We start from the raw sequence: 55607 nt of genomic DNA on the forward strand, positions 1-55607 counted from the left end.
AGCATTAAGGAATGCTGTGGCCTTCTGTTTCCCAGGATGTAGCTGACTACAGTGTGGGCGTGTGTGTCCCTGATTCTTGTGCGGAAGAGGACGTGACGGCGATGGCTCAGCTGGGTAGGTGCAAAAGAATCCCCAGGGCGCCCTAGCTAGTGTTCTCAGTGGTTAGAGCGTTGGCTCCTGCACTGAAGGGTCACAGGTTCAATTCCCTTCCAAGGGCATGTACCTGGGTTGCAGGATCAGTCCCCAGCCCTGGTTGGGGCACATGCGGAGGCAGCCAATTGATGTGTCTCTCTCACATCTATGTTTTGTTTTTTTCCCCTCTTTCTCCTCACCCCTTCCCTCCCTTCCATTCTCTCTAAAAATCAATGGAAAAAATATCATTTGGTGAGGATTAACAACAACAAAAAAGAATACCTAGCGAAACTATTGTCTCAGCATAAAGTTTGAAAAACCCCCAACTCCTCAGAGCCAAGAAAGGCCATTCTTTCCGGATCAAATGAACCTTTCATTCTGATAAATGCAATAAGCTGAGACTAATGGAGGTTTTTTTTTTTTTTTGGGGGGGGGGGGGGGCGTTGGGAGTGGTGGTGGTGGCATAGGAAGGGAGAAGGCAGGAAGGATGAGAAAGAATAAAGAGAAGGTAGGAGTTGCATCTTTATGCAATAAAATTTTAAAGTGAAACAACCTTCCCTCACAGTCAGCTCCTGGTTGGGCTTGAAGAGAGGAAGTAGGTGGTGTCCGGTTTTTTTTTTTTCTTTTTTCTTTTTTGTAATATATTTTTATTGATTTCAGAGAGGAAGGGAGAGGGAGAGAGAGAGAAACATCAATGATGAGAGAGAATCATTGATCAGCTGCCTCCTGCACCCCCCTGCTAGGGATTGAGCCCACAACCTGGGCATGTGCCCTTGACTGGAATTGAAACCCAGGCCCTTCAGTCCGAAGGCCAATGCTCTATCCACTGAGCCAAACCAGCTAGGGCGAGGTGTCTGGTTGCTATATTGCGAGTGTCCTGTGCTGGGGCCCATGTGTGGAGGTCTGTCAGCTGCCACATCCAGAATGAACTAGGATTGTGTGAGGCCCATGTGTGGTAATGGATTAGTGGTAAGCGCCCAGCTTTGGTCCTGGTCGTCACCTCCCAGCTGTGTGATCCCGGGCAAATCACTTAATCTCCCCATACGTCTCCTCTTTCTCTCTATAGAGAGGGCCAGTCAGTCTGGATCCAACTCTTGGTGGCCTTCCAAACACTTTGGACCTTAACCTGCAGAACATATACATTTTAGTTCCCATGAAAGCTGGTTTGATTTCCTCAACTCGTTCAAATTTTTCAAAGGAAGAGCTTTAAAGCCAAAAATTGTTGACTCTTGTGTTTATTCTGGTTACCAAAATAAGAACTAACATGGCAGCCCTGGCTAGTGTGGCTCAGTTGGTTTATCGTCATCCTGTACACTGAAAGGTTGTAGGTTCAATGCCCGGTCAGGGCACATGCCGGGGTTGCAGGCTCGATCCCCAGTAGGTGGCGAGCAGAAGGCAGCTATTCAGTTTCCCTTTTACATTGATGTTTCCCTCTCTCTCTCCATCTCCCTTCCTCTCTCTCAAAAATCAATTTAAAAATGTTAAAAAAAGAAAGAAAACACTCTTACTCTATTCACAGAACCCTTCTGACACCAAAGGTGTGGGTTTCCCCCTCACATTATGTATTTCTAACACTAATTAACGGTAGGTAGTGCTGACCTTACACGTTAAAGGCACAGTCCCAAAAGATTTCCCCCTACTTCAGATGCCAGTTGGAAGTAGTGGGTTCCCAGATTACCCATTTCTGACTTGGCTGCAAATTAGGTGATCCCATGACACCCTCCTCGGATTTGATAATTTGCTCTAATGGCTCACAGAACTCAGGGAAACACTTTACTTACTACACCTGGCTTATTACAAAGGACAGAACTCAGAAAGAGCCAAGTGGAAGAAATGCATAGGGCAAGGTGTGTGGGAAGGGGCACAAAGCATCCGTGCCCTCTCAGGGTGCACCCCGTGCCCTCTCAGGGTGCACCCCGCCCCCCAGCACCTCAGTGTCTTCATCAACATGGAAGCTCTCTGGACCCCTTCCTTTAGGGTTCTCGTGGAGTTATATTAGGCACAATTGATTAATTCATTGGCCACTGGTGATTGACCCAATTCCCACCCCCTTTCTCTTCCCTAGAGATCAGAGATGGGGTGAAAGTTCCAACCCTCTTATCACAAGATTGGTTCTTTTCGGCAAACCCCCCCCCCCCCCGCCCCACAAGGAGTCCCCTCATTAGCATAACCTCAAGTATGGTTAAAAGGAGCTTATTATGAATAACAGCAGTTGTTCCTCTCACCCCTAACACGCAGGAAATTCCAAGGGCTTTAGAAGCTCTGTACCAGGAACTGGGGATGAAGATCTAATATATATTTATTATGTCACAATATCACACACATTATTAAAAGTCCTCTTTTAAGTGTTTATATTGCAGCTAATCTTCAATAACCTTAATTTTCCTCTGAATTTATGATTATCCCTAGAGCGCTAGATACATTATTTATCTAGTCAAATATTTTATGTGCTTTTAAAAAGAAAACTGATTGTAATAAATCAAATTTTAATTTTAATTCTTGTTGAATAAGTCATAAATAGCCTAGCAACAAAGATAAATTTGCAGAGTTTTATTCAATTAGCATTTCAAGTGAATAAATGACTCCCTAAATCTGAGTTAATGTTCATATGATTTAAGAGATTTATCAATTAGCCTAGTTTTTTAAATGCTAAGCTTATTAGTCAGAATTGAATGAGAAAATAAAATTAGAATAAAATGGGAGGGTAGAAACTATTATTAATACAAATATATTTTATTTGTTTTCAAATTACAGTTGATATACAATATTATATTAGTTTCAGGTGTACAACATAATGATTAGACATTTATATAACTTATGAAGTGATCACCCCCAGAAGTCTAGCACCCATCTGACATCATACACAGTTATTACAATGTTATCGATTGTATTCCGTGTGCTGTACTTGACATCCCCATGACTAATTTAATAACAGGCAATTTGTACTTCCTAATCGCTTTCACCTTTTTTACTCAGCCTTCCAACCCCCTCCAATCTGGTGACCACCAATTTGCTCTCTTTTGCAAAGATATTTTAATGATTTTCTGAGGAACTGGAGAAAGGATTAGGGTGAGCAGAGCTGACTTGGATATAATTCAGTCCTCACTGCCAAGGCATTTCTCCAGCTCTGCACAGAGGTAGTAGATAGAAATGGGAGGGTCTTTGCTCAGGGGAAAAGGTTCCCATCTGGAAAGGATTTGTCAGCTATTCCTTACAGCTTTTGATGGAGTTGCCAATATTTCCCCCACAGTGTGGGGGTAACCAGCTCAGCAATCACAGGAGGAAGCTGTTTGTGCAGACCTTACTCATTTAGAGCAGGAAGGCAGGGAGTTAACCCATGGAGACCATAGCAGATGAGCCAAAAAGAAACGAGCCAGTATTGCACAGAGAGGGAAAAAAAACTCTGGGCAGAGCAGAACATATTGCAAAAAACTGCACAGTGTGGTTATAAAATTTAAACCAACGTGTGTGGGTTCCTGAGAATGAAAATATGTAATACCAGAGTGTTGAGATTCTAGATAAAATTTGGATGTGATGATTACAAATCCAGTTACAGGCCCGAACAATTTATATGTGCATATTTCAGTGTCACTCACTGTGTTCCATTTCCTAGGGATTGTTGGGGAGGAAAAAATTTTCTTTCTACCCTTCTAAGTTCTTTGACTGGTCTAATAATTAAAATGACATAAGATAGTTTAACAGAAGAAAAAATTTAATTCCATACGTATGGGAAATATTGAAAAATACTTCCCATAAAAATACAAAGCCCAAAGGCAAGTTGGGCAGTTGAGGCTTATATGCCATCTTGGGCTAAGGAGTGGGATTAGGGGCGCAGGGCTTCAAAGGACAGGAGAGTAATTCACAGGATAAGAAGAACAGATGCTTGGTGATTAGATGTTTGCCTTGCAATACAGATGGGATATTCAGATCAAAGTTATCTCTGGTAATAGCTTTCCCTCTGAGCCAGGCCTCTTATCTAAACTCTTTTAGGCATTTTGTGGTGGCATAGTCTACTCTCCTTCCACATCCTATAACACAATGCCATAACCTGGGCAGTTTAAGATGCATCACTCCAAATCTTTACCTCTGTCGTCACTTGGAGTTCTGTTCGGTGTGTTTGTGTCCAAACTTCCCTCTTTGTATAAGGCCATCAGTCATACTGAATTTGAGGTCCACCCTGACCTAGTATGACCTCATCTTAAGTTGATTATATCTGCAAATACCCTATTTCCAAATAAAATCACATTCACAGTTCCCCAGGGGTTAGGGCTTGAACCTTTTTTGGGGGGTGCGGTGAGGTGGGAAATACAATTCAACCCAGAAAACTACCTAATACCCAGTTTCCTAGTGTGGCTGGATTATCTGAGGTCCCTTAAACACAACAGGGAGTTGGGAGGGTGATGACTCAGCCACTGAGCCCATATCTATACTTAGAACATGCTTGATAAACATTAGACGAAACTGACTGAAGTTTAATGAGGCCAATGACTTTACCTGGTCACAGGGACAACACAGAGCTGAAAAGAAGGGGCTTGGTTTAAGGGTCTCTTAACACTGAGTTAGCAAACTTTATCCAGACTCAACTCTCTCTGTCTCCTGCCCTGATGGAAATTTGAGAACATCATATGGTGATTTCACTGTCTCCATTTGCAGTGGCCCAAAGCAATGAGTACCGAGCTGCTTACAATCAATGTTCAACAGTCCCTTACAAAAGCTGCTGACTGTCCTCTTTCCTATGCTCTGTTAGGCTGGTCTCGTCTTGCTTTGCCAATTAGAATCAGAATTATGAGGCCTCCATAGTAGAACAATGGTGCTAGAACTACAAGGAATACATCTTTTCCCACTACTATCCCTGATGGATTCCCTGCGTGCTGATTGAGAAAATGGAGCGATTCTGCTAAGAACTCCTTGAATTACCCACAAAAGTGCCTCTCTGACTAAGAACTCAAAAGGAATCCAAAACATTTCACAGAATACCATTTCCTGTTCTCAGTTTAATTCAGAAAAATATTTATCGAGCATTCTTCTATTTGGCTCTTGTGTGTGACATCACATGTGTGCTGGGGGACCACCAAAAAAAATTGGGAGTTATTCATTTTGGGGAGCCTATAATTCAGTTAGTTAAGAAAAGAATGTGTGCCCAAGGCTGCTGGGGAACACTATTGGAAAATAAACAGCCAATGTCACATTGAGTGCTGGGGACAGGCAGGTCTGGAGAGGAGCTTTGGGGCAAGGGGGAAGGGAATCACACTGGGGAGGAGAAAAGGGAATGTTTATATGGAGGTCTTAAGCTGGTCTGAGTTAGGGAAGAGTTGGGAAGGTGGGCATGATGAGATGTCGGTGGGAAACAGCTCGAATAAAGGTTTCCTATTCCCCTGTGTAGACCTAGAGTCTAGCGCAGTATAGACATTTAAGGTTGACTGAATGTTCACATGCTGCCAATTGGTTTTACTGACTGTGGCAGGAGTCAGAGTCGGGTGTGGGTGCTTCTCCTCAGTGCTGCTGGGCCCTGAGGACATTGACTTGGGTGGTTGGATAAGCCCAGCAAACCAGGCCCACCGAGCAGCCTCATTATGAGAGTCTGGGCCTGGTTCCCTGTCTGAGTGCGGCCCCATTGAGCATAGCACTTTGGTGAGTCCCTATGCTAGTTTCAAAGGGCTGCCTTAACTAAACACCGCAGCCTGGGGGCTCAAACAACAAATTTCTTTCCCACATTTCTGGAAGCCCAAGATCAAGGTGTGGGCAGGGTAGATTTTCCTGAGGCCTCTACCCTTGGCTTGACAATGGCACCTTCTTGCTGTCTTCACGTGGTCCTTCCCCTGTGTGCTCACGTCTGTCCAAATGTCAGCATATAAGGATGCCGGTTGCATTGGATTAGGGCACACTTCCGTGGCCTGTTGTAACTTAATCACCTTTGAAAGGCCCTGTCTCCAGAACCAGTCACATTCTGAGGAACCGGGGGAGCCACTGGTTAGGGCTTCAACATATGAAATTTGGGGGTGGGGGTACAACTCAATCCATAACGGTCTCTTTTCAGAGTCCCTTTGAACTTGATTTTGGGAACTCTACAGCTCAATTCTGTTCTACTCAGTCTCTTCCCCTCCTGACCCTTAAGATCCCAGAGTCCTGTGATTAACATGAGAGGAGGGTGGGTGTTTTGGAGGAATGGTGTCTGCAGCAGCCCTCAGACCTAGGCAACCAGGATCCTGTCTTGGGCTCCATACGTCAGGGCCCCCTCCACTGGCCTTCCCCTGGCTGCCCTCCCCATCGGATGAGATGTCTGTAGGGCCAAGGAGAGGTGCCAACCTGGAGCCTGCACCTGCCCTTCCAGTTCCCACTCTCAGTGCCTAGGACCCCAGAGTTCCCTGCCCAGCTGGCTCCCAGGCCCCTCTAAGGAGTGACTGCAGTGGAGTGGAGTTAAGGGGTGGAGCTTAGATTGCCCACACTCCTACCTGTAAGGTGCTTGGCACAGAGCAGTGGGAGTTTGGGGGTGAGATCCTGTGGAACCCCTTAGCACCCCTGTCCCTGGTGGAAATGTAAGGGATTTGAGTGTCTGAAGGCCAAAGCTGATGATGCCTTCAGTGTAACCAAGTTACCCACTCCCCACCACACACACTCCTTCCAGCATTGTTCTGGCTTCTTGGCTACTTAGAGGTTTAAAAGTTGCTGCCACTCTCCAAAGCGGCTGTGGTGATGGACCTGGGCAGAGCCAGGAACATCATTTTGTGAGCGTCCAGCCTGGACCTTCTGTGGGGTAGTGGGCAGTGTCAACCTGTGACCCAGGCGTCCTCCGCACCCAGGTTTGCCCGCTGAGCGAGGACCCCGGGCTCCTGTGTCCTCTGGCTCAGGACACTGTTGCTCAACGCTTCAAGTTTCAGCTTTCATCAATAGCTGGCTGTGCAGGAAGGACTCCTGGGGCAATGCAGGAGAGGTCTGCTGCAACTTGCTGATTTCTTGGCTCTGGGGCCTGTGAAGCAGCCCCTCTAGGATTTAGCTGCAGAAAGACCACTGGCGACAAGGGGGGTTCACTTTTCAGCTGCTGTTAAGCCCGTGCTGAAGGGAAGATTCAGATGTAAAAAACAGTACACGTTTAAAAACAATGGCAGGTGAAGGAAGTTTCATCTGGAAGTCCAGAGACTTACTTTATCGTTTTATTCCTAGTTCTGTTGTCCTCTACTTTCTGTTGCTGTAGGGCCTCGGGTGAAAAATAATGTTTTTTTCAACAGTGTAGATAAACTACAAAGCTTTTACGTGCTGTGCAGTTAAAGGTGACAAAGGAAGGTTCTGGCTGCTGTGGCCTCGCAGGACGTCTGCAGACGGTCACCGTGGGAATGGAGCTGGGCTTAGCCTCTGAGGCCAGGAAGCTGGTTTTCTCAGTTCACGCAGGGTCGTCAAGCTGGGGCCTGGTTCCCATGGCCCAGAGGCTCGTGAATGAGTGGTTGATTGACAAAGGCCAGTGGACTCCTTTAAAATTAGAAATAGAACTTCCAACGGGAATAGACATGGCGATGGTCAGTACACTTCTTTTTCAGTGGAAGAGTTTATTTGGGAAATTCAAATACTACCAGGAAGTAGCTGGGGACATATAATTTCAGAGCAAGTCCTTAGACATTTTAGAAACCCTTTGTCCAGATTCATGGAACAGTGGGTGTTGGAGTGGAAGGGGCACTAGAATACACTGTGTCCAACCCACCCTTCCTCCTTATGCCGATAAGGAAATAAAACCCAGAGAGGTGGAGTGACTTGCCTAGGGTCACACAGCAAGCTGGCTCAGACCCAAGCCTCCTGAATGCAAGTCTAGGCAATGTAGTGTGGTGAGATAAGGCACATGAGGGAATAAAAAACCACTTTCTTCAAGTTGATACAGCCCTGGGCTGAGTTCTGGCCCTGCCACTTAGCAGCGATAATAATAAAGACAACAACATTAGTTGAGCTCTTACTACAGACCAAGTTCCTTCTAATTGCTTTAACGTCATTGCTACATTTAGTTCTCACAACAACCCTACAAGGTATGTTTTATTATCTCCATTTATTAAGAGGGAAACTGAGGCACAGAGCGATGAACTAACTTGCCCATGGTATATAGTAAGGGGTGGGTGCAGGCTCCTAAAGTGTAGAACCTGTATTCTTAACCTTTATGCTCAAGTTCACGAGCTTATCTGATGAGAATTGTCCTTGTCTGTAAAATACGGTGAATGAGAGAGAGCTCCTTGTAGGGTTGTTGTCGGATTAGAAATCATGACCAGGATGTGTCTCATTTCTAATGGGCACTTAATGAAAAGCAGCATTGTTGTTACTTACAATTGATGTTGCCATTTTGTTAAACCGTGCTGTGTCCCCCTCCTTTGTGGAGGTTTTGGAAGTTCCCCTGGTCCTGTGGTTCTCAAAGTGTGTACCCCGATTAGCAGCATGAGCACCTGGGACCTAGTTAGAAGGGCAGGTTCTCAGGCCCCAGCCCGGACCTCCTGGGTCAGACCCTTGCAGGGAGGATCCACTCACCAGGCTCTGCAGGGAATGCTGAGGCACAGTAAGGTCTGAGCCCGCTGATCTGACCACTGATATCTTTATAGACTCTTTCTTGTGGTGACTAATTAGCTTTCTTGTGGTGTCCTAAATTGGTGCGTGTTAGCTTCACTTTCAGACAGTACCTTTCCCCATCACATTGTGGACTTCCATCATGTCATTCCATCTCATAGTGCATTTACCGCTCTTGTGGGGACCTGTTCACAAATAAGATTTGAGCTTGGCAATGTCTCCTTAGGACGCTCATTCCTACTGCTGTGTGCTAGGAAGGATGAGGGTGAGAAGTCAGGAGAGCCATGGTCCACCTCCAGCTGGGCTCAGCGTTCCTAGTTCTTGCGAGTTTCTGCATCGTTGTATCCTGTTCCCCCCATCCATCTGTGAACCATCCATCTGTAAATCAGATCTATTGAAAGCCAGCTGCCCTTTTTGATGTCAAAATTTTGTTTTGAAATAAGAGATGTGAAAACCCTTGGAAAAGTATAAAGTATTTATTGGCAACTAAAGTCTTATTAATACAATCCTTGTTTGTTTTTTGTTTGTTTTTTTTGTTTGTCTTGGTAGGTATTTTAAGATTCAGAAATGCTTCATTTTTGGCTCCTTCTCTCTCTCTCTTTACAATGAATGCGTCCTCCCTGCCTGATGGGGGTGTGGCCAGATGTGCTGCCGGAATGTTCCCCCTCGACATGTTTGCTGCCGTGTGTCTGTGAGTACGGCATCTGCGGGACCTGGTTGGGATGTGTATGTTGGGGCTGTTTTACCAACTTCCACTCACCAGCTCTACGTCGCCTTGAATTCCCAGTCATTGAGTGATGTCTGTCCCAGGCTCCATGTGCAGGGAGGTCACCATTTACCTTAAACAAGAAAATGCAGGTGTTCAAGAGGAAGGATAGCCACACCCAAAAGGGATTGGGTTTAAGGACCACTGAGAGATGTATCCGGTCCCCAAATCCTCCTGGTCCTATCAGGTGACCACTGAAAGTGAGTATCTCTTACTTGAGGCCTGGCTGCTTTCACAGGCACCTCAGCAATCTTGCCTGCTACTTCCTGTTTGCATCCTGCCTTGCACCTTAGGAGAAACTAATGGAATTGCTGGCTCGTAGCTCAAATCATTGGATAAGGTGCTTTCCTGAAAACTTCACCTACGCTGCCCCCTGCTAGGAGACGTCCGTGTCTGTTTCATCACCCTGCCACCCTTTTTAAGTAGCATCCAAAGCTATTTAAAAAAAAAAAATCTTTTTTAAAAATTGATTTTAGAGAGGAAGGGAGAGGGAGAAAGAGAAACATGGATCGGCTGCCTTGCACGCCCCCCTACTGGGGATTGAGCCTGAAACCCCAGCACGTGCCCTGACCAGGAATCGAACCAGTGACCTCGGGGTGCACGGGACAATGCTAAACGAACGGAGCCACACCTTTATAAAAACTACACCGATTTGAAAGATAAATCGGTTGGTTTTATTTATATTTTAAAAAATTGGTAATGAGTTTTTTTCCCCCCAAGTTTATTTATCTGCTATTTATAGTCTCCTCTCCCTTCTCAGTGAGTGTGTTATTTGGGTGCTTATGGATTTTTTAAGGTTGGTTTTATAGATAAAGAACATGAATCCTTAGTGGTATCAGCTGCAAGTATCTCCTGATGTTTTTACTGCTGTTTGTTGATTGTTTTTTTTTTTTTACAATTATAATAAGAACTTTAGTGAAATCCATTGATCTTTCACTTTGTAATTTCTTTCATTTATTTATTCTTAGAAAACTACTCCTAATCCTTAAAAATGTTAAAGATTAACCTGCCTCCCAGCAAGGGGCTGGAGTGGTTTTGTGTTTGCTGGGCTGTTTTCTCTGCACCTTACCATGGGTCCTGGTGTTGTGGTGTTGGGGTGAGGGAAGGCTTGGCCACACATGGATTTCTTCCCCCTACAGGTTCTTCACCCTGCTCGGCCTCGCCCTTCCTCTGGCTGGAACTGCGTATGTGGCAGCCAGGTCGTGGGGGTCAGACCGTGGGGCGTCCTCCACACTCGGGGCACATTCAGCCACTTACGGGAGCCTGCCTTTGAGAGAGACAGAGAGGAGTGAACCAAGAAGCAGAACCCAGCGGCCGGGCGGCCTGGCCATTCTCTCAGGAACCCCGAGCAGAGGAAAAAGTAAGCATTTTAATAAACTACCACTCATGAGAGGTGACTTAGATGAGTACAGAACTGGAAAAGAATTCCCCCGGTGCCAAGTGTAGCAAAGCCAGCAACTTGAGTGCCAGCGTGGAGGGTGGGTCTCTGCTGCTCGCTATTCAGGCTTTGTGCCCCATCAGGGTGCCACGGCGAGGTCGCTAAAAATGCTGCTTTGTTTCCCGGGCACAATTATCCAGTGTTTTTGTGCTACTCCAAGCCTGGGTCAGCACAGGGCTTGGGTTCCTCTGTAGTGATCCTCTAAGGAATAGTCCCAGGATCACAACGTCTATTTCCAGTGTCACAGTTCACAGATGACTCAGAACCCTCCTGGCATGGCCAAGGTACATGGTTTACATGTGCACGAAGCCAGGGGAGTGAGTACGCAGCACAGCTGGTTAAAACGCGGCAGAGTGTGTCTGAGCCAGAAGGGGATAATGAGTCACACTGTTGTGCCTAAGTTAAAAAATCGGGAGCAATGCCTTCATTTCCTCCTGCCCATACAGCGAGGCAAAGAGAACACACACACACACACACACACACACACCCTGAAACGAGAACAGCCTTGGCATGCAAATACCTTTAGAACATGTGATACAATTTTTGGCAGGGCCCCTGTACGTCTACACAATTATCCCTCCTTTACTCCAACTAAGGGGATAAAAGTAAAACAAAATTTCAATGAATGGACCAGAAGAATATGAATATGTGAGAAAGTGGCTTCAGGGAATTTGTCCCATGCGGAAGGTGTAGTCATGATATTAATCAGATTCTGTTTGGATCTCCAGGCAAAAACAAAAACAATAGCAGCATCAACAAAGAACCCCAACAACAAGAAAAACAACAGAAAACATGTTTGTAGTCCCCAGATCAGAAGCCGGCTACCAGTCCCGGGGCTCCCTGTGACCCCATCGTGTCATCATGATGGAAAGTGTTCGGTGCTAGGCTGCTGTGGAGTCAGCCCCTGCTGTCCTGTATTTTTTACCCGTGGGCCTTGGTTTGGCCCTCTGGGGCCTCAGAAAATAAATCTACTTGCTTTCTTGTTTCAATTACAGCCGCATCAGATTTGGGGGACAGTTATGATGACCTCCCCCAAGGCTCAGAACCCCTCAATTGTTTCTTACATGACCAGCTAGCTACTCGGCTGCCATGTAGAAAGTTCCACAGTGGGTGTGGCAAAAAGAGCTCAAGCTTAGTCCCCATTCACACTTGCCTGGTTTCTAACTCTGCCCTTGGTCATGTTGTTTGACCTCTAGGAACCTCAGTTTCCACATGTGTAAAATGGGGGCACAGAATAGGATTTGTTGAAGGACTTAAGTGATATGATGTACTTAGCTCCTCCTAATTTTTTGTTCTTTTCCTCATCTTTTCAGTTAAGTCAGGAAGGGGTTGGGGGGAAGGGGTCTTGGCTACACTGACCCCGCTGAGGTCCAGTGGGTTCCAGGAACCACCTGCAAGCTTCTGTCACACTGAGGGGGAGTCTACAGTTATCCTAACCCACCATTGCTGATCATCGGTAGGAGGCTATCCCAAGAGCCCTGCTTTTTCAGGCCAGATCACAGGATGGTGTCAGGAACTGGCTACTAAAACTAGCTTCTTCACCCAAAATGACACTTTTTGATGGAGAAACCAAAGGTTTGTTAGCTTTTTAACAGCTACATTAAACTGTGGCCTCAAACTGGGGGGTTTCTGTGTTCTGTTGCTATAACAATTTTTTTTTTTTTTGGCATTTCATACCATCGGAGCAAAATATCACATTCCTGAATGTTTGAAAATAGAACTTGAGATGGAGAGACCCCTAGGGTCCAGTATTTTCTTCTCTCCACTTTCACACTCACCAGTGAGTCAAATCAACATAAGACCCTTGTCTTCTGGAGGTTTGAAGCCAGACTGGGCATTTCAGATTCCTGCTTCTTTATCCTCTGAGTAATCCCTGCATTTGCTCAGGGTGGTTTCCTGTTACAGAAGCCGTCCTTTACCATTTAGATGAGAAAAAAATGAGCGAGTGTTCGAGGGTATTTTCGTGAAGTAAAGAGCTGTGGCCGCTGCCCCTGGTGGTCAGGGCTCCTGCTGTGTATTCCTGGCTTACAGGGGCCCCCCCGGTAATATCCGAGAGACCTGAAGGGCTGCCTCGGTTTTTAAAGCCCTATCACGGCCAGCAGTTCTCGAACTTGGGTGAGCATTGGAATCTCCTGGAGGGCTTGTCACCCTCAAGGATTCTGACTCGGTAGGTCTGGGCTTGGGCCTGAGACTGCATTTCTAACTAGATCTCAGGTGATGGTTTGGGGAGCCCCTCCCCTCCCCCAATTAGACCACGTGCCTCATGTCATCATGTGCTCCTGTGCTTGCTAATACTCTCCACTTCTGAGCTAGGGAATGGCGCTCAGAGAGGCCGTCTTCCCTAGTGAGCAGTTATTTTCAGATTTTATAAGCTGCTGCTAGTTAAGTGTGACCCACAAGTAGATGAAAAAAGAAAGAATGATAGCAAAATGGATTCAGTATTTGCTTGCCAAGTTAGGCGCTGGGCCAGATGTTTGACAAACGTTCTTGAATCTTCGCAAAGAACCCTGCCAAAAAGTGTGCTTAATTTAAAAGGGAGGGAACAGACCCAGCGAGGCTAAGAAACTTGGTGGGAGTCGGCTGAGCCCAGATCCTGCGTCTTGCCCTGCAGGCTGTGGCTCCTTGGGGCGCTGAGGGGAGCCACGGGGCACTGGTGTAGGGTGGTTCATGGTGCTGGGGCTCTGCCAATTGCTGGGGAGTGAAAAGCCCTCCGAATGAGAGGCTGAGCTGCGTGCACATTTGAGAGCGACTCCCGTGGGAAAACGCATAGTTATGGCTGGAACCTCAAAATGTTAGGCAATTACATTCTTCCATTTAAGCACTTGCTTTGGATTTCCAGAGCTTGGTTATAAGCCAGCTGTCCCTTGTGAATAAGTTTGAATTCTGCAAGGATTTCTGGTGCCCACAATGTTTAAGGTACCAAGCTACCTCTGGGAGAAAATCTGAGTCTCTTGGAGGCAGCTTGAGCTTTTCAGGCTCCTGTTCCACAGTTCTAGCCACTTAATTGGCTCTCATGATGAGTTAAATTGAAATGGAAAAATGCAGGGAATAAATTAAGTAGAAGGGATGAACTATTCTTAAAGCAACAGGGCTTAAAATAGTGAGCCTAGTAGCTATGATATGATCTCATTTGTTCTTCATAATAATCCTATGATTGAAGACCTACTTTGATTCCCCATTTGCAGATGTGGAAACGTAGGCACAGAGAAGTTAATTCACTTGCCAGAAGTCACAGAGCTAGGAAGTGATAGCCAGACTCAGAGCCAGGAATACCTCACATACGGCCTGCACCCTTACCCTCTGGGCCACCTGCCCCTCTGTTTTCATACCTGTACCTTGACAGGCAGCGATGTTATTTGTAAGTGATTCATTCTTGGGAGAGGACCAGGGATGCCATTTCCAGCAAAATGCTGCCCTATCATGTGCTTTCTTAATAATGTCCAAGTTCCCCTCCCGCCAACCCTTTCTACCACCAGACTGTGGCCTGGGGCCTGAACCTGGGCAGTGTATTTTGTGCAAGGCAGTGTGGGCGCCAACCTCAAGTCATGTCTGTCAGGCGAGTCAGGGTTCACTGGGGAAGGAGACTAAGTCCAGGGGTCCACATACAGATCCATAGGGGACGATGGAGAACTGAGGTGGGCGGTCCAGGACCACAGTGAGGGATCGTCTGGGGACAGCCAAGATCACTGGGGTGTGTTTTCGTTTTTGTTAGTGGGGCGGCATGTGGGTTGGTCTGACTTTCAGGGGGACAGTGACACCTCTGCTCTCGCCTAGGATGTCTAGGAGCCATGGACCGGGCTCTGAGATGCTTTTCTTGGCAGAAGAATGTGCCAGCCATCTGGACCACCACGACGCCAGGAAGCACGTGCTCTGCCCTGAATGGCATCCGAGTCTTGAGTCTCCTGTGGATCATGTCGGGGCACACCAGTCAGATGACCGCATGGCTGTCTCTGGGTGCGGAGAACGGATGGGCCTCTAAGGAGGAGAGCATGTTTGTGTGAGCGGGTCACGTTGGGCCATAGGATGGGAGGCCACAGCTTTCCCCTGGCTTAGAGATGTGGCCAGTACCTCCCATAAATGAGTTTTCCAGGCCATTGTCCAGTGGCTGCTTTGCCTCCTCCGAGGTATAAATCAGGCACCTGGGTAGCAAGTGATACCTGAGATTGTATTTTCATTGTCCAAACAGCTGGGCTCCCTCTCATCATGATTAATGATGCCGGAAACTGACATTTTTTTCTCCTAGAAAAACAGGCAAGCGTAGATAAGTACTGTGCATTAGGCAAGTCAATGTTTCTCGACCTTTCCCCGTTGCTGCACTCCCGAAGCACTCCCATCAAGTACTCTCCCAGGGGTACTGTCCCCCCAGGGGCCAGATGCATGCATCAGAGTTGGGGGGAAGCTGAGAGGGGTGTGAAGAACCTCCCAGAGATCTGCACGGGCCCATGAGCAAGTGATGCTGCTGCAGTCCTAAGGGGGCTGAGGCCACTGAGCGCACAGAGGCACGCAAAGCCTTAGTTACAACTAGGTACCTCCGTCTCCTCCCTTTTCTTTTTGGTCCAAGTCCCCTCATAAGTGAATGATGGGGATACATGACACCCTCCCAATACAACTGAAAGTGGAATGTGTTTCTCTTGCTTTTTCTGAGAAGATAAATCACATGATTTTTTCCTATTAAACCAATAGACACAGTTTTTTATGTTTGTTACAGATAATGTGCTTGAATGGAAAGCCAGAGTGCTTAAAAACCCGCTCTACCTTTATTCTCGGAGTGGCCCATTCTATCTTGGGGTTGACACATTTTTCCTGATCAGGTAATACGGTGTTTTTCCTGCTGTCAGGCTTGTTGCTGCTTGTTTGGGGGTGTGTGTATGCGTTGCCATCCTCACTTTAGTGAGAAAAACTGAATGGCTCACATTTACCCACCTGCCCTTGGCTCCTGTCCATCATGGCACAGCACTGCTGCCACAAGCTCCTCCCCTTTGTATTTTCAGGTTACTAAATGAGTGAGGATGGCTCTTTAAAGGGGGCCTTTTACAAAAGGTGATTATATTTCTCAAAATTGTTTACTTCAGTGGCTCTCAAATTCTGGTTCGTGGGCTGAGGCAAATCCATGATAAAGTTTCCAGTTCTCACCATGGTAAAATGTGAAACAAGAAAAGAAAATGATATGATGTTTCATAAAGCTATGTCTATGTAAAATAACTACTGAGTGGTAAAATTTCTTAGTTGTTTGGTAAATGTCAGGTACCTCATGACGTACTTTGCAGCATCACCTCTTTTAATCCTCATGATGTCCCTGTTCAGTAACCATTGTTAAAATCCCCATATTTTTAGTTGAGGTAAAATTCACATAACATAAAATTGACCACTTAGAGTAAACAATTTAGTGGCATTTAGCACATTCACAATGTGGTGCAACCACCATTTCTATCTAGTTCCAAACATTTTCATCATCCCCAAAGGAAACCTCATGCCCATTAAGAATTTACTGCCCGATATCCCCTCCCCCTCATTTCTGGAAATCTGCTTCCTGTATCTATGGACTTACCTGTTTTAGCTATCCTATATAATAAAAAGGTGATATGCAAATTGACCCTCATGCCCTCACACAAGATGGCCGTCCCCATGTGGTCAAAGATGGCTGCCCCCATGTGGTCAAAGATGGCCACCATAAGATGCCGGGAGGGAAGGGTAGTTGTGGGCGACCAGGACAGCAGGGGAAGGCAGTTAGGGGTGACCAGGCCTGCAAGGGAGGGCAGTTGGGAGCAACCAGGCCTGCAGGGGAGGGCAGTTGGAGGTTACCGAGCCAGTAGGGGAGGGCATTTGGGGGTGATTGGGCTGGCAGGGGAGGGCAGTTGGGGGTGACCAGGCCAGCAGGGGAGCAGTTAGGCATTGATCAGGCTGGCAGGAGAGTGGTTAAGGGGTGATCAGGCTGGCAGGCAGGCAAGCGGTTAGGAGCCAGCAGTCCCGGATTGTGAGAGGGATGTCTGACTGCTGGTTTAGGCCCAATCCCAAATTTCATGCACTGGGCCTCTAGTTTCATATAAACACATTGTATAATATGTGCCCTTTTGTGCCTGGCTCTGGCCATTTAGCATGATGTTTTTGAGGTTCATCTATGTTGTAGCATGTGTCAGTACTTCATTTCTTTTTATGGCTGAGTAATGTTCCATTCTATGGGTAGAGCACAAAATCTCCACTTTGAAGAGAAGGGAATTGAGATGGAGGGGGATAGTCCTGGTGGACCCATGATTTAAACCCAAGCAGTCTGACTCTGGAGTTTACATCTTAGCCACTGTGCTAGCCTGCCTCTACCTCTTCTGACTTAAGCATCCCTTCACAGGGAGATGGTGATGATAGATAGCAGCTCTTTTTATCAGATGCTAATCATTCATCCATCCAGCCACAATCTACTGAATGCCTATTTGCCAGGCATTGTTCTAGGTCCTGAGCTACTTCAGTGGATAAAACAAGCAAGGACTCCCAATGGTGCTTCCATTAGTGTGTGTACATGCATGGGAAACCAACAATAGACAGAAATAAACAAGAAGCAATCTGATAGTAATAAATGTCAGTAAAGAAATAGTTAAGAAGGAGATAGAATGGGTATTTGTTTCAATGAGGTTAGAGAAGGTTTGTCTAGTGAGGGGCTGTTCCATCTGAGACCTGAGTGGTAAGAAGCAGCCAACTCCGGGAGGCCCAGGACAAGAAAGTTTCAGGCAGAGGCAGCAACTAGTGTCAAAGGACTAAGGCAAGAGAGAGTGAGCCTTGTTAAAGGGCCTGAGAGGCCCTGGGGGCATCCTGAGCCATCTGGGAAACAGACAACAGAAAGAAGGCCAAGCATAGTGCGGGTGGAGGGAGCTGGAGGGAGCGAGGACCTTGTAGCAAAGCTAAGGAGTTTGGATGGGAGTCTTGTGAAATAGGAAGTCGCTGGATTGCTTTAAAGTGGAAAGTGATAGGATCTCCGGTGATAATAATAGATCTAAGAAGGGCAGAGGCGGAAGCAGGGAGATCATTCAGGTGACCTTGGTTGAATTTCAGAGAAGTGATAAGGCTTGGTCTGGGAGGTGGTGGCTGGGATCGAGAGAAGGTCATGCTCAAGATATAGTTCAGAGGTGGAATTGTTAGAACTTGTTGATGGATTGGATGTGAAATGTGAAGAGAGAAGTTGAGGACAGCTTCTAGGTTTTGGCTTTGATAACTGAGCAGATGGCGATGTTAGTAGTTGACATGGGAAAGATCAGAGGAGAAGCAGGGTTTGGGGAGGAAAGTCAAGCTTTCTGTTTTGAACAAGTTAAGATTAAGGGACCTTTTAGACATCCACGCAGAGATGTTAAGTAAGCAGTTGGCTCTGTATGTCCGGAGCTCAGTGGCAATGTCAAGGCCGGAGATGGAAATTTTGGAATGGATGGGATACAGGTGGTTTTTAAAGCCACAGGACTGAATCAGATCATGCTGGGAGGGGCATGAATGACAGATCAGGGCTGAATCCTAGGACAGCTGGTGTCCCCACCTTTGGAAGCTGGAAATAAGAGGAAGGGCCCAAAAAGGAGCCTGATGAGCAATAGTAAGAGATTGCTAATGACCATTCATTTTCTGCAACACTTCCCCAATATCCTGGTGACTTGCTCCCTCTTCTCTGTCAGGTTTTTACTCAAATGACATCTACCCAGAAAGGCCTTTCTTATCCCCTGATTTAAAATGGAGCCAGCCAGCACTCTCTACTTCATCTTCTCTTTATCTATTTTAGCTGTGTCTCCCCTTCCTTTCTTATCTGTCTTCACTGGAATGTAAGGCAGGATATTTTGTTTTCTGTGCTGCTACCCCCAGTGCCAAAAGCAGCGCCAGGCAAATAGTACTGATGGGTAAATAGTTGTTGAAATGATTTCTTATTTGTTTCATCTCAGGACTCTAGTGTGATCGTTTCTCGGGGCAATGCAGAAAAAGTAGGTACAGAGTAAGCTGAAACCTGTCCACTTGGGCAACAGCTCATGCTAGGCGGTGGCCAAGGTGACAACAGAGAGTAGCCCAGACAGGCAAGGGTCAGAATCCACCATCGCAGCAAACCCAGCAGAGATACGGAACCCTGGGCACCAGACTTTCTCACAGGGCCTAGCTGAGTCTAACCAGTTGGAGCCCACCTGCAGGAGACCAGGGCAGCCCCGAGGGTAGGGAAGTCCGCCCACAGCCCAGAACTCTGTTCCCTGCAAAGGAGGCTAATAAGAACAAGACAACCCCCACACCATATGCTGCAGGCGCTGATGGGCAGAGCTCCAAGCCCTGGGAGGGCGGCTGCCAAGGACAGAGTGGGGTGGATGGAACCTAAGCCAACACTCAAGCTGCAGAATTGCCACTAGGAGGGAAGAATGGAGGGCGCGGGAGGCCACAGGTCATCCTGGGCCATCCTGGGGAAACAGGACAGCAGAGAAGCCATCAGGTCAGCCCTGAGATATCCAAAGCACAGACCCAGGTTTCTGAAATTGCAGACGTCCAAGAAAACGACACACCTATGCCCCCGTCTCGTCTGTGGCTTGGAGAGGGCTGTGCCTGTCATCGGTGGTTCTGAGAGTCTGGTGCCTGCACAGTGGCACCAGCACCATCTGGAAGCCCGTTAGAAATGCAGATTTCCAGGCCCCACCCAGACCCCCTGAATCAGACACCTGGGCTGGTGCAAGCCCTCCAGCTGCTGCCACCGTAAAGGTCTGAGAACCACCGAGGGAGCCCCAGTGAGAGACGTGATGGCGGACGGTGAAGCCGCGTAGATCCCCCCAGTACTGCCTGGGAGACAAAGCTGTACTTTTTTTTTTTTTCTTTATCCCGATTTGCTTTTATTTTTCATTGCCAGTCTCAGTAATTATTTTTTCCTCCCAATTTTCACTTTATTACTTTATAAAGTGCATATATTCTTTTAAGTAAACTTTTTGTTTGAACAATGGAAACATTACTAATAGTGATACCTAGTATGGTCATTATGCTAAGAGCTTAAAATCTTCCACCCCATACGATTCTCACCATAAACCTATAAAGCCGGAACCAATATCATGCCCATGTTTACAGATGAGAAAGTTGATGTTCAGAAATGAAATCACTTACCCAAGTCCCCCAGGTAGGCACATTAGAATCAGAAGTCGAATGTAATGTTTGTTTCATGGTGAAACTGTGTCTTAACCACCATGTCACTGATGGGTTTACATAGGAAAACAAAGGACATGAATGATTAGTCGGTGACGGTTTAAAATCCTTTTCTACCTCTCAGGGTGACTTGCCACATCTCTACCGCAGGATTTAAAAACATTTATCTTTATTGTTGAAAGTATTACAGATGTCCCCCTCCCCCCTCACTGACCCCTCCTCTTTGACTCTTTCCCAGCCTGTTTAGGTCTCTGGCTCTTCTCCATCTCCTGGAGCTACTTGTCTCGCTCGGAGCCCGTTTTCCTGCCGGCCCGTCCCTTTGTCCTGTCTTCATGAACTTGAAGGCTGGACAGTGCATGGCCGCACACAGAGGGAGACCCGGCCCTTGCTTAGCAACCACACTGGTGGAGGGGGAGCCAGTCACTGAAAGGAAAGGCTAGCTCAGGCCCTGATTCTCTCCTGAAATTCAGAGGAGGCCAGAATCAGAATCGACCGTCCTAATTCCCCATCTCAGCGTCCTTTCTTAGTTGTCTCTTTAAATTCTGTTCCTGTTCTAGTGGCTACTGTTCTCTGCATTTCGAAAGAAAATCTATCTGGCAGAGAATAAAGACATTCTCCAACCTTCCCTGATCCCTCCCAAGTCCCACCCAACACCCAGGGCCTTTTGCCCAGGAAATCCATTTGTTCCTTAGGGAAACACCCATCGGATCCTTGGAACGGAAGTTGAAAGGTTGGGAAACTCACAAACTTGCTTACCATCAAGTTCTAACTCAGAGGCATAGCCTCGGTTTCTTCAGTGGAATGTTCTGAGTGATGAGTCTGTCATCAGGATATGTTGGCTGAGAATTCTCACTGGGATCTTGGGCAACCTACATAACAGTCTTTGGGTCTTCCTTTCCATATTAAGTAAGCAGGATTGGCAATATTGTCCCTTTTATCTAATTGGGCTGTTGTCATCTATTTGATTATTCACTCAAAAACCATTGCAAAGTAGTTTGCTATGGCTCCAGAAACAAAAGCAAAAGCAGCCCTAGGGGTGTTACAGCAAAAGACCACTGGTTGATGCTTGGGACAATAGTCACTAGTGTTCACTGGATATTTCTGGCTCTTCACCCTCAGTTGGCAGCATACCACTTCCTGGCCCCATTGTGGTTGGTGGGCCACATCTCTAGGTCTGACCGAGTGGTACCTGGTATTGCCATCATGCTGAGAGCTTTAAGCGTGTCCTTTCTGGGTGAGGACATGTAACTGCTGGTTTGAGGCCCTCCAGAACTCTCCCGTCCTCTGCAGGATCTCTGGTGAACGTGGAGAGAGTGGCTGCTCCATCAGCCGGGGTCCACAGTGAGGAAGTGGCTGACCCTGAAGTGAATGGCCACGGGCCTGCAGCATAAGCAAGAAAAAAAGAAAAGAAAAGATTGCTATTTTGACTTGGAAACCAAATTAATCAACCAATGAGCTTTATCACTGATAAATAGTTCCTGTGCCTATTCTTCTCTTTCTCTCAGTGGCTGGTTAAGCGTGAGGTCATTTTTAAGGATGCAGCAGTCTTCAGAAAAAGGAATAACGGCTAAAGTTATACTCAGATACTACCTTAGTCGCCTTATAAGGTAGGTTTACTTATATAATTTCTCAATTTACGATTGCTGTGTAACAATTTAGGATTTTTTAAATTATTAACCCTCTTTTGAAAGAATGTTTAAAGAAAAATAAATGGAGATAAATTGTCTTCTTCCTTAAATATAGTTGTTTTTTGCTGGTTTAATGGCTTTTGCCAGTGGAAGATTCCAGTTTTCGTGGTAGTGGTCCTAATAAAATTTGAGGTATATTAAACCAGAAAAAAAATCCTTATTCCTTAGCTGATGGGCATCAAATTTCAATCAATGTACTATCAGATTTTCATGCACTCATATTCAACAGGAGAATTTGTATGGCTCCTGTAAATTGGTAATAATTTGATCCTGTGAGTAAGAGTGCTAATGGTAATGATAAAGATAAAATAAGATACAACCAGGAGAGGGGCCGGTTGACCCTTGGGACAATAGTCGTTCTGCTGAGAAGGAAACCGCCTGGTGATCCTTGTGAATGTGTGGTTGGTTGGAGCAGAAGGATGACACTATTGGGACAAAATATGAAACCAGTGTGATGGAGCAGCAGATGTGCAATGAGACAGTCTAAGTTTAGGCGGAAAAGGCCCTCCAACTCATGGACCCCAATCCCTTCCTTTATATATTTTCTGAATCAATTTGGTGCTGAACTGGAGCCCAGCTCTCATTACTCATGACCCATGCCCTTCTTGTCACCCTACACTCTCATGAAATAGGAAGGGGAGTGTTGAAACAATCTTCTGGGCTAATAAAATCGAGTGGGTAAGATCTGATTCTCTAGTTTGTTTGCCAGGCTTGTATTCTGGCTCCATCACTTCCTAGCTGTGTGACTTTGAGCAAGTGTTACAACCTCGCTGTGCTTGACTTTTCTCATCTCAAAAGTGGAGAGAGTAATGACATCACTTCACTGGCCTCTCGTGAGGATTAAATGAGCTAATGTACGTAAAGAACTTATCAAAGTAAGTTATCATTGTTACTGTTGTTATCATTATTTACACCGTTTAACTTTGCCTGTAAATGGGCTAAGAATGAGTACAAGCTAAGGAGTAGACCTTTAGTGATTCCTTTCTGCCATAGATGTGTGGTTTCTTCCAAGCTCTATTAAGTCTAGCCCTCATCCTGGGGAGGACAGAATGCTGCTTCTGTCAATATCACTTGGGTGTGAGGCACAGGGTCAAGTAGATGCCTTGCCCTGAGGTCTTGTGGAGGAGAGGGACTGGATTCAGGCCAAGGGCTCAGTGATAAGATGGGTGGTTAGTGTTTGCAGTGGGGGATTCAGTGGCATGGTGTGTTCTGCCTGGTAAACTTGCTTCAGAGGAAAGATCCTGGAGCTGGGGATTGAGGAGGCAGATAAAGTCATGGTGAGGGGAAGGGAGAGCTGAAGTGGGGGGCAACGGCAGTGAGGCATTATGGGGCACGATGAAGGCAAGGACCCCAGTGAGTAAATCACTGCACTATGTAACAGGAGAGCAGGAGTCAGAGTGGTGATGGGCAGAGGGAATGCAGAGAGGGCAAGTCAAGGACACATTTCTGGCTGGAGCGACATGGCAGATGGTGGCATTCTTGAGGTAGGGAGGTCTGGAAGAGTGCCAGGTTGGACCAGGAAGAGAGTGAGCCCAACCCGGCACAGCGCTGTTGAAAAAGGGAGCGGCCCGTCACCAACCCATAGTTTGAACTCATCCTTTTCAAGGTAAACCCAGTGAGAAAGCAGCCATGCTCTTTGCTGTTCTCAATCACGCTGGCCAGCTCTCTGGTTTGCTGCTTGCCTTCCTCCCTCCAAGAGGAGTGGAAGTAAGATAATTTGTTCACACCCTCTCTCTATTTATTGAGGGTCCCCTATGTGCTAGGCGCTGTTTTAAGCCCTGAGCATTTAGCAGTTAATAAACCATGTGGTGCCTGCTAGCATGGGGCTTACACGTGAGTGATGGAGAAGACAATAAACGAATCAATAGGCAACATTCAGCTGCAATATGCAAACATTTATCACAGGTCGGTGATGATAACTGCCACAAAGTGACGATTTGGAGAAGGAAGTAAGACAGGGTCTTCCTCTGTAAGGGTGGTCGGGGAAGGTGACATTTGTCAAGAACCTTGAAGGAAGTAAAGGAATGTTCTAAGCAAAGAAAATGCTGTAGGGAAGAAGGGTCCGTTTAGGGGTTCAGGTGCAAGGGCCCCGAGGAGGGAGCATGCTTGGTGTACTTGAAGAGCCTCAAAGAGCCGGAGGTGCTGGAGAGGAGAACAGAGGGGATGAGGTCAGAGAGGCGGGCGGGAGGGAGGATGGCCCAGGTCCTGCAGTGTCTGTGGCCACCTGAAGGACTCTCCCTTTTATTCTGAGACAGAAGGGCTTTGGAGGATTCCGGTAGGCAGTGGCTGGTCAGATTTACATTTCACAAGAATAACTCTGGCTGCAGGGCAGAGACTGGACTGTAACTGGGCAGAGGCAGGAGACAGGGGACCAGCCGGGAGCTACTGCAAGTTATCAGAAACTGCAAAACCCCAACGTCAAGGGATAAATCAGCACAGAGCTTATCTCATGGGAAACGAGGAGAGTGGGTGCTCCGGACCCTTAAACTGTGATTATTCCAAAGAGAAGCCACATTAAGAAAATTGGGTTTTTAAAAAATAGGCTGTGTTAACAATGCCCAACTCTAACAGATGGTTACGCACTAAAATTACGGGGCCTCCTTCTAGTCTCACTTCCTACAGGACACCTTTGTGAACAGTTTCTTTCAGGGACTTTTCATATATTTATGTGCAGTTTTCTATAATAGGATTAAACTATATGCTATATTTTATACGCTCTTTCTCATGTAGCTCTTTCCACTTCATGATTTAACATTGGCACACACCTCTATTTGCATGCAAGGACCCGCCTCACTGATTTTAAAGGCGGCCTGGGATGGCACCGTGTGGGTAGACCATCATGCATATGACCTGTCCCCATCACAGGAGGTCATTTCCAAGTTTTTTGCTATTTCAAACAATGATACAACGCATGTGCGTATGTGTGCAATTATATGAACACCAGAGGCCCAGCGCACAAAATCGTGCGTGGGTAGGGTCCATAGGCCTAGCCTGCGATCAGGGCCATCTTCTGCCCGCTCACCAGTCTCCAGTCCCACTCCGCTTCCAGCCCCCGGTTCACTGTGGTTCTACGATAGCAGCATGGCTTCGCTTCCCCAGAGCCTGTGGGCCGGGAGGGGGGGGGGGGGGGGGGGGGGGAGGGACCAAGAGGTCAGCCGTTCCGCCTGCTCGCCAGTCCCACCCCGCAGCCACTCACCTCGGTTTGTCGGTTTGTCGTGGTTCCCCGTTCGCCATGCTTCAACTGGAGCCTGCAGGCCAGGGGGTGGCGAGGCAGGAGGGACCGGGAGGTGGTCAATTACCTCATGGCGACTGGTCGAGCGGTCATTCCGGTCGTTAAGCTCATGGTCGCTGGCCTTTTATTATATAGGATGTTTGCAGATGAATTCCTACCAGTGCATTTGCTGGTTTGGTGCAGCTAACATCTTGATGGACATTTTCCAGTTCACCTTCCCACCCACCAGGTCTGAGAGCCCCTGCTCCTCAGCCCTCCACAACCGTGGCTGGTATTGCAGTCTAGGCTTTGAAAACCTACTTTGACTTGCAATCCTCTGGAAGTTTGGAAAAAACAAAGCCTGTGTACATTTATATGACACTTTCAATGTTTCAAGCTATTTTCTTACTGATCTTATTTAATTCTCAAAAAAATCTTAGGAGGCAGAAATCCTCCTCCTCCTTCAAAGCGTAGAAGGAATCATCCCCTGTGTTTTCCGTAGAAGAGGAAAGAGAGAAGTGATGTGATTTTCTCAGGGAGAAAAATGTAGACAAACCAGAGCGCATGCTTCTTGTTCTTTCCCTTGTAGCCTCGCCTCTCCAGCCAAGGCCCACCCCGCAGCCTCCGCCCCACAGTCCCGGGCCCAGAGGCTGCGTTTGCACCAGCACCCCAGGGAGGGCTGTGCTAATGGGTGGGGACACAGTTGGCGCACACTCCCTCCTGTGGACATCTGACCTGAGCTCTGCCTCTGAGGGGAGCAGGGGCTAACTTACTCTCCCCGGGGAAAGGGAGGAGACAGATGGCAGGAAGGGAGGCCGGTGGGAGCAGCTGCTGGGCAGCGGGTCTGATGGCTGACCCTGGCAGGGCCCAGCACCCAGGGAGGGCTTCGTGGCTGTCGTCTGAGCTGCCCTGGGTGCTGCCCCGTGGCACAAGCTGGTGCCCTTTCTCTCTGACTTTGATCAGCAATTCTAGCCCTGCTGCCCGCATGCCCACTGCCCTCCTGGACCCTCCCTGAGGGATTTTATCACTGTGGAGAGGACAGGAGGCCCGCAGGTGCACCTCCAGCAGTCCTGCCCTTCCCATCTGTCACACACACCCAGGCCCTGACGCCCCCACCGAGGCGTGGAGGTGCTGCAGGGCCATGTGCTCTGCCCGCGTTGCATTCCCCGGAACTTTTCAATGCGTTTTTTAAAAGGACGTCTCTGACCGCAGCCCACCCAGAACTGTGCGTGCCCCTCTGCACAGCCTCCCGTGGGAACTCTGGACTGCATGTCCCGGAGGTGGCCACCAGATATGTGGCCCCTTGAGACATGCTGCCAGTGTAACACACACACTGGAATCTAAAAACTTGGCAAGAGAAAAGAGGATGCAAAGTAACTCAATAATTTCTTATATTGGTTACCTGTCCCAATGAGAAGAATATAGATTTATTGGGCCAAATAAAGCATATTATTAAAATGAATTGTACCGGTTTATTTTTGACTTTTAAAAATGTGGTTCCTAGAACCTCGGGGGCAGATGTGGCTGGAATTCTATTTCTATTGAACGGGCTGGTCTAGACACTGGGTGCCTTTTCCATCATCTGTGTGGCTGCTTCAAATCCGCTTGGAAGGAGGAAGGGTATGAGGGAAGGAAGGAAGGAAGGAAGAAGCAAATCCAGGAAGGGAGAGAGGAGAAGAGGGGTGGAGGAAGGCCTTTTCATCTGGAGGGGCTGATGCCAGGTGAACTTCTCGGAGCTACCACTTCATCTGTAAAACAGAGGTCACAGTTACCTGATAGGAGTTCTGAGGTTTGGAAATATCTACCAAGTTCCTCGTTCGGTGGCTGACGTGCACGACTTGCTCAGTGTAGAGCAGTGCTTTGCCTCAGCAGCACCGGTGCCAGCACCTAACAGGTGCTCAAGAAACGAATTTGAATCCACGGATGTTTGAGGTGTGGGTGGGAGGTGGTTATCCACCCAGTACGATCTGGTTTAGAGGCTCTTATCCCCATGTCTATGGGTCCCCGCCTTTCCTGAATGGGAGCACGGTGGGGTCTCTTTCTCTCGCCTGGCTCTTTCCCGCCAGGCTGCAGCCTCTTCACCTGTATTCCGTGTGCTTGTTGGTTGGATTGTTCTCCCTGGTTCCCTGGGGACCGGTCTGGGAGGTGCCTAAGCTCCACCTGGACAACTGCCGGCAAGCGTGGTGGACGAACTTGCTGCTGCTCAATGACTTCCTGTGGGTCCGGAATGCGGTGAGTCCCGAGTGCTGGCGGCAAAGGGCGGGTGGGCACAAAGGCGGTGTCTCGTGTCCCATGGTTCAGTGAACTTCCTGAGGGCCACCTTGAGGCGTCTGGTCCCCCTCCTCCTGCTCTGTTCTCGGGAGTGAGTACTGGTGATGCTGTAGGCGGTGGGCTGTGGGCAGGGAGGCCAGTCTCTTGTGACGGAGGGTGGTGACTGCACCGGCCTTGGCGGGGCAGTCGCTGGGGGAAGCAGGGGGAGGAAGCAGGGTAGTGCGCACCGAGGGGCCAGCCATCGAGGTGCACGACCGCAACGCAGGTGACCCTGCCCCAGCCCGGTTCCTGTCCAGCCCCGGGGGGGGGAGAGGACAGTTTCTTCACCTCCACACGGAGAGCCTGTAACGGACGGAGCAGGGCACCGCGCCCTCACCATCATGCATTCCATTCCATTTCAAGCCAGATCTGACCGAGCAACAACATTTGTATGTGTTGCTTTCGGCTTCCTTAAAGCCCTAATTCGCCCACGATGACCTGGGAGCAGATGCAAGTAAGCTGGCTGTGATGAAATCGTGCCGCTGATGTGGCATGTGCCTTGGAAGTGCAGCTGAAGAGAGAGTCCCTCCCGTGGGGCTAATCACCCACACAAACACTTTCCAATTAGAAGCTGCCCTCGGTATGCAAGTGCCCAGCAGCTTCCACAGGGCACATATCACCACCCAACTGCCTTCGGGTGGGCCCAGGTCTGTGCCAGGGCCCATGGAGGACAGAGAGCCGGGGCTGTTTTCCTAGATGCAGACTGGCTTGGGCCATGTGTGGGAATCAGTGACAAAGACACCAGCCAGTCCCTCTCAGAGGTGAAACCCACCCTAGGTCTTGGAAGCAGAGGTGTGAGGGTCTTGCAAATTCCCCCACCAGGGATCTTGTCTCCAGCTGGGACAGGAAAGCTGTCGCTTCTGTTGGGTAAATCTGGTCTCCCTTGGACGGAGGGGGTGGGAGGGAGGCCAAGGTGCCCTTAATCGCTGAAGTGCTGGAGAAGATGCCCCAGGAATGTCCTGACATTGAAGAAGAAGTACAGGTAGCTGCCTCATCTCACACAGACAGGTAAGTGATGAAAGATGTGGAAAGATGTGGCTTTGGCCAGACGATCTCATGTCAGTCATGCGTGGGAACCCTGGGTTTCCCACATAACTCGTCTGGAGCCAGGCCTTCGTTCTAAAAGGACACATTCTCTCCTCCTAGAGTGGGGGAGGACAGGGGGGCGAGGCACGGAAGAGAGAACAGCGGTGAGCCTGACTCCAACTGCATAACAATAATTATTCCTTGCATCTGTGTCACACGATACAGTTTTGTTCCCACAGTTGTCCTAGATCCGTGGTTGGCAAACTGTGGCTCGCGAGCCACATGCGGCTCTTTGGCCCCTTGAGTGTGGCTCTTCCACAAAATACCATGGCCTGGGTGAGTCTATTTTGAAGAAGTGGCGTTAGAAGAAGGTTAAGTTTAAAAAATTTGGCTCTCAAAAGAAATTTCAATCGATGTACTGTTGGATATTTGGCTCTGTTGACTAATGAGTTTGCCGACCACTGTCCTAGGAGATTCGCTATTATTGTTTTCTTTTTTAAACAATAGAGGAAACTGAATTTCCATTTTGTAAACTGGAACCTACCATATAGGTTTGTTACAAAGATTAGATGAGATGAGGTATATGAGGTGCCTGTAAATCACCATTCCTCTCTCTTCCATGGAAATCCCCTCCTGCCTACTGAACTCCTCTCCTGGTCCAGGAAGGTAGACAGTGGGAGGCAGACCTGATAAATGGCCGAGAGAAGTAACCTTTGCTCTCTTTCCAGTGCAACGGCTGGACGTGGTACCTTGCCAATGACTTCCATTTCCATCTCACAACGCCGGTCATCGTCTTCGTCCATGGAAAGTGAGTCATTGGGACATGTTTCCTCCCTGTGTGCCCTTTCCCACAAAATTCCAGGAGAGTGCTCCAGGTCTGGGGAGAGCAGCTTTTAAAATCTGGGATAAGAACTTCTCAGATGAGTTTGCAGCATGAAATCCTGCACTGTTTACCTTCTCCCACCTTCTCCCCAATCTTTGTCCTACGCACAGCAGTCCGCGTTTGTGCAGAGCTATGGTCAATGTGTGTGTAACATCTCGTGCTCAGCGTTTTCCATGTAACTGTTCATTTACACATGTTGGCATGACCTGCATACTTGTCAGTGTTAGGATGAAATGCCAGTTTGAAGGTTAGGGCATCCAGATTGTTTCCAATTCTTCATGACTGTGGATGACAATGAGTGCCTTGGAGCACACTACTCTTTCTCTTAGTTATTTCTTTGGGGACATACACTGAGTGGCCAGATTATTATGATCTCTGAATGCATAATAATCTGGCCACTCAGTGTGTGTGTGTGTGTGTGTGTGTGTGTGTGTGTGTGTGTGTGTGTATTAGAGGCCCGGTGCATGAATTCGTGCATGGGTGGGATGGGTGGGGTCCAGCCAGCCTGGCCAGGGGGAGGGGACATGGGTGGTTGGCCGGCCTGCCTGCTGGTCGAACTCCTGGTTGAGGGGACAATTTGCATATTAGCCTTTTATTATATAGGATATACACTGAGTGGCCAGATTATTATGTGTTCAGAGATCATAATAATCAGTGTATATGCAAGTCGGATTACTATGTCAAAGGGTAGGGACAATTTTGTGACGTACTAGGAGATGACTCTCCAGAAAAAGTGAAGTAATTTACAGCGCCCCAAGCAATCCATCCGTGTACCTGCTTCTCCATGTGGGTGATTTATCACCTGAATTTTTGTTAGTTTTAGAAAAGCTCTAAACTAGGGCTTCAGTCATTCATGGAGAAACTGATGGTGTGTGCACTATCCATGCCACATTTTAAAAGATGTATCCTTCTCTTTTGTTAAATTTAAGGGCATTGGGCCCTAGCCGGTTTGGCTCAATGGATAGAGCGTCAGCCTGTAGACTGAAGGGTCCCAGGTTCAATTCCAGTCAAGGGCACGTACCTAGGTTGCAGGCTCCCCGCCCTGGTTGGGGGCATGCAGGAGGCAACCAATCGATGCGTCTCTCTCACACATTGATTTGAGAGAGACACATTTGGGTTAACCCTTCAAGGTCCCATGGCTAGTAAGTGGCATGGGTGTGAGCTGAACCTAGGACTTTACACACTATGCTATTTTGCCTCCCTAATGAAGCATGTCTAGCAATTCTTCCTTATAATCACCCTGTGAATTACACAGGATAAACTGGTGTTTCTTTCTGTCTCTTCCCCTCCCTTCCTCTCTCTCTAAAAATCAATGGAAAAAAATAACCTCAGGTGAAGATTAAAAAAAAATGTAAGGACATTGGAGAAAACATTAGGATGAAGAGAGGGGAACGCAATTGCCCTGGGCCTGATTCCTCCCTCAAGGAGACGTGAATTCGCTGTCCATATTTTGGTGTTTATCCTTCCGATCTTTTTCTGCACAGCTTCTTATGCATGAAAGGATTCTGCACATACACTTTAGTATCTTCCTTTTAATGGTCTTATGACACATGCGTTTCCCTAGATTATTTTACTTTTTAAGTAAATATACCTCTCGCCCCCCTCAGCCACAGTTGCCCCACGCCAGCCTCTCTCAAAGGCAGGCCTCGCCTTTGCCAAGGTTGCAAGTCTTTCCTGTCCACAGATTCTGCGGCGAAGGAAACTGAAGAGCACTCTTGTCAATGTCCCCTCTTCTCTGCAGAAGTAAACATGTCCTTGTCCTGCTCGGGGCCGCGCTGTTCCTGGCATCTTTCACTGCCACTGCTTTGCTCACACTGGCTCATGGCCTCCCCGTGGCAGCTCCGTCAGAAGCAAGGTAACCGTTCCCAGCCTGCCCGGCCCTGCGCCTTGCCTGGCCTGGGCACGGCCAGGACCTCCCAGGGAGGACTGGGGGACGAATGCCAGGCGGTTTGCACTGTGCCGGGCGGCGTGTGGAAAAACCGGGTGGGGCATGTTCAGCCCGGATGGGAACGTTGATGGCACTTTTGTTTCCAATCTTCTGAACCTTTCAACTTGCCCAGGGGTCCTCTGGCCTCTGAAGTGCTTCTCGGAGGAAAGGAGCGCCCCCACGTGGCTGACTTGTGTTTCTCCTCCAGTGGCCAACTGCTGCTGGGGGGACTGTTGTTGGAGAGTCTGAAACTTGAGGAAGTTGGGGTTACCCCTTCAAGGTCACACGGCTAGTACGTGGCATAGGTGTGAGCTGAACCTGGGACCTTACGCACGAGGCTACATTGCTTCCCTAACGAAGTGTGTCTTTATGACCACCCTGTGTATTACACAGGATAAACTGGTGCAATTACCTGCTGATCTACTCTCAGTGCAGCAGTCAGTGATGCAAATGAAAATCAGATCCTGTCAGTCATCTACTCACGTTCCCCCAATCACCATCCATTGCTCTCAAAGCAGAATCCCTGTCTGACCTCACCCGTCACTCCCCTATTTGCTGACGCTGGACCAGCCACTGACCTCCTTACATCCACACGCCAACCATGCTCCCTCCTCAGGGCCTTTGCACTTGCTGCTCCCTGACACTGGAATGCTTTTCCTTTAGCGTCTAGATCTTGGCAGGGCTTGCTCCTTCACTTCCGGCAGGTGTGTGTGTAAATGTCACCTTCTCAGAGCAGCGTTCGCTGGCCACCTGATGTAAAATAGCCCAGAACCATCCCTGGCACATAAGTGCTCCATATGAATTTGTGAGGGGGATGAATGACTACCCTGTAGGCCTTTAAATTTTTTTCCCCCTTTATTGATTTTTAGAGAGAGAGGAAGGGAGAAGGATAGAAAGATAGAAACATCTATGAGACAGAAACATCATTGATCGGCTGCCTCCTGCATGACCCCTACTGGGGAATAAGCCTGCAACTTGGGCATGTGCCCTGACCAGGAATTGAACCCGTGATCTCTCGGTTCCTGGGTCAACACTCAACTGCTGAGCCACACTGACCAGAACACCCCAGGTCTTTTAACCAGGGGAGCATCATGCCCTTCCGTCATGTCACTGTCCTCTGTGGGCGTGGCCAGGTGACAGAAGTGGAGGCTGCCCCTTCTCCCCCAGAGGTTCTCAGCTCTGAATGCACACGAGAGCCCCCTGGGGCCTTTTAGTTCCCACTGATGCTCCCAGAAAGGGCCATCTCGGACCAGTGGAATCACTGGGGTGTGGCCCAGGCAATCGAATTCTGTACGAACTCCCAGGAAGGGATTCACTTCTTTCAGAAGAGGTTCGCTTCTGAGAACCATGTTTTTTGAGTCATACTGACATACCAGCCACCAGAAACAACTATGGAAAATGAAGGCCACTGTCATATTTCCTTGGGATCCAGGGAGGAGGGGCCCAAGGCAATTTGGAATCTTAGCAAGCCAGCTGTGGCCCACAGCAGGATCATGAGGTCCCTGTGTGGGTCGTTACTTGGGAAATGAACAAAGGTACCCCAGATTTCACTTTGGGTTGGCTGATGGACTCATTGGGCATCTGAGAGACTCCCTTTTTTAGGTCCAGATCAAACTTAGCCTTTTGTCTTATTTCCTTTGTTATTCAGTGAAAACGCGACTGTGCTGTATTTTTTGGAGTACTACACTAAGCCCTATTGCCGATTCGGGCCATTCCTTGTGGGCATCTTTCTGAGCATTTTCATGCACCAAAACCACCAGGCAAACATTCTCAAAACCAAGGTGAGCTTCTTTTTCTCGGTTAACTTTCCTTTAAACATGACCTGAGAGCCGTTGCAAGTGACAAAAAAAGCACAGGTCTTGTGTCCCCTGGACTCAGGTTCCCCCACTATAGTCCATCGTCACAACCAAGAAACTGACACGGGTACACGCACGGGCCTTCGACCCCTGGCGTCCTGTGCACTCACTTATGTGTGGGTGACAGGGCTGTGCAGTTGTAGCACGTGTGTAAGTTTGTGTGACCACCACCACAGTCAAGGCACAGGACTCCTCTGTCACCACAAAGAACCGCCTTGTGCCACCTCTCCATGGCCACCCCCCCTCCCCTACCCGGCCCCAACCCTAACCCTCACAGCCACTAATCTGAACCTTCCATTTAGTCAAATGTGGGTACTGATTGAGGTTTATAAATAGACACCTAACGTGACAGTAATGGTACAAAAAGAGGAAGTTCACGCAGAGAAGTCAACGCGCAGTGGCCCCAACGGGCTGTGAGCGGCGTCGTTCCCTGCCCTGTAGGTGCAGGCCCTGCTCGGCTGGATTTGCTCCCTGTCCGCGCTGTTCGCCGTGGTCGCTGTGGCGTACGCAGTGGACGACACCTCTGCCACCCCTTCAGTGGCCGCTGCTGTCTACCAGGCCGTGCACCGGAGCCTGTGGGCGGCGGCCGTGGGCTGGGTCGTGTTCGCATGTCACGAAGGCTATGGAGGTACGATGTTCGTGTGCTCACACTGGCCCTTTCAAGGTGACAAGTGTGAAAACAGTGTGCCCAGAAGGGCTTTGGTTTGCTGGTGAATGAGTCTGAAACCTCCACTCATCTGTATCCTTGGGGGAAACCCCACCTGTTCTGTTTGAGATTTTACACCGGCTTATGTACAAATGCAGACTCTGGGAGGAAAATGTGCAGCCTCTCCAATGAAGCTGGTTTAGAAGTTGGACGAGAGCAGGCAGGGTCATGAGAAAAGCAACCCCGGTGCAGGGCACATGAGTTCCGGGGGCACACACCTGGGCCTCGGTTTACTCATCTGGGAGAAGAGACGGAACAGCCATCGAGGTCCCCGGCCCTTTGATGACCCGGGAGACTGCTCCTGCTGAGCCAGGCCTCACCTCACAGGAAATCAAGCAAAAAGGGGGCTTACGTGGAAAGAAAGGATTTGTCCAGATTAGAAGTGTCTGTGCAAGCCACCGATGTTCCTTCTCTTTCTCTCTACTTGGCACACGGTGGGAACTGGGTGCTGAGGTGACAGCAAATGACAAGACTAGTAGGTGAATGTGGGGGGGGATGGGTTACATAAATATTTAGAAAATGTGTGTCCACGTGATGACCTTTGGAAAAGTATATCTAGAAAAAAAAAACGTTTGAAGAAGAGTTTAATTCAGACGCTCAGAACGAGAAGGGATCTCGATGGCTCAAGCCACCTTTTCCATCGTCTTCAGTCATTGCCAAAGCTGACCGTGCTGGCCCTGCTCCGTTCAAGGCCTGATTCTGTTGAGTCGCCCATGTTACGCCTTCAGTTAAAACCTTCCAGTGCTGCCCCGTCACCGACATCAGTGGCCCTCAATCTCGAATGGTAGATGGACCCATTCTAAAGGAATAAGAATCCTTTGGGCTCTGACCGGTTTGGCTCAGTGGATACAGCGTCGGCCTGTGGACTGAGGGGTCCCAGGTTCGATTCCGGTCAAGGGCATGTACCTTTTGGTTGCGGGCACATCCCCAGTGGGGGGTGTGCGGGAGGCAGCTGATCGATGTTTCTCTCTCATCGATGTTTCTAACTGTCTATCCCTCTCCCTTCCTCTCTGTAAAAAATCAATTAAAAAAAAAAAAAAAAGAATCCTTTGGGACCCAAGTTATGGAATATCTGTCCTGAAAGGGACCCTGAAGTTGATCAAATGCAAGCTGCTCAGTAGTGGACGAAGACTCTGAGGCTGGCATGTCCACTGCCTGGTCCCAAGGCCCCGCAGCTCGTGCGGCTGCACCCGGAACCAGCCCCTTGTTACACACACGGATGCTCTGTGCTCAGGGGTCAAATCCACAGTAAGGAAGTGAACTGACTGTGAACTCAATATTAGCATTTCTTGTATTTCCATCTTCCTACAACAGGAAGTTGGGTGGTTTGTTTTGGGGGTGCATCCTCTTAAAAATGATAATGAATGAAGACCTTCTTAGAAGGAGTCCACAGACTTAGGTGCAGCACCCGAGGGATTGGCGATGACTCTCGATGCCTGTCCCCTGCAGGTCCGGTAAACCAGCTGCTCTCCTGCGGAATGTGGAGCTTCCTGGCCAGCATCAGTTACGCCTGCTACTTGGTGCATCCGATCGTCATCATCCTCTACAACGGCCTCCAGGAGACACTCATTCACTACACGGACACCAACATGGTGAGTCTTTGCTCCCAGCTCTGCAGCATCACGGCTGTTCTCTCCAGGGCAACAAAGCCAATCCTATGGGCTTTGTTAGGAGCCTGTTGTTGTGGCTGGGAGCCTATTGTTCTTTGTTTTGTTTGAGGGAGGGCTTCTGCACAAGATAATATCTTTGCTTTATTTATTTTATTTTTTAACTAGAGGCCCAGTGCATGAAATTTGTGCAAGGAGGGGAGGTTGTCCCTCAGCCCAGCCTGTACCCTATCCAATCTGGGACCCCTGGAGGGCAGTCGGACATCCCTCTCACAATCCAGGACTGCTGTCTTCCAACTGCTTGCCTGCCTGCCTTCCTGATTGCCCCTAACCGCTTCTGCCTGCCAGCCTGATCACCCCCTAACCACTCTGCTGCCAGCCTGTTTGCCCCCAACTTCCCTCCTCTGCTGGCCTGGTCACTGCTAACTGCCCTCTCCTGCAGGGTTGATCACCTCCAACTGCCCTCCCTTGTAGGCCTGGTCCTTCTCAACTGCCCTCCCTTGCAGGCAGGGTGCCTCCCAACTGCCCTCTCCTGCTAGCCATCTTGTGGTGGCCATCATGTGTCCACATGGGGGCTGGATCTTTGACCACATGGGGGCAGCTATATTGTGTGTTGCAGTGATGATCAACCTGCATAGTACTCTTTTATTAGATAGGATAGAGGCCTGGTACAGGGGTGGGGGCCAGCTGGTTTGCCCTGAAGGGTGTCCCTGATCAGGGTGGGGTTCCCTTGGGGCATGGGGCGGCCTGAGCGAGGGGCCTGTGGTGGTTTGCAGGCCAGCCACACCCCCTGGCAACCCAAGCGGAGGCCCTGGTATCTGGAATTTATTTTCCTTCTACAATTGAAACTTTGTAGCCTGGAGTGGAGCCAAGCCTGGGGCTCCCTCCGCGGCTGGCAGCCATTTCTGTTGGGGTTATAATTGAAACTTTGTAGCCTTAAGCGGAGGCCTGGGCCCGGCCAGGGTGTGCAGAAAGCTTTGCTTCCCCTGTTGCCGGCAGCAACCCTGGCCTGCTCTCTCAAGCTCCATTCTGCCGCCATTTCTGTTTGAATTTGTTTACTTTCTATAATTGAAACTTTGTAGCTTGAGTGGAGGCTTAGGCCTGGCAAGGGCAGGCGGAAAGCTTGGCTTCCTCTGTTACCTAGGAAACCTTGCTCTCTGTGGCTGTAGCCATCTTGGTTGGGTTAATTTGCATACTCACTCTGATTGGATGGTGGGCGTGGCTTGTGGGTGTGTTGGCGGTATGGTCAATTTGCATATTTGTCTATTATTAGGTAGGATGTTCAGGGCTGTTTGTCTACAGATCCATTTCACACAGCCAGGATGGTACACTTTAAGATCCAAACACAAGAGGACACTTAAGAGTATGAGTGTGCCCACTGTGCCCCTCTTTCTCTCCAGCTCTATCTTTTCTCTGGACACTGTTTGCTGACCTTCCTCACTGGGCTGGCCCTGACACTCTTCATTGAGAAACCATGTCAGGAACTGAAGCGGTGCCTTCTGGGATCGATGCCTGAAGGGCCAGGAACAGCCTAGTAAAACCCCAAAGACTGGAAGGCCCTTTTTTGGTGGTGAAGGACAAAAGTAGGGGCGGCCTCGTTTATGTAACAAATGTGTGAGTTTCTGAAAAGGGGTGTGAAGCTGATTTTGTGGATATTTATAGTATAAAGTTCCCAGTATTTAATCTATAAAAGAGTTCTAAGTATTTAGTATATAAAAGAGTTTTATGGTAATCTGTTTAGCAGCATAATAATTACCCTTTGATGTGTTTTTTAGCAAAAAAAAAATTCTGGATATTTATGGTCTCATCCTGTATTTATTTTCTATATTAGTGACCACAGAAAAACATCAAATATAGTGAATAGGATGTAATTTGGGTTAAAATGCTAACTTTATTAAAATCACACTGTATCTTTCCTCATTGTAGTAGTTTCTGTGTTAGTCTCATACCTTTGTAGACTCATAACTTTTTCTTGGACCCTCAGGATGGTGTGACTCACTAGCGAGCACAATTCATGGGTATGTTGTTAAAAGTCTTCCAAATGTTATCTTTTCTATAACATGGTCTCTGTGACGGGTTAACTTGTATCTCCCCCCAAAAGATGTGAAATTCTAATCCCCCTAGTATAATAGGATGTGGCCTTATTTGGAGATAAGGTCTTTACAGTGGTGATCAAATTAAATGAGGCCATGGGTGGGGCTGGCCCTAATCCAATATGACTTCTGAAAAGGGACATCTGGCCCCAGAGATAGAAACACGCAGAGGGGATACGGGGTAAAGGGAGAAGATGGCCATCTACAAGCCAAGGAACCCCCAGGTGGCCGCCAAACAAGCTATATGACTCCGGGAAGGCTTCTGCCCGGAGCCCTCCAGGAGAGCATGGGCCTGTGACCCCCTGGCTTAGGACTTCCAGCCTTCCAGAATAGTGAGGCGATACCTTTCTGTTGTTTGAAACGACTCCTAGCGAACTGACATCATCCTCCAACAAAAACTCCCAACGAAGCCCTGGCTGGTTTGGCTCAGTGGTTAGTGTGTTGGACTGTGGGCTGAAGGGTCCAGGGTTCGATTCCAGTCAAGGGCACATGCCCGGGTTGCAGGTTTGGTCCCCAGTTGGGGGCGTGCGGGAGGCAGCCAATCCATGGTTCTCTCTCATCATTGATGTTTCCATCTCTCTCTCTCTCTCCCTTCCTCTCTGAAATTAATAAAAATATATATTTTAAAAAAACCTCCCACAGGAGAGGGAGGGGACCCTAGCAAGCGGCTTCTGCCCCCACCCCCTCAGTTTCCAGCAATGAGACCTGGAGACGGGGAGAGACTTGTGAGGCCAGATGGAGAACCTGGAGTTCCAGGTTTCCTCCTGAGTGTGTCATTTCACGTTAACCACCCCTACCTACATGTCTAAGGATGCTTATGACAACACTCTTTGTGTCCTTAATAATCGAAAAATTTAATAAAAATCATAAGGCTACAGGGAACTTATTAACTCATATTGCTTGCTGCTCCCCCACCCCCGCCCCTATATTCTCTGCCCTCAAGTGGCTATTCAAGGAGGACCACTGAGGGGCGAGGGGTTGTAAACCTCAAATCCTTGGACAGAGCGATGGACAGCTAGCCATGTCCTTTCCCAGCCAGCCTCGGAGAACAAGCCACATCTCCCCGAGGCCTGGTCTCTTCTGCGGGCAGAATTGGACCTGAAGGAGGAGACAAGCCGCACGCTGGCGCGTTCAGTCTGTAATAAAACGCACCAAGGTGGGTTTGGGGGAAACTCCGAAGTTTATCGAGTTCCTTGGGAGCCCCCTGGTGGCTGATTCGACGCATGAACACTCTGACTTAATTAGGCCTCAGAGAGATAGTGAATAGTGAGGACGAGAGGCATTTACCGGAGAACATGGCAATCCAGAAGGTCCCCAGCGGGAAGCGACTCGCCTGCCAACCTCGCTGGGCACGCAAACTGCCAAGTGCTTCCAGTTATGAGGCTAGAAACCCGGGGCCCTTGGAAAAGCTTCGCAATTACTAACACAGCCTTCGGGAGCCCTTTTTTATAAGAAAAAACACACACACACACACAAAAAAAAAACCCTCGGCACTATTGAAATTTCATAAAACAAAGTTGGGATAGAGAAGTTCAATTCTGTTCTAATTTTGTTTCAAAACATTATTCAACACAGAAGTTGAGGATTTATAGCCTTTGTGGACCTTACTAACTTGGATTCTAAAACAAACTGAAAAAGCATGTAACATTTATGAGACAGGGAGACATTTGAACACTGCCTGGTGTTTGATGATATTAAAGACTTACTCACTTTTAATGTGATAATGGTATTGTGGTTGTTTTTGTTGTTGTTGTTGTTTTTTTTAAGAAAAGCCCTTATCTGTTAGATGCATACTGAAGTATTTATGGACAAAATAACATAAAAGTCTGGTATTTACCTCAAAATAACATTGGCAGGAAGTGGGACAGAGGAAACAAGATTGGTGATGTCGTTATAATTTGTTAATGGGACCTCATTATACTACTTTCTCCATTTTTGTATGTGCTTGAAGTTTGTCTAATAGTAAAGTCAAACAAAGGCAGCAGGATCAGTATAGAGTAAAGCATCACTTGATGGACACCTCCTCTAATTCTTCCTAAATCCTGAAATCCACGTCCCATCTCACTACCAGCCTGTGGGTACAAATAGGTCCCACCAACAGTACGGGATCCCTCCTGCACACAGATGGGAAGGAACTCCACCTCCTTCAATTCCTCCCAGTGGTTCGGGGGAGTCCGGGGAAGTCTCACTTGTCTGGTGGACCTGGGCTCTGCCATTTCCTTTAGCGTGGAGCTGGCTCTCCTCACCCACACCTGCTCTGCCATCACGGCTGCTGAGCGCTGCTGGCAGGGGCCAGTGTCTCCTGCCCACGCCAACGTCCCCACGCCATTCTCCCAAGCACACCGCCTTCTTCTGTGACTTCTCCAGGCAGGATGTGGGCTGGGCTGGCTTGGTGCTCTGGCCACAGTGTCCACTCAGAGCACAAATGGTCTCCACAAATGCCACAGCAGAGAGGTCCCCTCTGGCCACACTTATGACACCGGTGCGTTCTCATTCAGGCTCAGGGTGCTCGTCATGGTCTTACAGAAACTGCTCTGGCAGGTTTTCCATCTCACATCGGCCTGTCTTTCTCGGATTCACTAAGAGATGGAGGATGGGCCTTGACTGAGAGAGGAAAGGAAAAACGAAACTCTTCACTATATACAATGAGCATCCCAATGGGTGCAGAGAGAGGGTAGCCTGTGAAGAACCCAGATGTAGAGTTCTTTGTTAGAAAATATGCAAAGAGAAGCAAGGAGGAAGAAAGGGAAGGTGTGTCAGCTTAGGTACGTGAAATGAGGGATGGAAAAAGGTTTCTCTTCTGTGTATTATGTTTTAATCGGAATCAGAATTGGAACGGGCAGGGACTTTAAGGAAATCTATTCAAAGACATTTTTTGGTGTTATTTTGCTGATTTTTAAAATGTTATTTATTAATTACAGTTTTCACTCAATATCACTTGGTATTTGCTTCAATGACATCATTTTACAGTGAGGCAGCTGAGGCTCTAAAAGGTCGCTACGTACCCAAGTTCACACACCAGCCATCATGGAGCCAGGACCAGACCCGTTCTTCCTGCTCAGCAATATGGGCAGGATGGAGGCGCAAAATAAAATACACGTACTACACACATACGTGTATAGGTATATGTATGCATATATACATTCATGCATAAATACATATTCATATGCATAAACCCATTCTCTTTCTTACTTCCCAAATTTTCTCTTTAACAAAGTATAGAAAAATCAATATTATTTATCTTGATCATTTCTCTTACCTCTTCTGTGCACAGAACATTGATAAAGCAACAGCCATGAAAGCAATGGTTGTGCCCAGCCAGCTTGGTTCAATGGTTGAGCATCGACCTATGAACTAGAGGTCAGGGTTCAATTCCCAGTCAAGGCAGATGCCCAGATTGTGGGCTCCATCCCCAGTAGGGGCTGTGCAGGAGGCAGCCAATCAGTGACTCTGATCATTGATGTTTCTATCTCTCTCTCCCTCTCCCTTCCTCTCTGAAATCAATAAAATATATATTTTTAAAAAGCAATGGTTGTAGCCCTAACCGGTTTGGCTCAGTGGATAGAGCGTCGGCCTGTGGACTTGGGGGTCCTGGGTTCGATTCCGGTCAAGGGCATGTACCTTGGTTGCGGGCACATCCCCAGTGGGGGGTGTGCAGGAGGCAGCTGATTGATGTTTCTCGCTCATCGATGTTTCTAACTCTCTGTCCCTCTCCCTTCCTCTCTGTAAAAAATCAATAAAATATATATATTTTTAAAAAGCAATGGTTGTAATCCTTTGGAAACATCTAAGTGTGGCAAACCTGCAGCACCTTTCCCCCTTTAGTGGGAGCAGTCAGTTCCTGGGCTCTGTTTCCTTTGATTTGAAGAAATAGATGTGCAGACTCCAGAACACGTTAGCGGCCTGTATTCAGGCGACCACAAGAGGGCAGCACTTAGAGATCAGTGCAGGGCCCCAATGCCTTGTTGAAACTCACCTGAAGCTTGGAAAACTGTGGACTTGTTGAACTGTGAATTACAAGAGCCAAAGAGTATTCATGGTTTCCTCTTAAATGGCAAGCCTACTGGGAAATTTCAAATGTCATGAGGACCAGAATAGGTTTCCACTTAATCCTTTGGGAAATATAACTATGATTTCTAATCTAATATATGTTCTTTTCAATGGAAACCAACTTACATCTTTGCAGTAATTTCCACATCCTTCCTTCTGAGGAACTTGAAATGAACCTTATGTTCCATTCATTTTTCAGTTGTTAAGATGAGGACTGCCTGTCCGACTTGCCCTCAAAGTTCCTGCATCAGATAAATGCCACCCCCACCCAAGCTGAAGGCAGTGCTGGACCTCATCTCTGTGACTGAGGTCTCTTTGGGGGTGCTGGTATTCTGGGTCAGAGGTCGGCTAGGAGAACCACTCAGCAACAGGCTGCTCTGGGGGTCCCAGGACTTCTGATCAAGGCCCCTCGGGGGAGTGCAGACATAGCACACACACAAGGACAGACATGGAACCCACACACACTTTGGGAATGAGGAAGGGTCGAGAGCCTCCTGGGACCACTTTGGGACTAGATGCCCGAGACTCGGTGCCCTCTGCACAGCGCTGCTAGCAGGCTGACTTCCACAGTCTCTTCTGGAAGCTCCCTTGTGCCTCCTTGGGTGTAGAACTGGAGAGCCACAGCCTTGAGAGGAGCCCTCCTCAGAACCACAGGGAGACAGCAGTGCAGTGATTGGGTAGCACTGGCTAGGGCGGAGCCTCGGAGTTTGTCTAAGCCAGTCCTCCTCTCCAGTGTGGTGCTCAGACTGCCACCACCAGCAACAGCTGCAGCAGCAGGAATCTGTTCGAAATGCAAATTCTGTTTCCAGCCCAGACCTCCAGCAGCAGGAACTGGGTGAGGGGCCCAGCCTGTTTCCGCAGCCCTCAGGGAGTTCTGGTGCAGGCTCAAGTGTGAGAAGCATCATCGCATGGTTGCAAAGCCAGCTGAAGCTTGAAGTGAACTATAGAGGAAATGAGAGCAAGACTGTAGAAGAAGTAAAAACAGAAAGGAAACATTTTTTGAGCAAGCATAGAGTGAAAGAGCACCCCCTTCCCTACCTGGTGTGTGAGAAAACCATGGGCATTATCAGCAACTTAATACCTATCTAGAGCAGTGATTTTCAATGGATGTGCCCAAGATTTTTAAAGCCTGCAATACCTGCCCTAGCTGCTTTGGCTCAGTGGGTAGAGCATTGGCCCGTAGATTGAAGGGTCTTGGGTTTGATGCCAGTCAAGAGCACGTACCTTGTACCTCGTACCTTGGTTGCAGGCTCGATCCACAGCTTCTGTCAGGGTGCATGCAGGAGGTAACCAATTAATCTCTCTCACACATCGATGTTTCTCTCTCTGTGTCTCTTCCCCTCCCTTCCACTCTCTCTTAATTAATGGAAAAAATATCCTCAGGTGAGGAATAACAACAACAACAACCCCCCCAAAAACAACAACAACAAACAAACAAACATGCAATACCGACTATTTAGTCAGGGGCACTGACCTCTTCCCTTAGCTTGTCAAATTAAAACAAAATGACAACAGCCAACACAACAATAGTTGCCCACTGTAAATGAATCAACATTATACCTATTTTTTTTTTTTGGTCAAATTGGCAAAAAAATGTATTTTTTGGTGTGCTGCAGAACTTTAGTAATTAGGGTAAGTTTGCCATGAAATGAAAAAGGTTGAAAATCGCTGATCTAGAGCTTTTGGGCCCTGCAAGATCAAGTTCATTCGGCTAAAACAACTCCTGTGGCAGTGACCTTTTATTCAGCTCATGTTACTCTCCCTCACTGCCTCCAAAGCACAGAGAGAGATTGGAAGGCAGATGAAAATCCTTAAAGTCTATAAATACTAAAGCCTTCCCAAACCCTGTGTACTCTTCGGAGAGAGATCCTTTTTATTGGGATTTCAGATTATTGAAAGGTTATCTGTCCCCTATTCCTAGAGGGATTAAAGTAAAACAGAGGAGAGGAGAGCCGTCCCACTGCAGCCGTGGGCAGGGCAGTCGGTGGCAAGATCCCGGAGTTCTTCCCCAAACTGCCACCGGGAGCCCGGGGGAGGGGGGGTGGGGGAGGTGGCCAGAGCTGGTGCAGGTGTCTAGTCAGCACCTCTCACCTCTTCCCGCACCCGAGGACGCTCTCCTTCGCAGCGAGTCCTTCCCGATTCCTGCAGCTCCACCTGCTGGAGTCTCAGGTGACTTCCTGGTGCCTCAGTTTCCTTTTCTGGAAAATGAGAACTTCGGGGCCTTAGTACATCTGACAGCCCTCTAACTCTATTCCTTCTCTCTCACTACCCTCCTGGGTTTTTGGTGTTACAACTATCTCCACTCCTGGAATGTCCTTCTCCAATCCACATAGTCTGTGCTGTTTCAGAATCTTCTCTGCTTGGTAGAGCCTCCAAAATCTATACCTTGAGCTAGAACAGAATCGGAACCCTTTGAAATAGGAACTAAACCACCTGTGGAAGTCAATACTGTTAACATCCCCATGTTACAGTTGAGGGAAATGAAACTCAGAGGAGTGGTGTGAGTTCCTTAAGACCACACAGCCAGTCACGGCAGAGCTGGGCTCCCAGTCAGGCATATGACCCCAGTGGCTGCGTCTTCTCCACTACTCATGATCCATGTGGCTCTTCCTGCCTTGCCGTGCTGTCCGAGAAGGAATGTGACAACACCTGTAAGAACCTTTAGAAAGGTTACGCCACCACGTAAAGCGAAGGGAGCGCTATATTTTTTCAAGCCAGCAGGAGACCCCACTCTCCACCATGCCTGTCCAGTTACTGTTTCTGCTCAAGTTGTCTGGTCAAAATGATTGAACCACAGAGGCCAAACAAGAGGGAACAAAAGGAAAATGATTTTAAAAGTCTGAAGCACAAACTCACAAACAGAAGCCCAGGTGAACCTGAAGTGTAGGCTGGTCAGGCCAGGGCAATCCAAGGGGGTTCCTCCCCACCACTGTCACAGACACCCCCTCTCCCAATCCCACAGTAACACCCAGCAACGGGCTCCCATGCTGTAGGGCACTGCCCGGAATCCAACCCGGCTCTCCCTCTGCAAATGAAGGTTTTTCTTTCTTTTATTTTTTAAAATATATTTTATTGATTTTTTTACAGACAGGAAGGGAGAGGGATAGAGAGTTAGAAACATCAATGAGAGAGAAACATCGATCAGCCGCCTCCTACACACTCCCTACTGGGTATGTGCCCACAACCAAGGTACATGCCCTTGACCCGGGACCCTTGAGTCTGCAGGCCGACGCTCTATCCACTGAGCCAAACCGTTTAGGGCTGCAAATGGAGGTTTTTCTTCCACTTATAATTCTCTCTTCTCCATTCTCATTTCTCTCTCACTCTCTACTCCCCTCCATCCCCTCATCTTGTCACCATTTCCCTTTTTGTGAGAGAGACTGCTATTTGTCCACCAACAACATCCATTGTCTCTTTCATTCCTAATAGCACACTTAATAGCGAAGCACATGGTCACTCAGCTGGACACCATTTCCCAGCCTCCCTTGCAGGTATAGCCATGTGACTACGCTCCCACCAATAGACAGCGAGCAAAGGTGCTGTGTGCCACCACCTGGATGCTCTTCCTTCTTCCCTCCCGCAGCCTGGAATGGGACGTGGCAGGACCCATCCTCATTGCAGAGGCAGGAGGGAGCCGTCCTGCAACCAGTCACCTGTGAGTGGGAGCAACTTCCTTGTCTGGTAAGCACTCCATTTCCCAGGCTCTGCTCAGCAGCTTTGCACAGCCCCTCGAATATAGCCATCCCTTGCCTTTGTCCTCTCGCTACAGCCTCACACTCTTTCTTCCTGTCCCATCTTCGCCTTCCGTCCACCTGCAGGTCTAGAACCAGCTCTACTTGGGACGCCCTAGCAATCACAGGAACACTGAGGCCCCCTTTACCTTAATTGACAGAAAGGTAGGAGACTGTGAGCCAATTTGCTCCATCTCAGAAGAGCAATCTCAAGCAACTGTGAAAAATGATTTTGTTCTAGTTATAAAAGAAACACCGGAACTAATAAGCGATTGTAGCGGGTTGCAAGGTTAATATACAAAAATAAATTGTTTCCCAATATAGCAGCAGCGAACAAGTAGAATTTGAAATTAAAAACACAATACCAATACAGAGGATCTTTTTTTTGGCCAGTGAAACTATTCTGTATGATGCTATAATGATGGATCTGTTCATTATAAACTTGTCCAAACCCACAGAATGCACAACACCAAGAGTAAACCTAATGTAAACTATGGGCTTTGAATGATAATGACGAGTAGGTGTGGGTTTCTAAGTAACACGTGTACCGCTCTGGTGCGGGGTGTTGATAAGATCTCTGCTCACTATTGCCATGAACCTAAAGCTGCTCACAAAAGTCCTTAAAAAAAGCAACACATCCTAAATTCAGAAAACATGCAGAGACTAATGGAAGCTAAAGGAAAAGCATGAGTCAAAGAAAATAAAAATCACTCACAATTCTACTACCCAAAGGGGAAAGATGACTATTAACATTTGGGTGTGTGTGCTTCCAAGATTGTTCTATCTGTACACATTTACTTTTCTGTTTAAATTGGCGCCCGGAGTAATTTTATCACGTTGTGTCTTAATATATCCACGCTTCAGTTGTTGACTTTGACATTAGAAAAAAAAAAAGAAGATAATTGTGAAAGCATATGGTAGAAAAAATATTTTCTTTGGTAGATGAAAAATATGCCTATGAGTTCACATAAAAAAAGAAAGAAATCCCTCATTAATGGCATGCATATAAGAAAATTCAATTAAAGTTGATATCCAAAAAAAGTTTTTTAATATAGTTGACAAGAAATCCACATCTATTTATTTATTTAAATTTTTTTAAATTTCATTTTTATTGTTGAAAATATTACAGATGTCTCCCTTTTCCCCTCACTGACCCCCCCTCCACCCTGCTCCTGCCCCTCCTCAGGCCTTCACCTGTGTCCATGGGTTATGCACATCTATATATGTAACTTATGAGCCAATATACAAGGTGGGCAAAGTAGGTTTACAGTTGTATGTGAAAAACAAGGTTTATTCTTGTATTCTTATTTATTAATTATTGTATTATTTTCCATATGAACAACTATAAGCCTACTTTTGTCCCACCCATAAGTACTTAATATTTCCTGATTCAACAATGTGAGACAGGCATGTCTGTTGCATGTAATCCAGACAGAGTGGGCCTGACAGCTGGCTGTGTGGGCAGAGGTACTTTGACTGCTTATGAATCCAGCAATACTGACTTCATCTGTTCTCAGTTACTCTAGTCCTCCAACATTCAGATGCAAACTAGCCTTGGAAGGATACAGTTTCCCAGTGTTTCTCCAGCCACGCAGCTTGCTCACAGTACTTCTCTGCCATGTCTTGTTAACATTTGAAAATGCTCTCTGTACACGCAGGGGAACAAGCTACCCAATTCTCTAATCTGCAGATCTGTGGGGACCTGCACTGTACCTTAGAGGTGGGAGAGGAAAACACGATTTAATTCCATCCCACCAGTAGAAATGGGTGTAATCGATATCACATGTGGTCTGCTCTGGTCCATCATAACAAGAGAAGTTTTGCTTGCTGCTGAGAATGGGGAGGGTGGGTTTGGTTAAGCAAAGTAGAAGCTGTTTCCCAGAGGGGCGGGAAACAGGGTAGTATGTTTATCAGGTATGGAAGTGAGCCTTTTAAGAAAGTAACATGGATTGAGGATCTACCATGTCCCTGAAGATGGGCCAATCCTTTAGATGGATTATTTTACGTAACCCACCCCAAAGTCACTACTATTATTGTCGTAATGTAGAGGAAAGCAAGATTCAGAGAGGTTAAGTAACTTGGCCAAGGTCACACAGCTAGTAACTGAGAGGGAAGGGTTTGAACCAAGTCCAGCTCTTCCTGGGCCTTAATCAGACTCAAACAAAGAACTGAAGGCAGTCCTTAGAGCAGTGAATTAGAGGCTCTGAGAGCAAAGATGCCCAAGGGAGCTTTACAATGGTAGAACAGAGGCTGTGGCCTATTGGGAAGCTCCATTCCACTTGGCACCTGCCCCTTTGCTACGGGAACATCACCCTCACTTACCTCCCCCTGCAGTGAGCTCTATAGGGCTCAGTGCCAGTGACCAGTGGGTGACCAGACCCCTGGGACTTGTCCAGCTGGTGGACATGCTAAATGCACTTAAACTCTCTTTTCCCTGCAATGTCTCAAAAGAGAGTGGGAATGAGGAAAGCCTGCCACACAGCAGGCCCGGGGACGCTCCCTGACCTCAGAGGGCTGCTCTGGGACACGCGACCATTGGTTCTCGGGCCAGGGGATCTAGCCCGCATGCAGGAAGGAACTGGGAACCAGAACTGGGAGACCTGCACTCACCATGTTAATGATGCTATTTTTGAAAAAGGACCGTGCATTGGAAATTGATTATAGCCCAAGCCTTGAGCCCTGAATGCCTATCTTGTTCCTCTAGTGAGAGAATACATTTCAGGAATATTTCTCCTCCCTGAATTGCATGCTCTTTTGCCCCCTCTCAGTGGTGCTGGACAGTTTCCTTCCACTAGACCTTTAGCTTTTCTATATATGTCAATGCCATTCGCATTAACTTTGTGTGGCTGCTGTGACAAACCACCACAAAATGGGGGTGGGGGCTTAAACCACAGACGTTTATTCTCTTACGGTTCTGGAGGCTGGAAGTCCTAGATCAGGTGTTGGGAGATTGCTTCCTTCTGAAGGCTGCGAGAATCTGGCCCAGCGTTTCTCTGGCCGTCCAGCTTGCTCACATCAACTGGGTTCGGGAGGTTGGCTGGCCATCTCTGGCATCCCTGGGCGTCTGCCCCTGATCTCTGCCTTCATCTCCACATGTTCTTCCTGTGTGCGGCTCTGCGTGCAAGTTTCTCCTTTTGAATACACCAGTCCTATCGGATGAGGGGTCCACCTAACTCCACGGTGACTTCCCCTTAACAAATTATTTTTGTGAGGACCCTTTTCTGAATAAGTCCACACTTGGAGGTACGGGGGTAAGAACCTGAACATAGGAATTGTGTGGAGAAAGAGTCACTGTTCAATGTATAACACCTTTCAGCCCTGATGCTTCTAACAAGGCATTTCCAGAGGCTCCCTGAGATGGTGAAAGAGGTGGTGCATATAAGAAACCTTTAAAAAAAAAAAAAAAAAAGGTGAAACCACCCTCCAAGAGAGAGCTTCCATGTAAGAGATGAAAATGCAAAGTTGCCCTGCAGAACACCATCCGCTTCACTCCGCCAGCCGCCGCCAGCCTCGGCCCAGGAACTGAGTGCATTGCATCCCCCACGTCTGTTCTTTGTGCGGTGCATTTGGAAACAGGAGGCAGACACAGCTGCTGTGTGTGGATTTGCTTTCCCACGCTCCCTCCCGCTCCACGGTCTGCTCAGACACAGAAGGAGGGCGCTGTGCTCTTAGCCCTGCGTGTCAGGGCCCAGCCAGGCCTCAGAGCTACAAAGGGGTGGGTGGCAGTAGGGCCCTGCAGAGGGAGCTCTTACGGGGTCCACAGCCTCTGCTGTGTCGTAGGCAGATTTCTGACCTATTGTTGGATGGTCCTGTCAACTGTGGGGGGCTGCAGCCCAACTGCCAGTTAGGCCTGGGGGATGGAAGAGCAGAGGGCCCTGTGGGGCAGCCGGTATGGACAAGCCCAACTCCGAAGGCCAAGGGGACTCTGCCTGGACAGGCAGCTTGGAGAGTGAGGGCACGCTGTCCCTGGCTTGTGTTTCCAGTTGGGAGGGGGGATATGTGCCCTGTTTCTCAGGGGTAATGATATTTCCCTTGGCTTGTCCTGCCCTCCTGTCTCAGGGGCTCTTTGCACAGGTCTCACCGCTGGCACTTCCTGGCAATCTCCCTTTCTAAATAGCCAACCTAAGAGCTGTGGGGGCCAAAGAGAGATGATGTGGGAGTGGCTGGGACCCCAAGGTGGCTGAGGCTCACTTCACATGAGGCTGCTTCCAACGCACCCACATGGCCTGGCTGAGTGCTAAAGAATGGGGGGCGGGGCGGGGGGGGGGAGAGGTACCAAAGTGAAGGCTGCTGTTCACACCTCCTTCATCCCCACCTTCGCCCTGTCTTCACGCCCCAGCGTCCCAGCGGGTGCAGTTACACACCTCTGATCCCCATTGTCTTGACCCTTCCCTGAGAAAGAACTCTGGAATGTTCCTCTGATGGGCTAGACATTTGCCTTAGGGGTCACTTGGTCAACAGCAGTGCTCATGATACCCTGTGGAGTGTGGGCGACTCCTTCCTGGTTTCCTCGCCTGCTTCTCCTGCATCCTCAGGGCAGTCTGGCTGGCCTCCAGTTACCCATAATTCCTATTGCACTTCAACCCCCGCCTGCCCTGCCCTCCTGTCCAAAGTCCATGTTCTTCGCTGGGTTCTGTCTCAACCTTCTGCCTGGTCTCCTCTCCTTCCCGGGGCGCCCTGGTTATTAACAGGCTTTGGATCACCCCGATGCTCAGGAAAGAGTTGGTCTAGAGTCCACACACTGACCAGGAATATTGACGCCAGGGCCAGGTACCAGTGCGGACAGGTCGAAGGACAGTAAACCAGGTGGGGAAGGGCCTTGGGCAGGATGGCCCTGTCAGTAGTCAGTGGTGAAATCTGAGCAAAGAAATGGCAAGATCCCAAATCTGAGAAAAACCCAGGGCAAGAGCCAGCTGGGGCTGGTGTGGAGGTATATGAGAAACCACATGGATTGAAGGTGAATGAAATGGGTAGAGAGGCATCTGCTGAAGTTGTGTCGATTCTGAAGGCCTAAGGTGGTATTTGAAACCTGGCTGATCCCCTGCAAGCATGTGCCTCTGGTTGCCGACCGCTCAATGGGCCCCAGAAGACTGGATCTGCCTCGGCCCCTTCTTCCCAAGGCTCTTGTAGGTCCTGCCTCGCCTCAGGCATCACTGAGGAAGACATCTGATTTACAAAACTGGGTTGGCGGAGCGAAATAATTTAGTTAAATAGTGTTAGCCTTGGAATTCTTCTCCCTGGCTCCCTGGAGGGTCTTTGGGGTTACATGGATGCTCTGGGCAGGAAGAAGTTTGAATCACTGGGCGGGGGGGGTGGTGTGTCATGAACCTAACAGCCCCCGGACCCACTGCTGAACAATAAGTCGCAAAGCCTTGTGTTTGAGATCCCGACTTCTCTTGACATCGATCCCTCTCTTTCGCTCAGTCCCCTGCTCTCACTTTTCCTGATACTTAAGGCCGAATTGAACAGTGGGCCCCAGAACTCGGCGTGGTTTATTGGTGTGCTGCAGACTCTGAAGACTTTTGATCTTTCCTGAAACATTTGTATTGATTTCTAGGTAACATGAGGTATAATGCGTGCGACAGGCACCTCAGGGCCATCCCTCCCCTGTAAATCAGCACGAAACAATGGGGGCGATGAGTGTTGGGATCAATAACACACGGAGTTGACAAATAGGAGAGAACCGGTGTGAACATACACCGAATCCCTCTCATATTTCTCGTGGTAGAATGTGGCTAGACGGCACGCTTCGTTCTCTTTCACAGCGCACATCTCACAGAGGGCTTTTGCGTAAATTACGTTGCTTGTGGGTGGTTATCCCCTTTCTCATCTGAGCGCACTGGGGCTCAGGGCTCCCTGCTGGTTAGTTCCTGCCCACGTGGAGATTGGACCCGGCGCTTCTGATCCCTGTGAGGACTCTTCACCGTATCATGTGCTGCTTGGCTTACATCAGTGGGTTTTTGTGTTTTAAAGCAGATCTTTTTCGCTAAACAGAAACGGAACCCAATAGATAAAACCATTAAAGGCCAAACTGACCTCGTTGCAATCATATAAGACAATGGAGTCCTGAGATTATTCAAGGAAATCTCTGACATCTTTTGTGTGCCAGGTACTGCGCCAATTCCCTCTTCACAGGGCCTGCAAGGTAAGCCTATTCTGCTGATTTTAGAGATAAAAGCCGAGGATCTAAGAGGTTGAGAGACTTGTCTGGGTTACTCACCTGCTGTTATGGGCTAAGTCATGTCCCCCAAATTTCATGTGTTGAAGCTCTAAACCCAGGACTTCAAAATGTGACTGTGTTTGGACATAAGAGATGTCATTAGTTAAGATGAAGTCATATTGAACTTGAGTGGTCCCCAAATCCAATAGGATTGGTTTCCTTATAAAAAGGGGACATTTGGACGGAGACACTCACTCAGGGAGAACACCAGGAGAAGAAGGCAGAGCTCAGGGTGACGCAGCAGAAGCCAAGGCATGAACACCAAAGACGGCCAGCAAACCACCAGGATTCAGTGGGGAGGCCCGGCTTCTCCTCACAGCCCTCGGAAGGAGTCAACTCTGCTAACACTTTGATCTCGGACTTCTAGCCTCCAGAACTAAAAACAATAGATGTCTGTTGGGTAAGCCCCCAGTTCGTGGAACCTGGGTAGGGTTGCCTTAGCAGAGCAGTACACCTCCCAGAGGTGGAGCCAGGCAGCAAATCCAGGCCCACTCCAATGTGCCTGCCTCCGACTCTGAGGACAGGGCGAGCCATCAGCCTGCTGGGCAGGGAAGACAGCCCTAAACAACACATTAAAAAATGTGATTGTTTCAGAGGAACCCCCGGGAATGGGGAGAGGAGTGCCGAGCTCATTGACCCCCAAGGCTTTGTTTTCCGCACCTTCTGTTTTCCCGGCAGAGGAGGCGAGGAGAGGCAGGGAAAAGATACATAGTGGCTGCCAAGTTTGGGGACGGATGCCAAGAAGTGGAGCTGGTGCCTGGGGAGCGTCTTCTACACGAGTGCTCTCCGGAGACACCCACAGGGTTTCTGGACAAACAGGTAATTGCAAATATGGTTTTGTCCCTGCTTTTCACCAGCTGGACTCGGCTGTTTGCAAACATTGGTCCCGATTAACCTCCATGCTCCAATTCAGGAACACGCGTCTGCTAACCGCACGAAGACAGACAGACCTGGAACAGGCTTGCTTTATTTGCTAGATAAATAGCTGGCAGACTGTTTCAGCACAAAGGCCTCTAACCAGCAGGGCAAATAAAGTGATGGGAAATACATTCTTTCCCCCTGAAAATGAAGTTCCGCTGATCAGAGGCCCCGGGGAAGACCTGCTCATCACTTGCTGAGAGCATGGGTGGGTTTATTTTATTTATTTTTAAAATTGAATTTATTGGCATGACATTGGTTTGCAGTAAAACATCATCTGAATGCTACATTGTGCACCCATCACCTCAAGCAAAGTCTCTTTCTGTCCCCACTCACCACCCCTTGCCCACCTCTGCCTAGCCCCCACTCTCTTCCCACCTCAGGCTATCACCACACTGTTGTCTGTATCTATGTGTTGTGAACATATATTTTTTAGCTAATCCCTTCTCCTTCTTACATCCAGTCCCCACTTCCCCTCCCCTCTGACAGCTATCAGTCTGTTCCATGTATCTATGTGTCTGTTTCTATTTTGTTCGTCAGTTTATTTTGTTTATTAGATTCCACATAGAAGTGAGATCATATGGTACTTGTCTTTCTCCAACTGGCTTATTTCACTAAGCATAATACTCTCCAGGTCCATCCATGCTGTCACAAAAAGTAAGATTTCCTTCCTTTATTATGGTTGCGTAGTATTTCATTGTGTAAATGTACCATAGCTTTTTTTTATCTAGTCATCTATCAATGGGAACTTGGGCTGTTTCCAGATGTTGGCTATTGTAAATAACACTACAATGAACATAGGAGTGCATATATTCTTTCAAATTAGTATTTTGGGATTCTTAGGATATAGTCCCAGAAGTGGGGTCACTGGGTCAAAAGGCAGTTCCATTTTTAGTTTTATGAGGAAACTCCATACTGTTTTCCATAATGGCTGCACCAGTCTGCATTCCCATGGGCAGTGTACTAGGGTTCCCTTTTCTCTATATCCTTGCCAGCACTTGTTATTTGTTGATTTGTTGATGATAGCCATTCTGACAGATGTGAGGTTATATCTCATTGTGGTTTTAATTTGCATCTCTCCAATGATTAGTGACATAGAGGTCCAGTGCATGAAATTTGTGCACTCGGGGGGCAGGGGGTCCCTCAGCCCAGCCTGTGCCCTCTCGTAGTCCGGGAGCCCTTGGGGGATGTTTGACTGACAGCTAAGCCAGCAGTCGGACATCCTTAGCTCCTGTCACAGCCTCTGCATTCGCCAGCCATGAGCCTGGCTTCTGGCTGAGCGGCACTCCCTCTGTGGGAGCCCACTGACCACCAGGGGACAGCTCCTGCATTGAGCGTCTGCCCCCTGGTGGTCAGTGTGCATCATAGTGACCAGTTGTTCCGCCGTTTGGTTGATTTGCATATTAGCCTTTTATTATATAGGATTGGCCATCTGTATGTGAGCATGGGTGGGTCTAGATCCTTGCTTCAAGTACAGGTAGTCTTCTGTTATTCAGAGGAAGATGCTCCAAGGCCATCAGTAGATGCATGGCAGGGTGTAAGGGGGAGTTACTATGTTAGAATAGGAGAGGATTTTCTAGTGACTTCTACCCCATTCCTTGTCAATGGCAGGACACGCAATTTAAGATACGTTAGAGAATCAATGTCATTTTGTATGATATGACAAGCCCACCAGTAAAAAGGCCTAACTTCATTGTCATTTTGGGGGACTCTCTAACAAACTTCCTAAAGGCCATGTGACTTTGTTTCCTATTGGTTAGTGCCTAGAAACCTTACATTACAGAAAGTTAAATAGTAGTTTGTAGAAGCTAATTGCTGCTGAAATGCAAATGAGAAGACAGTTCCAAAAGCTATGACTTTTTTCACCCTGTAGAACATTAAGCCATTTTAAGAATAAAACTCAGAAACCATAATCAAACAATTTTTCTATCTATTTATCTATCTAATAGAATTTCTGTTATCTTCCCTTAAACTGCCTTTGTCATTCCGCTGATTCTCTCATTAATGAGTTATATAAAACTCTGACAGGTGCTCACTATGTATTTGAATGAGATTGTGTTTTTTAAACATCTGGAAAAGTATACTTGGGATTAAAAACTATGACCAATATTCTAGCCTGTCCTCTGAGTTCAAGCTTTATTGTCATTTCTGGTCTCTGAGGAATTCCTTTACTTTCCTGACAGTTCAACTGGACTTTAAAAAAAAAAAAAAAAGTCCAGCCTGCTGTATTGAAAGATCTCTCTCTCTCTCTGAACATCTAGTTTGCCATATGAATTAGAATGGAAGTCCTTCTAACTGACTTTCTAAGTAGTTAGATGCTCATTATATTTTGCCGACCAGGGCCTTGCTGGGCAAGGAAAATGCCTCTGCTTTCCCATCATCTGCACCTCTAGTTCATCCCATGGCCTAGAGGGCGGGGAGGAAAGGTGAGGCAGAGAGGAGAAGCGGGGGTGTGAGGGGGTGGGGAGGACCTGGGGAGGCAGGGGAGTGAGTAGCACACACCCAGGACGTTAGGGAGACTTCCTGAGCCTTCGGGTCTGGCACTCATCAATAAAGAGCTATCACGGTGGCAGATCCAGCCCAGTGTAGACAGGGAGGGGCTCGGAGGCCCCCCGCAGCTCCAGCTTTGTGGGCTCATTGTGTTTTCTGCCTACCGTGGGGATTGACGCAGCCATCTGCCAGGTGGCCTGTGACCCTCTCCTGGACTCCCTGAGGTCTTATTCCATTTTAACTAACACAAAACCCTGATGGGCTGGCACTTCTGGCAAAGACATATTTTGGCAAATGCAAAGTTGCTAATGAAGTGAAGTTATATTCGTGTAGCATCTGTTCTGCGACCAGTGCACCAGCTCAGTGAACGGGCACTTGAGCACGTCCTGCTCAGGCATCAGCTAGGCTTTGCTTGTCCCTGGCTGCAGCCGCCTCTGTGGGGAGGAGGGCCAGGGAGGGAAGAGCAGAAGGTGTACAGCCCGTGAATTTCTTCTGTTTCTGAAGCCAGCATCCCCTGTCATCCCCACTGTTTCCATTCGAGCCAACCTATACACTGTAAGAGTGTTCTGAATCTGCGAAGACTATTTTGGTATCCAGTGACAGAAACCTAGTTTTATCAGCTTAAACCAGAAGGGGACTTGATTATAAGACATCAGGGGTCTGATGGCCTTCAGGACAGAAATGGGGTCACGCCTGGAACCTCTGGAACATGGGACAGCGAGGTCAGGGCTCCTCCCGTCCTCCTCTCTGTCTGCTCAGTGTATCCTCACAGGCCCTCCTCTCCCTCTTTCTGCAAACACACTGTCCCTTCTCCTCTAGTACTGGAGGATACATGACTGCAGGCACTGGACTGTCAAGGTCATGGGGATGGCACTGGGTCGGCCCAGC

At 48.1% G+C, this 55607-nt stretch overlaps 1 non-coding gene across 1 annotated transcript; it reads left to right on the forward strand.

Moving 5' to 3' along the window:
• The first annotated feature begins 14769 nt into the window (after nucleotides 1-14769).
• Nucleotides 14770-21544, forward strand: LOC103293391 (uncharacterized). Its single transcript, XR_008557832.1, has 3 exons — nucleotides 14770-14825; nucleotides 15580-15682; nucleotides 21509-21544. It is a non-coding gene; the product is annotated as an uncharacterized LOC103293391 (transcript).
• Nucleotides 21545-55607: the final 34063 nt, after the last annotated feature.

Source organism: Eptesicus fuscus, chromosome 12 (genome assembly GCF_027574615.1).
Source record: "Eptesicus fuscus isolate TK198812 chromosome 12, DD_ASM_mEF_20220401, whole genome shotgun sequence".
NCBI lineage: Eukaryota > Metazoa > Chordata > Mammalia > Chiroptera > Vespertilionidae > Eptesicus > Eptesicus fuscus.